Genomic DNA, 72,089 nt, shown 5'->3' on the forward strand with positions numbered 1-72,089 from the left:
AGAAGTGCCATGAATTGTCAGAATAAACAACATTTTCTGTTTTGATTTCTGTCATATCCTGAGTTTGACATTATTCCAGGGCTACATCTTTTATTTGAATCCCTAGATTTTTCCTTCATTTGGCTTTTGGCATTTTCCCAACTGAGAACACAATTCTCATTGTAATATACATTAAATTTCAGAATACACTCAAACACGTGATCTCTTTGAAACACGTGATCTCTTTGGCTTCTTCCAAGTGAAACTGATTATTGTTTACTATTTGTATTACAGCAGCAACTAGCCTTGACATAGGCACACCTGGGAGAGCCAGTATTTCCTAATTATTTGTGAATTAGGCTCAAGTACATCTCTGAAAACCTGTATATGCTGGACAGGCATCTGGAAAACCTGGTCACTCATATGGAGAGTTGGAGGTAGCCTTTACAAGCTACAGGGCTTCTATTGCTACTGCTGAGATGTCTTAAACAACCCACCATCTTGTGTACTGATAATGTGGGACCCAGGCATAAAATAAAAGAAGGGGAGATAGATAATACTTGGCCCTGCTGTGAGTGTAGGGGACTGGACTAAATGACCTCTTGAGGTCCCTTCCAGTCCTATAATTCTGTGATTCTATGACAGGGAAAGGATATCTTTCATTTTGTCTTCTTGTACCCTGAAGAATTTTTGCATATTCTCACACAAAATATTTGCAAATTTCCCTCTCCCATTATTACCAGAGAAAATTCTCCAGTCTCTACTTTGTGATTCTGATCTCTATTCTGGATAAGCAAAAATCACTCCACCTTTTGATGAATTCCGCAGACCCTGAGCATGTTCAGTGAAAACCTAGGATTTCTTAAATGGTGCCTGGTAAAGAGCCAAGTATGTGTGTTTGTGTGGACCGACAGAATCATAGCTCTGATGTAAATGGCAATAGTGAGCATATGCAAGACTGGTGGCTACTGAGCATGTGCAGTAATGGGTGACAGAGAGGTCAGTTAGGTGAGCAGTTAGCTGGTCAGAACCGACTCATACTGGTCACAACTTGTTTTAAAGGTCAGAGCCTTCAATCAGAACTCTGAGGTAATGGTCAAGACTGAGCACGTGAAGTGAGGTAACTGTAGCTAAGAATAGGAAGGTTATATAAAGAGAGAACTTCCAACAACGATTTCGGAGTTCGGAGTCTGTGTCTGAAGAAGGAGAGAGGCGTGCAGGGAAAGCCCAGAAGCCAACAAAAGAAGCCAAAGAGAAACTGCTGCAGAGAGACAAAAGAAAGCTGAAGCAGACCAGAGCTGACTGACCAGGAACTGAACAGCAATAGCAGTGATTTGTAAAAGAAAACAGCAATGGATTGATAGAGTAAGCTTAATATTCTTTTAATGCAAAGTTTTGGGAAAGTACAGTATAAATAAGGTTAGTATGTGTATGCTTGAAATGTGTGTGAGTGTATTTTAATTGTATTTTATCTATCTAAACTTTAAAGCAATTTAAGATCTGCTGTCAGCAATTTGTTGCAAACTGTCCACTTACAACAAATTGCTTTGCTTAGAATCATTTAAACTATATACTATTGCAGTGTAAGTGCTCGTTAACTTGCAATAAGGGATTTGTGTCTCAGGGCTTTTGTGTTTTGTTTAGGATTTTTAGTATACACTGTATTAGGGATTATTAGTTACATCAATAAAAAGAACATTGCCCATGTCAATTACTTTATTGGAAGGTATAGCCCTGTCCTTTAGTGTTTTCCTTAGCAACTCCAGGAACTTTTACCTCAGGGAGAACAGATTAAGGAGGCAATAGGCAAGTTATTATAGCCCTGTCCCTAAATTCATTTTTGGGATAACACCACTCCAGTATCCAACACAGAACTTCCAAACAGATGTGCAGGGGCAAGGGGCAACTACAGCCTCAAAACTTGTCATGAGAAACTCTTTCTACTAAATGCCTGTACAAGGCAACCAATAGACACCAGCTAACCTGCATTGATTCATTAGACCAGCTATGCCATGCACGGCAGGCAGATTAAAAACATTCCCTGGGCAGTAGTTTGTAGCTGTTTGGCACTAAGCAGTAATATGTGCTTATCCCACACGAGAAAAAGACTAAGGCACAGGACAGACAAGGAATAGGAGAAAGGGGAACAAATTAGCCACACAGATGCTTCTGAGCCTGGTTCTATTCCCAGAATAGTTTTTTTTATGGGAAACTTCTGTAGTATTTAACAAAACATGATATTTTTCTGTATCTTCTTTGGATCCAATAGAATCATATCCATGCTCTAGAATTCTACATGATGGTTGAAAAAAACCTATAGAACAGGGGTTGGCAATCTTCAGCACACGGCCTGTCAGGCTTCCTTCCCCACTCTGAACTCTAGGGTACAGATGTGGGGACCCGCATGAAAGACCCCCTAAGCTTATTCTTACCAACTTAGGTTAAAAACTTCCCCAAGGTACAAACTTTGCCTTGGCCTTGGACAGTATGCTGCCACCACCAAGCGTTTAAAACAAAGAACAGGGAAAGAGACCACTTGGAGATGTCTTTCCCCAAAATGTCCCCCCAAGTCCTACACCCCCTTTCCTGGGGAGATTTGATAATAATCCTCACCAATTTGTACAGGTGAACACAGACCCCAACCCTTGGATCTTTAGAACAACGAAAAATCGATCAGGTTCTTAAAAGAAGAATTTTAATTAAAGAAAAGGTAAAAGAATCACCTCTGTAAAATCAGGATGGAAAATACTTTACAGGGTATTCAGATTCAAAACACAGAGGATCCCCCTCTGAGCAAAACCTTAGTTACAGAAAACAGGAATAAACCTCCCCCTTAACACAGGGAAAATTCACATAAAACAAAAGATAAACTAATCCGCCTTGCCTGGCTTACCTATTCTGGTTGCAATATTGGAGACTCGGATTAGGATGGGTTGGAGAAGATGGATTTCCGTCTGGCCTCTCTCAGTCCCAAGAGAGAACAAAACGTAAACAAAGAGCACAAACAAAAGCCTTCCCCCCCTCCCCCCAAGATTTGAAAGTATCTTGTCCCCTTATTTGTCCTTTGGGTCAGGTGCCAGCCAGGTTAGCTGAGCTTCTTAACCCTTTACAGGTAATAGGCTGTTGCCTCTGGCCAGGAGGATTTTATAGCACTGTACACAGAAAAGTGGTTACCCTTCCCTTTATATTTATGACACGGCCTATCAGGGTAATCCGCTGGCAGGCCGTGAGACATTTTGTTTACGTTGAATATCTGCAGGCATGGCCCCCCACAGCTCCCAGTGGCTGTGGTTTGCCGTTCCCAGCCAATGGGAGCTGTGGGAAGCGGTGGCCAGCTCGTCCCAGTGTCCTGCGCCGCTTCCCGCAGCTCCCATTGGCTGGAAACGGCGAATCGCAGCCTCTGGGAGCTGTGTGGGGTTGTGCCTGCAGATGGACAACATAAAGAAAATGTCTCGTAACACACCAGCGGATTACCCAGATGGGCCACGTGCTGAAGGTTGCCAACCCCTGCTATAGCAGGAATGTCATTCTCTATTCAATTCTACAGATTTTAAGAGTCACTTTGAGAAAACCTTTTAAAATTGTATAGAACCCTGAAGGTTCATTCCTCATTTCATACTTTGAGGCAAGGATTGTCTCTTTGTTCTGTGTTTGTAGAGCACCAGCCAATGGGGTTTTGGGCCTGGATCCTCAAAGCCATGGGACGTAATTTCTAAGTATCTTTGTGGATCTGGGCCTTGGTCCATAAGTAGGGTTTCTAAGTGCTAGGTAATATAAATAAATAATAATAATTCTATAGAACAGTTCATGAGGGATGGATTGAAACTAACTGACTCATCAGGTGCATCCTCCATACTACTGTACCCCCTTGCACTTACCGATTCTAAGTCCCTGCAATGGTTTTCAAAAATGCCACTTTTGCCACTAGGGATTTGACCTGTCTCCAATTGACTTCAATGGGAGCTGGACTTCAATAGGACCCCCAACTATTCACTCATAACTGTAGTTGGTTTTGCACCAGTCCATTCTGCCTACAGCCACAACCCTTTTTTAAAAAGAAAAAAACAAAAAAACCCTCTTTTTTTAAAAACTTTCTTTTTACTTTCGGAAGATGACAGTGTAACTGCAAAATCTGGCCTCTACTCACAAGCCAGGTCATACTTGAACATTTGCAGATACAGCCCTCACAGACTCATAGGTTTTAAGGCCAGAAGGGACCATCATGATAATCTTGTCTGAACTCCTGTACATTGCAGGCCATAGGTGCCAAATCTGTGAATGAGCCAGTGCTCAAGCATCCATGGACAATGGCCCCAGTTGCATTCTTCCCTGAGACCCCACCCCTGCTTGGCCTCTTCACCCACTTGTGCTGCACTTCTCTCCATCCCTACTCCACCTTTTCTCCTGAGGCCCCTGCCACTCACTCCTCTCTGCCCCATCCCTCCATCACTCACCTTTAAGGCCAGAGGGGGCAGAGAGAAGAGAGGGGTGGGCAGAAGGCACTCGGGGATGGGGTGGATTAAAGTGAGCAGCAGGTAGATGGGAGGGAGGAGCCTTGCAGGAGACGGCAGAAAGGAGCTAGAGGGAGATGCTCAGGAGAGGGAGGCGGAGAGGAGAAAGCAGTGGGCAGGGGGGCTCAGAAGAGGGAGTGAAGGGGAGTGAGTGGCAGGTGGGTGGGGCCTCAGGGGCAGAGAAGAACAAATGGCAGGGACCTTGGGGGTGGGGGCAGAGAGGGCCCAGCAGCAGTCAAAGTGGGGGAGGAAGAGGCAGAGCAGGAGTGGGAAGAGGCAGAGTGGGGATGGGGCCTCAGGGGAAGAGGCTGAGCAGGAGCAGGGCCTCGGGGTAGAGTGGGCGTGGAGCACCCACCGCCAAAACCAAAAGTCAGCGCTTTTGTTGCAGGCCACAGAACCTCACCCACCCGCTCCTGTAACAGATCCCTTGCTTCTGGCTGAGTTACTGAAATGCTCAAGTTATGACTTAAAGACTTCAAGATACAGTGAATCAACCTTTTTCGCTTGTTTAAACCTGCAAGTGACCTGTGCCCCATGCTGAAGAGGAAGATGGACCCCCCACCACCCTGCCAATACACCCCACGGGAAAATTTTTTCTTGACCCACAAATATGGCAATTAGTTAAGCCCTGAGCATGTCGGCAAGACCTACCAGACCAGACACCTGAATAAGAATTCTCTATAGTAACTCAGAGCCCTCCCAAACTAGTGTCACCGGCCATAGGAGGTATTTGCTTCTAGCAGTCGCAGATCAGCTACATACCATTGTAAGCTGTCTCATCATACCATCCCCTCCATAAACTTATCAAGCTCAGTCTTGAAGCCAGTTACATTATTTGCCCCCATTGCTCCCTGGGAAGGCTCTTCCAAAACTTTACTCCTCTGATGGTTAGAAACCTTCATCTAATTTCAATCCTACATTAATTGATGGCCCTTAATTTCTATAATTTAAACTGATAGAATAAAACCAACATGCATGTTGAGCAACACAACAGAAGAGATATTTTAATTATGAGAAAGCCATGTGGCTTATGTATTAGCTATTTTACTTGTATTCCATTTAATTGAAATGAAAAGTGAAGGTTTTTATAATTATCATTTTAATATTCCTTGGCAGATTTTAATTTTATGGGGTTAACAAATGGCTCTTGTGTTTCAGCTAGGTTACTTTTAATAACAGTAGGAACATTTCTTGACACTGGTAAACATTTTCTGTTGCTTAACTTGAATTTGAGTACGTGTGGGTATGATACCAAAATATTGTAGCTGAAAATGTAAACTTTTCAAACATAAATAATGACGCTGGTGTTATAATTTTACAAATCTGATGGGCAACATGGTAATTGTATGGGACATAAACTTTCAATCAACTTTTTCTACAAGCTGTGCTTTAATGATTCACTAGACACTCAGATAATTAATCATTGACATTCTTATAAGATAATATTTCAAAGGCTGCAGGAGATGCATCTAGATATGTAAGTCTTACTTAGAAAACTAACATTATGTTATGAATTCCAAAGTGTAATTAAAATCTTCCTGTGTTTTATATTGTAGCACTTTGACCAATCAAAAATAACTTTCCTATTTCACTTTCAAAGTGAGTTAGATTAAATAATTTTCATTATAGCCCTGCTCAACCTTGTCCTAAACATTCAATGCAAATCAATCAGTAGTCTTCCAGTTATAAACTTTAAACTGTAATGTAATTTAGATTAGAACAGTTTTCTTTATCATTTAATCTATCACTACAAGTGGTTTGGCATAATATATGTGTTTCCAAAGTTACTTTAAGACACTTATTTGGGAATTTAAGTCAGTCTATGGTAGTCCTGTTTCCAGAACAGTTGCTCTATTTAAAAACAGTAGGGAAAAAAGAGGAGTAACAAATATGCAAGATAATCTTAATGGGGGTATTCATTATAAGAAATACCATGAATTATGGGTATGTAGCTTTCCTAAGAACTAAATAATATATAAATACTCATGGGTTTACTTCAACAATGGAGACTAAGGATGAAATATCAAGAAATTCCCATGTCAAGCTTAGGTGCAGGAGAGATATGTGGTTTCTAAAACCATTCACTGTTTGATAAATTTCAAACTGTGGACAGATCATGGGAGACTCCTTTAACATCTCTTTTGTTTATTTCACATCCTGGCCTCTCCCCCTATTTGTTGATGTCCCTCAGATTTTGGACCTCTGTCCCCCTTTTCCCCCTCTTGGTAACCTTATCAACCCTAGAGCTTTTAATTGCTGCCCCTTGGATGATTTACTTAACTCTGCCCAATCTCAATGTCCAGCTGTTACTTAAGCATCTCCTTCTTCTTGTTCTCCTTCCATTTTACACTCAAGGTGTCCAAAACAGGGTTCCCTCTTTCACACCAACCCTTTTCCATTTCCTCCTTTTTCTTTTACTGTTGACAAATCCATTATTACAGCTTGAGTGCCATTTTCAGCTCCTTACTGTCTGCTTCCTCATTCATTCAGGCTATTGTTATGTCTTATTGCTCCTTTCTGTGTAAGAACAAAACCCCAGAGGTTCACAATAAGATTTTAAGTCTAAAGTAAGTTAGAAGATAAGAGCAGTGGTGCTACAATGTGGATATTACAAGGTATCTTTTTTTAATCTGAATTGCTCAGAAAAACTGACAAAGATTATCTTCATATTGACCAAATACAATGACTGTAATGATAAAAACTCTACCAGCCAGATATGGTGAAAGACTGTCATTATCATGGTAGTTACCTCCTTCCCTAACCCTTCTAATCCATCCTGCAACTGAATCCAGTAAATGATCATTTTTACTACAGAAAACAGCATCAACTCTAAGCCACAATGGAACATAAGGAACTGCTTCCCTCCACAGAAGAATTCATGAGATTTCTTTTGTTCCTGTTCACCAGTTTTCAACCTTCCAGCCACCACAATATTTTTTGCTGATTGTACCAGGTTCACCATTGGAAATTTATGGTAGGTTTCCTCAGGTTTCCATGTTTTGTGTTATTATTCCATGTGGTTTTAAATAAAATTATTGAAGGCCATCTCGTCTGATACACCTCTTTTTCTCGTGCATTAAAAAGATATTCATCCCGAAGTGTTTTCATTGGCAATGCACAGCCAGATCAGCCTGACTAAAGACAATCCTGCAGGGTTTTCCTGCAAATTCACATTAAATACAATCTGTCTGCTTCTTTAAGTCACTTATTTATTTTAAAGGGTTAATGAATGCTTCTAGTGTTAATTTACAGGATCCAGTAGTGTGAAAGCTATTTCGAACGTACAGCTCCAGAACAAGAAAAATATCAGATTTGCCCACAGCAGTGTAAGTGGTGAGAAGAATGGGGAAAAGTGGAAACAGGGAAAGAATAGGTTATTGTAGAAAAGATGGAACTGGTTATTTGAAGTGAAGAAAGAATGTGTAGAGTCATTGGAGAATATGGACCGTCCATTAGGGTAGGAAAGAATCAGCAATGAGAATGGGAGCTGGAATATGATGAGAAATGTTTTCAGATAACATTTACAATATAGTAAATCCCCATGAATCGTCCTGATTTTCAGCAATGAAATGGCAAAGAAATAGCTATATGTTTTGTACCAATGTTCTTAACTTGACATATCAGTTATTCAGTAATTCCTAGACTTCCAAACCAGTCTAGGCAGTAATACAAATCAAAATATTTTGGTATTTGGCATCAGTCAGATTCATATTGTCACATATTTCTTTTCCTTGATAAAAAAGATGTGTATGTCAATTTTAAAGGTGCTACTTTTGAGCATCCCAAACCAGGAAGAATTTATAGACTAATGTTAAATTATCCATAGTATCTGAAAATTGGATTAAATCTTTGGCCGCTCATGGCCAAAATCCCACTATAAAAAAAATCCATCACATTGTATTAATGTTCTGACCATTGTTCCTAAGTGTAACTATATGCACACAATGCCTATCTCTTTCCGACAGTACAGAATCTCTCTTCTGGAACACCTGTGACTTATAGGGTAAGCACTTTAAACATAACAGGAATACATTTGAATTGAAAGTCATCATAAACACAAAGTGTGATGATTGTTGCAATGGTCTCTGATTTAAGAAAGCAACAGTAATATAGTTTATGACCTCTCTACTTGGATGGTGCAAAAGTGAAATGCATAGCAGTGACGGTCTAGAGTCCATATTCCAAGTTCTATGCTTCTCCAGTGATATATTTTGAAGGGATATTAGATCAAAATAGATAAGACCAGGTCTTCTAAAGGGATCTGAGTCATGAATGACCAAAGAGAGGCACTTGAGAAGACTTGAAGCCACTGAAATGAGATATTTGAGGGCAGTAAATAGGGGGATCATTGCTGGACCTCATGCAGAGTGATGCCATCAGGAGTAAGACCAAGGACTGTGGTATCAGAGAGAATGTGCAAAAGAGGAGGCTGAAATGATATGCAAGAAAAACAGATGAAGGGAATCCTGTTAGAGAGGAATTTGAGACTAGAACTTGTGGGCACTGAACAAGAGGATAGCTAAGAAAACAGCCGATAGACTGTGTATGAGAGGATGGAGTGAATATGGAGTGAGTGCTGGACTGGCAAACCTGAAAAAGACTGCTCTGTCAACCTGACCCCAGCCGGCTGATAAAAGGGGAAGAAGAAAGATATTAGGTCAGAATATGTCCTGAAGTCTCTCCTCACTCATGTTACCCAAGTCCCCCCCCTCCCAGATAGCCCATTCAGAGAGGAACTTCTAGAACACAACTTGTGTTCAGCATATCTGAGATTATGGAAACTGATATTTAGCATGTCCAACAGCTCAGTGTTGAACTTTTTAAAAAAATGCTGCAGCTTGCCACCATGTCCGATTACAGAGGTTGAGCTACAACTGCAGGGGGTCAGAGGTTACCTTGTCCTATTTGAAAATGAAGTTGGAGCTCTTGTGGAATGTATTTCTGAAATAATTGAATCATAGAAGATTAGGGTTGGAAGAGACCTCAGGAGGTAATCTAGTCCAACACCCTGCTCAAAGCAGGACCAACCCCCACTAAAACATCCCAGCCAGGGCTTTTTTCAAGCTGGGCATTAAAAACCTCCAAGGATGGAGGTTCCACCACCTCCCTAGATAACCCATTTCAGTGCTTCAGCACCCTCCTAGTGAAAGAGTTTTTCCTAATATCCAACCTAGATCTCCCCCACTGCAACTTGAGACCATTGCTCCTTGTTCTGTCATCTCTTACCACTGAGAACAGCCTAGCTCCATCCTCTTTGGAACCCCACTTCAGGTAGTTGCTATCAAATCCCCCCTCACTCTTCTCTTCTGCAGACTAAATAAGCCCAGTTCCCTCAACCTCTCTTCATACGTCATGTGCCCCAGTGCCCTAATCATTTTCACTGCCCTCCTCTGAATTCTCTCCAATTTGTCCACATCCTTTCTGTAGTGGGGGCCCCAAAACTGGATGCAATACTCCAGATGTAGCCTCACCAGTACCAAATAGAGGGGAATACTGACTTCCCTTGACCTGCTATCAATGCTCCTATTAATGCAGCCCAATATGCCATTAGCCTTCTTGGCAACAAGGGCACACTGTTGACTCATATCCAGCTTCTCATCCGCTGTAATCCCCAGGTCCTTTTCTGAAGAACTCCCACTTAGCCAGTCAGTCCCCAGACGGTAGCAGTGCATGGGATTATTCCGTCCTAAGTGCAGGACTCTGTGTTGTCCTTGTGGAACCTCATCAGATTTCTTTGGCCCAATCCTCCAATTTGTCTAGGTCCCTCTGTATCCTATCCCTTCCCTCCAGCGTATCTATCACTCATCCCAGTTTAGTGTCATTCGTGAACTTGCTGAGGGTGCAATCCATCCCATCATCCAGATCATTAATAAAGATGTTGAATAAAACCAGCCCCAGGGCCGACCCTTGGGGCACTCCGCTTGATACTGGCTGCCAACTAGACATCGAGCTGTTGATCACTACCCATTGAGCCCAACGATCTAGCCAGCTTTCTATCCACCTTATAGTCCATTCATCCAGTCCATACTTCTTTAACTTGCTAGCAAGAATACAGTGGCAGACCGTATCAAAAGCTTTGCTAAAGTCAAGGTATATCACATTCACCGCTTTCCCCATATCCACAGAGCCAGTTATCTCTCATAGAAGGTAATCAAGATTGTCAGGCATGACTTGCCCTTGGTGAATCCATCCAAATCACTGCTTTGCTTACCACTGTGGATTGAGACACAATTAAAAGCAAACTTAATTGTTTCCCAAGACAAATAAATTGGAATTTAGCCTCTCCGCCTGGGCATGTAAGCTCCACTCCACCCCATCTCCTATATCTAAGCCATAATCTAATAATACTGTCCACCTGTGGACAACAATTAGCACTAGCTCCAGAAGAAACCTATTCAGAAATAAAAAGATATATCATGTGAGATTTGCAATAAACTTTCTTGCTAATTATTCCTTAAATTAACATATTGTGTTGCAAGCACTATGTAATTGGGGCCATCTTGCAATTTGGAGAATGTTGCTCCTACATAGCCAATAGTAACAATATGGGGCATACTCTACTTTATGAAGCTGTGAAAATTAGTCAAAATTTCTGCATCAACACCTCCAGTTGGTGGCATTCTTGGCATTTCTCATTTCCATATTACTGCACTAGGGTAAGTAATTAGATGGCAGGGACAAAATATCCTCTGAGCCCCACTCCTGCATGTAGCATACAATCCTACTGTGCAGCTCTTGCTCTCTCCTGGAATCGGGCTCTCCAAAACTGATTGCACTGGTACAGTCAGAGAATCACAGATGCACAGCATGTCATCTGCTCTCTGCTAGACACAGGCAGCTGAGACAGCAATTACCGACTGCCAACCGTAAGCTGCTCTGACTAGCAACAGTGCTTAAAGGCAGCCCGAGTGTTATTAAGCACCGAAGTACAGGGGATAAATAATAAATGCCTATGGATTTCTCTGTGGTTTAGTGCCTGCAAACGGGTGTTTTTCAGAACAGCAAAGGCAAATATCTGGACTATATTCCCAAGCACATGCATGTGCGTGGAAACACACACACACACACACACACACACACATAGAAGGGTTAGGCTTAAGATAGTCATGGAGTATGGAGGTGCAGGAAGCTGTGGGTTCATTACCAGCACCATTTTCACAGGTTTGTATGCAAATTTCCTTCATGCCCAAATCTGATGATGATACATCCAGGCCATCTCACCTTTCCCATGCTCATTATCTTATTGATACATCTGTATTTGTTATGGCCTGGACAGAGACAAATGATCAAGCAGTTTCTCGCTGTCACACACAGAGGCAATAACTGCACAGCATTCATTTGAGGACAATCTGAACCTCTAAAGCTTAGACTGTGTGTGAGTCCCCATAAAAATCGCATGCATTCAGAGTCTGCAGAATCTCTCCAGCAGCTAGAAGGTGAGACTTCCATTAGACAGCTGTCTGGAGGAGCATCTCAAATCCTGAGAGGATACCATATAAGGAAATTGTGTAGATCCTAAGAGGAATACAAAGGGAGCATGAAAAATGTGCATCCAGTCAGCTGGACCTCTCCTTCCAAAATATTACCCTGGACCCATGCAGAGGTGTGAACGCTGGTGGCCCTAGTTAACAGCTAGAAATAGACAATCAGCCACACCCAGGTTTGTTTTCTGTCCCTTTCTTTAGGGTTCTGTTTATTGTTGTCAGAAACAAGAAAGAAAAGTGTAAAAATTATCACAAACAACAATCTGGTTAGGGATTCAGACTGGGATCTTCTGGCCTCCACTAGCTATTGGGTAGGGCCCTCTCTGACAATTCAGAGGGGGATCCACAGGATCTGCCTGCCTACACCTTCCCTCTCTGGTTACAAGATCCCCCTTTTTCCTGGTTTCCCCCCTTTATATCGTCCAGATGAGAGCGTGGGCTAATCATGTGGTGCTGATCAGCTGTGCCAGCTGATTCCCAGCACCTGCCTGCTTGGCTTCTCTCTGGTCAGGATCAGCTGCTCCCTGTTCTCCCCCAGCTAGTAAAGAGGCAAATCATGTTAGAGGGTAACTATATAAACATGGGAAACCCCGTGCTTTGGAAGAAATGAAGCCTGCTCTGGCTACTTAGGAAGTTCATGGTGGATTCACAAAGGATTCTGGCTGGGTGACAGGCATCTTTTTTGTGGAAGTAATGTCAGCTGAGTGATCCATACCTGCAGCATTCCCAGATTTGTAGCAGCTTCTATCCTGCTGCCAAACTAGTTTGTAGTATAAAATGATCAAAGTCCTTTAAAGATATTTTATAGGAGTTTAAAGTGCTTTTGAGTCTTCAAACTAGGTCAATGCCCTCAGTTGCCAATGTTTTATGAAAAGTTAAGAACAGATAGATGTTGGGTCCCTGTCAGCATCCATAGCAAAGAAATGGGTTCTTTGCCACTGAAAATGAGAAATAAACCATTGGTGATGCTGTTCATCTCATCAATGTTGTCATGAATACTTATATTGTACTGTGAGTGGAGAATTTCAACACACAAATACAGAAAAAAGTTTGTGATAACATTGCTATTATACTGTGTGGTACCGCTAGTCCAACTCTTTTTACTCTGGCCTGATAGTCCAACTAGAATACAACCCACAAATGTGATTGCTGCCTGATTTGTCAGTAAATGTCTCATTCTCCATGCTCTCAGCTTCCAAAACAATGAGTGAACAGATCAGCTTTGTGTGAAGCTTTCCCTTGAATCCCAAATATTAATAATTGGGAAGCTGCTTCACCTGGTGCATTGGGTGAAGCACATTGTTATCCTCCATACTAGAGGGAAGTTTGGTGCTCCAATGTTACACAAGTGGCTGCAGTGAAGAACAATAATGAATGGGTTAATTGCTTTCATTCTCCTTATTTCCTTTGCTTTTAAACGTATAATTCAATAGCGCATCCATTATTTATTCTGTATCATTATCACATGCTTGTATAACATCATACGCTGAAAGGAGTTGGCAAGAGCCAACATGCTTCAACTGAGTTTGCGGTTCAATTCTTTTGTTATTTTATCATTTAATAAAATGCTCTGCATACAGAATAATTTTCTTTGCACAATATTTATTTTTGTTTTACCTTCCTGGAAATGGAAATTGTAGATGCTTTGATAAAAGGATTACAAGGTCATCCAATTTCAAGTAGTTCCTATAAGTACCGCAAAAACATCCTCTTAAATGCTAATTTTGTACAGTCCTACAGTAGTGGGGTACTTTTCAGTTCAGTAATTGAATACACAAAGGAGAAAATGGCTGGGAGAGGAAGCTGTTTTTGGACTCTCAGCCACAGAAGCCCACCTCTATACAAATTAATGTGCTTAAGCATTTCTATGCCTCTCTCTATAGTCTCACCAACAGATCGAGTACTTTTAATTGTAAGTGAATTTAATGTCATATTAATAGACTTGGCACTGAAGTTGTTGAATTGTCCTCCAAACTAACTTCAGTAATGTCTGTAAAATGCTTTGAGCTGCTTGGTTGGAAGTTCTAGCCACACACACTTACTGTATTAGAAGTTATTGTCTTCTATGCCTATCCAGTTCCCTGCCTCTCCACTAAAGCAAGTTGTGATGGTGATTTTTATTGTGGCCCCTTTTCCATTATGAAGTGAATTGAGGTCAGATAGATGATTACTTAGCAGAGTCATCTGATGGAGATAACTTCTGGTCAGTTGTCACTATCGAACTAGACTGAATTGGATCCTGTGGCCAATGTGTGAATGGTTCTCTAGCCCTTACTTACTAAAACTTTCAATCCACAGAATTTGCACTTGTATGGCACAGATCTATAACACCACCAAGTTGGCAGTCTGCCTCAACTTTGCAAACCTGAACCAAAGAGTCTATTAGTCTCCTTCTATAAACCTTACCTAATTTGATGTAAAAATCTGAAACAAAAAATGGGTTCTTAGGTTTCACTTTGTAGTCTGAAAGCTATGTGCTACAACTATGTTATTCTGTATAAAGTAAATCAGAAAATAAGAGTAAACAGAACACATTTGTTCCTTTTATTGTCTGTGAATCCTTAAAAATGACATTATAAGAAAACTGGAGCTTGAAATTACAGTAGAAAAGATTCTCACTGCAGACAAAACCCATGAAAATCACAGATTTTCATTAAAACACTTTTTTTCCTTCTTGCTTAACATTTTTACAGAGTTTGAAATAAATTTTGAAGGTGGAAAACTACTGTAATTTTGCAGTAAATAGGGTTTTTCCTGTAAGACTGCTGGCATTCCTGTGCAAAAAAGGGTGAGTTTCAACAATGAAGCAAGTAACAGTTTTGAAAGGAGTACTTGTGGCACCTTAGAGACTAACAAATTTATTTGAGCATAAGCTTTCGTCGGAAAGTGAGCTGTAGCTCATGAAAGCTTATGCTCAAATAAATTTCAGAAATGGAAATATAGTTCCCAGGATAAAATTCACACAAAACAATGAAAACTTTAGGCTTTGCATCCAGTATTAACATTTGAAAATCAAAATTTGACTCTGAAAAATAAAATTGTTAACTTCGATCAAAAGGAAACTACAAAAATGTTGGTGAAAACTACTAGATTAATGCTGATTTATTGAATTTTGCTGGGGATAATGTCTCTCAATTGTTAGCAGATTTCAATAAATATTGATAGTGTAATTGGGAAAATGACTAATATTCTCCATGAATAGTGCAATATTTTCACACTGTGTAATATTTATATCTGTGGATATATATATATATATATATATATATATATATAATAGCATGTATAAGCCCTAACCAAGATCAAAATCCCATTCTGCTGGGCCTATATATATGCTTACATACAAAAATATACACAATAAAGAGACAGTCTCCAGTCTGGAAGAGCTCACAATCTAAAGAGACAAGACTTGGGAAGGGAAAGAGAGGCACATACAAGTTAAGTGTCATTCCCAAGGACATACACTAGGTCAGTGGCAGAGATGAGAATAGACTACAAGCTTTCTAAGTCCCAGTCCAGTGCACTAACCACGGGACCATGCTGCCTCTCCATCTGAGGGCAGTACTCTTACACCCAAGGAATAATTCAGCCAGAGAGAAAACTGAAGCAGAACAGGTTTCAGAGTAGCAGCTGTGTTAGTCTGTATCCGCAAAAAGAAAAGGAGTACTTGTGGCACCTTAGAGACTAACAAATTTATTTGAGCATAAGCTTTCATGAGCTACAGCTCACTTTCCGATGAGCTCACGAAAGCTTATGCTCAAATAAATTTGTTAGTCTCTAAGGTGCCACAAGTACTCCTTTTCTTTTTGAAGCAGAACAAACTTTTTATTGGTAATATGCAAAGATTCTAAAAAAGAACTGCATCAGAGCTGAAAGTAACATTTCTCTCAAGATGTAACTACCTAAAAATTCAGATAATGCTATCTGTAATGATATTGCAGGGATATATTGACTCTATTAACATAAATGCTATGTTAAGTAATTACTAGACTGCTAGAACATGCTATGAAATTATTATGCTGACTTTGAAATGTCTAGACTACTATACAATTAATATTATAAGACTGATTCACAAGCTTTCTGTGAGATAGGAAGAAGTCTAAAATAATACTGAAGATATGCCAAGATCTCATCTCATATGGCGTCATCTAATCAATGACTTTACTTTGTGGCATCAAGTGAGGTTTGTTCTGAGATGTGAAAGAGTGGGCAGTTTTGCTTCAAATGGCTTTAAAAAAACACTTCTTTTATGTTCCAAGCCATATGGGTTTGCCCCTCCAAGTTTCACTTTGAGTTCCTGGTTATCAAACACACTCTCAAAACAAACAGATGAACAAAATGACACCAATTGTACCTTACCACCTAGTTTTGTGTCATTAGAGTATAAAACCAAAACATTCTCATGAAATCATAGTGAATATCTTCCTCAACGGTAGCTGAAAAGTCATCTGAAGTAGTCTTTATGATTGCAACTAAAACCTCTCAGAACAATTCTGGAACCAGGCCCCAAAGAGAAAAATAAACCAATCCCATGACCCACACCTGTAGAGCTATATGGTTATTAAAAGCCAAAATCATGAAGTCAATCACATTCTAGGAGATGCTAAACCCAATACTCTGTATAGGAAAATATGCATTGTTTTGGCGCCAATGGCAGTGCCTTTGGTTTGTACAGTCTCCATAACACTGTGAAAAATGGTGAAAATAAATTCTTCACTAAGCGACAGCAGAGGTTTGGTCTTTCTGCATCAGAACTATGGAAATATATGCTTTTTAGAAGATGCTGTAAAGACTACCTGAGAGAAAATGTATTCACCAAAGATGCATTGTGAGTGATCCTCTGTCACCATTGTGTAAATTCAGCAGTTCCAAAACCTATTTCAACGTCCAAAAAATGGCTGCAAAGATACTTTGAGAAAAGACTTGGGCCTGAATACCTCTCAAAAATGTTGAATGAATATTACTAGGAATTTCCAGAGAATTAGATCCCCCGTACAGATAGTTCTGGACACAGATTTTTCTGGACTGCATCTGGTAGCACAATTTGGTTATTTTCTCAGAGCTAAAATGTACATACAAGCTATGAAATCCCAAAGCCACTGAAGTCAATGGGAGTTTTACCACCAACTTCAATGGGTTGAGGATTTCCTTCATAATCTGACACTGCTAGTGATAAACCAAATTTGAGAGCTCTTTGAAGACTGAGATTTGCACTTGATCAAGCCTGATTTTCAGAAGTTCAGAGCATTCACAACTCTAGCAGAAGTCTGCAAGTGCTCAGCACCCCTGTGAATAAGGCCGATATGGGGCTATATTCTCAGCTCTGCTGAGTCTGCCTCCTGCTGCAAAACTTAAATTGGCCAGAGAATTCCTGCAGTATTGGGGGAATCTCCAACCAGTGGAAAGCAGGTGGAGGAGGCCATGCCACCCTCCACACCTGCTCCTCCATGTCTCCTCTGCCATGGGACAGAAGAGGAGAGAAGATGGAGAAAGGGGGTTTTGGTAGAATGAAATTCTGCTACACATGATTCTCCACTACTGTAATGTCCCTTAGGGATGTTACACCAGTGGTGTATGTTAAAACAACCCCACTGCTCCCTGCAGCTGTACTATGCACTGGGCCAGGGCAGAGCAAAACTAGGGAGCCATGCTCCGCTCCCTGTCAGCTCTCCAGTCACTGCACTAAGCTCTGTATGGGAGAATTCAACCCTGAGGATAATATATCTCCATTTCTCTTAGCAAAGGTTGGTGAACTGTGAAATACATTTGCAGAAGGACATGAACAGCAGTGCTGTTTGGCCAGCTGAATATTACTAATAATGTTCAGGCTGCCAAATTTTCACTCATCCGTTCCCATCTGACTCCTGCTTACAGCAATTACAATGATGAGGCTCCTCTCACAAATTACATTGAGTTATTTTCATTAGAAAAGATAGCCAGCCTTGTAAACATCCTCTGGTGTCTTTGGATGGTGATCTCTCTCACCAGCTCAGTCTTTTAGGGGACTAATATGGAAGCCTGATACCCCATAATTAGAGAAAGATTTTCAGAGAAACAGACTGGCTGCCCACACCTCCCATGTTGCACTATCAGGCAGGAAAGCTTCTGCTGCCAATCTACCACTGTGAACTGAAACTGTGTCCCAGCTGTGTGGTGACCAGGGATATGTGGTGTCACCTTGTCATAAATATAAAGGGAAGGGTAAACACCTTTAAAATCCCTCCTGAACAGAGGAAAAACCCTTTCACCTGTAAAGGGTTAAGAAGTTAGGATACCCTCGCTGGCACCTGACCAAAATGACCAATGAGGAGACAAGATACTTTCAAAAGCTGGGGGGAGGGAGAAACAAAGCCTCTCTCTCTGTCTGTGTGATGCTTTTGCTGAAGACAGAACAGGAATGGAGTCTTAGAACTTAGTAAGTAATCTAGTTAGAAATGCGTTAGATTCTGATTTCTTTAAATGGCTGAGAGAATAAGCTGTGCTGAATGGAATGGATATTCCTGTTTTTGTGTCTTTTTGTAACTTAAGGTTTTGCCTAGAGGGAGTCTCTATGTTTTGAATATAATTACCCTGTAAGGTATTTACCATCCTGATTTTACAGAGGTGATTCTTTTTACTTTTTTTTTTCTATTAAAATTCTTCTTTTAAGAAACTGAATGCTTTTTCATTGTTCTTAAGATCCAAGGGTTTGGGTCTATGGTCACCTATGCAAATTGGTGAGGATTTTTATCAAACCTTCCCCAGGAAAGGGGGTGTAAGATTTGGGAGGATTTTGGGGGGAAAGATGTTTCCAAACGGACTCGTTCCCAGTAACCAGTGTTAGACATTTGGTGGTGGCAGTGAAAGTCCAAGGGCAAAAGGTAAAATAGTTTGTACCTTGGGGAAGTTTTAACCTAAGCTGGTAAAAATAAGCTTAGGAGGTTTTCATGCAGGTCCCCATATCTGTACCCTAGAGTTCAGAGTGGGGAAGGAACCTTGATACACCTATACTACATATATAAGTGAATAGAACTGTTTGATTGTAGCATGTGTTTATTGTTATTTAACCAAAGATACCTGCTGCATTTGGGATAGTATAGTTTATATATTGCATTCAGTCAATTAACTTGTGGCTAAACATAGATATTCAGGATTCATAGCACCTCCCATCCCCCACAGCTATCCTTTACATCCACCTTTCTACTGGTATAAAAGTTCCTTTTTAGGTTTTATTTTCATAAGGAGATTGCTTGGAAATTATCAGTTAATGAAAAGCTTTTCATTATCTTCCCTAAGGCTAGCATTTCAACTTCCTACAGAAAAGGCAATAACTAATACTTATGCAGAGGATCAAACTGATACCAGTGACTTGGAAGACTTGAACCATCATATATATAACCAATATATCTCTAAACTTTCTTGAATTTACCTTTAAATGGCTGATTTGTAAACTTCTAGAAGTATTTTTCCTTTTCATTGATGATAATCTTCAATCTGTTATCCCCTTACTTATTTTAGAAAACTGATTTTGTCAAGTGAAATATTTTTTCAATTAAAATACTTATTGTGGTGAATGTGAACTGCTATAAGGATACGGATATGTAACCCAGTTATTGCGATAGTCTGTATAACTTATATTGGGATAGTGGAATGTGTATTATACACCTCTATTGCTTTAATTCAATGTATTATACACCTCTATCGCTTTAATTCAATTTTCAGAAGTTCAGAGAATTCACAACTCTAGCAGAAGACTGCAAGTGCTCAGCACCCTTGTAATGGGTGCTATTGGAAGAACAAACAGGAAGGCAATGGGATGGTTTCCCAGCTAAGAACATCTTAACACATACTGTTAGGCAATGGAAGAAGCTCTTACCTTTGAGAATCTTACATCCCATCTCCAAAAAGTTGCAAGCTTTTATTGCTAGTGATGAGACCTTTGCTATCAACAGTTAAGAAGCCACAATCCCTGAGGACCAGAGTGATCAAAAAAGACTGAACGGCTTTTACAAGAGACTTTCCCTGGAGCAGGTTGGGAGACATGATTTGTTAGTAAAGGGAACAGAAAATGCCAGTGAGACCCTAAAGGTGTTGGGAGGTCCATAGAAAGCTTACATCTTCCAGGATCCTCATGTTGAAGATGGATAGATATGTACAGACATGTCTAGACTGTTTATTTGTTTTAAGGCCAGCTTTCTCTGAAAAGCTTTAGTTCTAAATTAATAACGCTTTGCTTTAAGAAGTCAGTTTGGTTACTGGATACCACTGTCTCAGCTCCTGCAGGGAAGTGAACTGGAGATACTGAACCTAAGGCAGGCCTGCTGAGGTAATTGTGGCTGACCACACAGGGGACTGCAGAGCAGGGCCCACTCTGACAGTGGGAGAATTGCGTGATTCTACCTGAGAGAGGTGACGGTATGAACTTGAATGTGGGGGATGTGCACGTGGAAAGACCAGGAAGGGTCAGAGATGCAGTAAGCCCAGTGGCTGTGACACATTTCATAAGTTTTTTGTTTGTTTTTTGTTTTTTGCTTATGGCTTATTCTCTTGTGTTAGTTTTAAACAAACAAACATTTCAAAAATATAATTAAATGGCTTTTCTCACATAAAATAATTATTTTGTTCAGTCTGTTTGCTCTATAGTATGGATTTACATCTACTAAGTATTCAGCATTGTTTTTTATTCCTTATCTCCCTTTGCTGTTTACTTTTCAGCTAAGTGAGATTTTGTATGGCGGGAATTCACTGTTCATGTTACTTTCCTTCCTTTGGTACCATATTTTGAATTTTAACTTCTCATATTTCCCAACCCATTCAAGCAGTTCAGAACAGACTAATCAAGAAAATCTACTTAGTTCTAGTTGATGTTCAGTTATGAGTAACAAGGGATAGAAGTGTCCAAGGTGAACAAAAAGGCATCATTGACTAAAGACTATTATTTATTTGGGTAAGGGAGAATTAATTGGGTGCAATGGTATATTGCAAAATCTCACTCAGATTTGAAAGCCAAAAGGGACCATTGTGATGACCTAGACTGACTCCCGGTATAACACAGTCCATAGAATTTCACCTTGTAATTCCTGCAGTGAAGAGAGTTATTCTTCCTAGGATAAAGTTAGTTGAGGGGAAAATGTCCAGTACGTCCCCCAAACAGCACTGCACAATGGCTAGATGCATTACAAGGTTATGAGGTACAATCACCTGGTGCCAGATTATGATACCCTTACTCACATTGAGTAATACCCTACAACACAAGCAGTTCCATCATCTTAAATAAGACTACTCATGGTGTAAGTTATAATACTATGAGTGCAAAAATATCACAATATAGGTTCTAGCTTTGAAGCATCAGGTGCTTGCCACAGCTAGAAAAATACTGGATCACATGGTCTAATCTAGCATCGATAACTCTATGTTGCTACATTTCTACTATGTCAATATTTTTTCTTTATATTTTCAGACCGCTTTCTTTATGCACTATCAGTTATCCATGCATTTAGTTTCAGAAACAGGCTTAGTTCGTACAGTCTTGTATATAGGACAATCAGTAGCTGGTGAAAGCAGAAGATGTGTCTTCATGATGTCTTCACGAACAAGGTCAGCTCCCAGACTGCTGCACTGGGCAGCACAGCATGGGTAGGAGGTGACCAGCCCTCTGTGGAGAAAGAAGTGGTTCAGGACTATTTTGAAAAGCTGGATGAACACAAGTCCATGGGACCAGATGCACTGCATCCGAGGGTGCTAGAGGAGTTGGCGGATGTGATTGCAGAACCATTGGCCATTATCTTTGAAAACTTATGGTGATCGGGGGAGGTCCCGGAAGACTGCAAAAAGGCTAAAGTAATGCCCACCTTTAAAAAAGGGAAGAAGAAGGATCTGGAGAACTACAGGCCAGTCAGCCTCATCTCAGTCCCTGGAAAAATAATGGAGCAGGTCCTCAAGGAATCAATTCTGAGGCACTTAGAGGAAAGGAAAGTGATCAGGAACAGTCAGCATGGATTCACCGAGGGCAAGTCATGCCTGACTAATCTAATTGCCTTCTATGACGAGATAACTGGCTCTGAGGATAAGGAGAAAGCAGTGGATGTGTTATTCCTTGACTTTAGCAAAGCTTTTGATATGGTCTTCCACAGTATTCTTGCCAGCAAGTTAAAGAAGTATGGGCTGAATGAATGGGCTATACGGTGGATAGAAAGCTGGCTAGATCATCAGGCTCAATGGATAGTGACCAATGGCTCCATGTCTAGTTGGCAGCCGGTATCAAGTGCCCCAAGGGTCGGTCCTGGGGCCAGTTTTGTTGAACATCTTTACTAATGATCTGGATGATGGGATGGATTGCACCCTCACAAAGTTTGCGAATGACGCTACGCTGCGGGGAGAGGTAGATAAGCTTGAGCGTAGGGATAGGGTCCAGAGTGACCTACACAAATTGAAGGATTGGGCCAAAGAAATCTGATGAGGTTCAACAAGGACAAGTGCAGAGTCCTGCACTTAGGACGGAAGAATCCGATGCACTGCTACAGACTAGGGACCAAATGGCTAGGCAGCAGTTCTGCAGAAAAGGACCTAGGGGTTTCAGTGGATGAGAAGCTGGATATGAGTCAACAGTGTGCCCTTTTTGCCAAGAAGGCTAACGGAACTTTGAGCTGTATAAGTAGGGGCACTGCCAGCAGACCGAGGGATGTGATCATTCCCCTCTATTCGACATTGGTGAGGCCTCATCTGGAGTACTGTGTCCAGTTTTGGGCCCCACACTACAAGAAGGATGTGGAAAAATTGGAAAGAGTGCAGCGGAGGGCAACAAAAATGTTTAGGGGGCTGGAGGACATAACTTATGAGGAGAGGCTGAGGGAACTGGGATATTTAGTGTGCAGAAGAGAAGAATGAGGGGGGATTTGATAGCTGCTTTCAACTACCTGAAAGGGGGTTCCAAAGAGGATGGCTCTAGACTGTTCTCAGTGGTAGCTGATGACAGAACAAGGAGTAATGGTCTCAAGTTGCAGTGGGGGAGGTTTAGGTTGGATATTAGGAAAAACTTTTTCACTAGGAGGGTGGTGAAACACTGGAATGCATTACCTAGGGAGGTGGTGGAAAGGTTCAGAAAGGGCAACAAAATAATTAGAGGTACGGAATGGCTTCTATATGAGGAGCAATTATTAAGACAGGGACTTTTCGGCTTGGAAAAAATGACTAACGGGGGATATGATAAAATGCTAACTGGTGTGGAGAAAGTAAATAAGGAAGTGTTATTTACTCCTTCTCATAACACAAGAACTAGGGACAGCAAATGAAATTAATAGGCTTCAGGTTTAAAACAAATAAAAGGAAGTATTTTTTCACACAATGCACAGTCAACCTGTGGAACTCCTTGCCAGAGGATGTTGTGAAGGCCAAGACTATAACAGGGTTCAAAAAAGAACTAGATAAGTTTATGAAGGATAGGTTCATCAATGGCTATAAGCCAGGATGGGCTGGGATGGAGTCCTAGCCTCTGTTTGCTAGAAACTAGGAATGGGTGACAGGTGATGGATCACTTGATGGTTATCTGTTCTGTTCATTCCCTCTGGGGCACCTGGTACTGGCCACTGTCGGAAGACAGGATACTGGTCTAGATAGACCTTTGATCTCACCCACTATGGCTATTCTTATGTTCTTAGGCTCTTTTAAAAAGTTGAGTGTCAGTGTTAAGTGGTTTTATAATTACAGTAGAACCTCAGAGTTACGAATACCAGAGTTACAAACTGATCAGTCAACCACACACCTCATTTGGAACTGGAATTATGCAATCGGGCAGCAGCAGAGACAAAAAAAAAAGAAAATACTGTACAGTACTGTGTTTAAACATAAACTACAAAAAAAGGGGAAAGCAGCATTTTTCTTCTGCAGAGTAAAGTTTCAAAGCTGTATTAAGTCAATGTTCAGTTGTAAACTTTTGAAAGAACAATAATGTTTTGTTCAGAGTTACAAACATTTCAGAGTTATGAACAACCTCCCTTTCTGAATTATGAGGTTCTACTGTGTTAGCATCTTTCAAAGCATTATCATGTTTAAAAGAAATGCTAATATAACATGGAGTCTCCAAAATTAAACAGGGAAACAGTTAATATTGAAGGAAGGGAGAAAGTCTATTTTTCACTGTATGCTAGCAGCTACAAACACACATTTAACATTTGTGAAGAAGCTTGTGGATAACCCTAACCATGCTATTTCAATGGATTCAACTAGTTGTGCCATTACTATATTGTATAAAATCATTGCAATGCATTGATTGCCAGGCAACATTTATTCAATTATCCCTATACATAAGGCATCCAATTAATCAGGGTGCCAATTAAGTGGGTTCTGTTTTAAAATATACATTTACATTTAAGGAGTTATTTTGAAAAAATCACAGTAATTGATGGAAATCCAGAACTGAAATATGAAAATCAACTGATGGCAGCTGATAGTTGACTGAGTTAGGTCTGAAAAACATACTTTCCTTCAGCGGCCAGTGCAATGAGAGTGGGTGGGGAGGGAGTCGTGGCACTATCCACCCTCTCCTCTACCTAGTCACCTACTCGGGGGGAAGTATCAGCTGAATATCCCTTCCTCCTCTTGCAGGATTCACCGAGACATAGGGATGTGCTAACACAGCCATGCACAATAGCGCAGGCAACTTTATTCCCTTTTACAGCTGTGTGGCCCACAATTTGGCCATCTATTTTTTGTATTGCCAATAAAAGATGTGGGTGCAGGTGTGCTTTCACATGCACAGGGGTAATCTTTTCTCTCTCTCTCTCTCTCTCTCTCTCTCTCTTTTTTAAATTGGAAGAATAAGAAGAATCTGCCAATACAAATATAATAATATACTTTGAGTAACAGAATTGACTTCTGTGAGTCAGATTTACACAACTGACTTCCTTCTTCCAGATTTGTAACAGTGCGAGAGAAATCACTTCTGATTTTTCACTACTTTGGGCTAGATTCAATAGCCCAACATTTAGGTACCACTGGCATTTACTAAACCTAACCTAACCTTGGCAGAAACTTATTTGCCTAGAAGTCCTTGAGGTGCCTAAACTTCAGCAGCTGGGCACCCAATACAGCCACCTCAGTCCTGACATTGCCTAACAGCTCTGCACCTAACTCATGCCCAAGACTCAGAGATATTCACAAACGAGGGATTTCCCCACCCCTCCCCACCATCTTGCCTTTTGGTCCTGATATGAGAGGCAAGCTCTGAGCACACTTAAATCCATAGAAAAGCTACTGCCAATAGAGGAAAAGGTGGGCCCCTTGTCACTTTTGGCCCAGGGTTAGTGTACACACTTATGAAGTGGAAAACCCAGGTTCAATTCCCCCCACTACATAATGTGGAGAAGGGATTTGAATGTGGGTCTTCAACCTTCTAGGGGAGTATCCTAGTGACTACACTATAGAATATTCTGATGTGGCCCTGTTGAAGCTGTTCCACTTCATATGAAACGCTGACTCATCGCTGGATCTAAGAAAGATCACGTGACTCTACAGTCCAGGGATTAGAGCACCTACATGGGAAACCAAGTTCAAGTCCTTATTCCAATAACTAATTATTTATACAAAGTATAACAGCTTTAAAGGGGAGAGATGGAGAGAGCCCTACCCTGCAATGTCCCATAGCTCAGGGCTTAGAGCACCCTCTTGAGAAGTAGGAGAACCAACTTAAAATCCTTTTGCTGCCTCAAGCAGAGCGGGAAATTGATCAGGAATCTCCCATATGCTAGGTGAGATCCCTAAACAACTATCCTAAAAGTTACAAGGGAGGACCAACAATCACTATCATATTACTCCTTGAAAAACGACTAACCTGGCCTAGGTGGCTAACTCCAGGAGAGCATTCATGGCTGTGAATCCCAAGTGCAGACAAGCACTTCCCACTGCTCTGTATTTAGGCACCTATGTCACTTTGAGGTGTGGGGCTTAAGCCTTCTCAGCATTTCCTAGTGGCTAGTTTATGCTGGTTCTATGTTCATTGTGCTGCCTTTTGCACATCCCATTCTTAGGTGCTTAATTGTCCCCATGCATTGTATAGGGAACCAGGGCACCTAACCTTGGACTGTGAATTCCACTGGATGGCAGGGTACATAAATTTAGGCATTGCAACAATCAGTATTACGGTGCCTTAGCTCTTTTTCCTTCTTTTTGGACAAACATAGCTCTCCTTTTAGATTGCAGCCTTCATTCTCATATTACAACTGCAGGGGGGCTGAAGTAGAACAGAATATATCCAGAGTAGCAGCCGTGTTAGTCTGTATTCGCAAAAAGAAAAGGAGTACTTGTGGCACCTTAGAGACTAACCAATTTATTTGAGCATAAGCTTTTGTGAGCTACAGAATATATCCAGTAGTGGGTTCTGGGATCCCAACTTCTGCTAATTTAAGAGAAAAGCCTGGAGTCAGACATTATGCCCCTGTTCCTCCCAATCCAAATGCAGTACATTGCACTGCAGTCAGACTGCCAGAGAAATATATATTTTCTCACTTTGTTCCTGGGTGGATTAACATATTGGAAGGAAAGGAGTACTAATTACACTAATTTGTTTTTTCTTGATTTGTTTATTTTGCATGTGTCACCGTTCAAGTTTGTGTTTTTCAAAAATCATGTGAGAGAATTTGATGCCTTTGTGCTGCAGATGCTTTTATACAGAATCAGGGTTGGCATGGTTACATTTTAGATCCCATGCTTGAGACACTTACAACAGACATCAATGCCTAACAGGAACAAAAGATATAATGTATCTATTCTTCACTGCAGAATTACAAGCTACACATGAATTAATGAAACTTTACTTAAACAACACATCTACGTTCATTAAACGGTAACCCTCCATTTGTTCCAAATGTAATAGCATTTGCTGGTTGTTATTTTGTATATTTGGGGAAAGGACATATGGAAATGCATGTTAGACCGGCCCAAACCACATGGGGGCAAATCTTTTCTGAATTTTCAGTCATTACTTACGCAAAACTCCCACTGACTTTGAAGGGAGTTTTGCTTGAGTTACAATTGGGCTCGTATACCTTAGCTCCCTGAACAGGCCCCACACTGCGGATTCAGTGATACCAACATCACCATACCTCCACTTAGCTTTTGGAGCTTTTGTAGCCCCTCCTCCCTCCCTTTCTACCAAAGAAGAAGGAGGGGGAAAAATGCTATTAGTGGAAAAAAGGCCAATAAAAAGACAAGCTTAGGCCCAATCCTACTCCCAATGAATCAATATTAAAAAATTCCCATTTAAGTCAATGGGGCAGGATCATGCTACTTTCCAGTGCCTGGTAAAAAAACAAAACAAAACATAAAAACCCTCTGTTCTTCAGAAAGTCCAACCTTGAATTTTCATAGACCATATTTACAGGCTTTAAGCCAAACGATTTATAAACCCCCAAAAACACATCTTTAACTAGTAGCTGCAGAAAAGAGATCCCAATATTCATTTCAGCATGTGTTTTTAAATCCTTTCACTGAAACTCAGAATCCTTTTACCAACTTAGAACACGGATAGTAATTCTATTACCACTGCAATAGCCATCCCTCTCTAATTTTCTAGACACAATTACTGTGCATCGTACAGGGTGAATACAAATGAACAAAAGAAAAAGCTTCTGTGGAAAAAAAAATAAGCATGGCCTAAAATGGTCCTGCAGGGGATGCTCTTGCACTCTGTAGCCTAGCAAAATAAGCCTCCAAAATAGTCAGAAAAGGAATGGGGGGGGACACCCTAGAAGTCCTCTGTGTATGATTTTTACCTCTTCCCTTGGTAATTCATACAGATACAATTAAAATTTTAATTAACACTTATCTGGGATTTTATTTTATTTTATTTTTATTCTACACAGGTATTCACCATTTTAAAAAAGTAATTAGGGCTTATATGGAGAAAAGTTCAGTTTTTTTCAGTTTTTAGGCAAAATATTTAGTCAATTAAGTGTTTCTAATAAAATATACATTAAATCATATCAAATACCTAAATTAATAGCCTTGAAGATCCTGTCATGGGGTATTGGGGGTGCGGGTGGGGGGGAGGGGTTCAGACCAGTGAGGGGTTGTGTCACCACTTGCCCTGTAAGCCTGGGTGCCCCACAATGCTTCTGTGCAGTAGCTGCCAGCCAAGATTGCTCACAGCCAGCCTACAGCCATGCAGATCACACCCTGACTTGCTGTGTGCTAGACAGTGCTGATTCATTAGCTCTGACCCCAGCAGCCTGTCTGCAGCCCCACAGATGCTTCCACCAACCTTGGTTACAACCAGCAAGGTGACCTCAATATAGTCCCATTCCAGAATTTCCCCAGAACCATGTGCCTTGAAGTGTCAAGCCCTCTTCTGGACAGCTCAGAGAAATAATAAGGCCCATCACAGTTTATTAACTTAACTGGGGTAAAGTCACCCTTCCCTGCAAAGATAGCACTGGTTTAAAGTAATAATAAAACAAATGTGTTAACAATAGGGCATAAATTAAGTGATGCCAAGTAAAGGGAATAAAGTTAGAAATGGTTACAAGCAAATAGAAGTGAAAACACAGATCTACAAGTCTAAAACTTAATTTATCAAGGTACAGATTTTGTTCAAGATGTTTTCTCTCACCAATCTTCATTCTTTCCAGCCATGATGCTTCTTTTCACAGAAGCAGAAGAAGCTGGCTGTCTTTGTCTTCCTAGGTGAAAGATATTTGCTTAAGCAAGCAGGTTTCTCACCCATATTCAGTTTCCAGAGACTTCAATTCCACCCTTACCCTCCCGCCTCGGTAGAAGGACTTTTCTTTCTGAGTTTGCAAGAACACTGTTCCTTGTGTCTGTCTAGTGTTGGATAGCAAAGATTACTTCTATCTTTGCTTATATCTTCCAAAGTTCAATGAACTTGTTTCAGGAGGCAGAACGACCTCATGCAGTTTCTCCCTTCCTGTGGGCTTCCCATCCCCCTGCTGAGTTGAATGTAAATGGGACTTCCGTTGTTTTTGATCACGCCTTACTTAATTTCATTGGAGATAGATTGAAAGCTTTGACTTTCTCTCCTGTGTGAGTGATACACTAATACGCTAATATCAATGAATATCCATAATTCTTTACATAATTTAAATACATACATTTTATGATACTAATCACCAGTGTGACACAGGGTTTCTTAAAACACCTTACTTGATAAATGTTTATGATACAGTAATATTGTACATAATCAGTTGATTCAATTGCTTATCACTTGAGGTTCAGATCCCTGGTGTGAATAGCACAGATGCCATTTCTCTTCCCTGCTGGAAGTTGTATCTTCCGCTGCCTGTTAGTTTCATAGCTTCCTTACCTAATATGTAAATGGACCTTCATTGTCTCTGCTTGCTGACTGGGCTTGTCAGAGAAGCAAATACACATCCCTTTGTCTAGGGCAGACCTGTTTACCTACCTCCCTGGCAAGCCTGGCTTAAACACATTGTTAACATCATTCTAACATACATCCATAACTCTTAATATACATTGCATACGTGCATCACACAAGAATAGTAATGATCAGTGAGCTCTTAGTTTTCCAGTAACATATTACTTGACACCTTTTTAAACACAAACTATAACCAATGTGAGTTGGGATAAACTGAATTGGCTGGGCCAGCTGAAAGACATTCCCTGATACCAGTGAGCCCCTTGTCCTCTGGCACTGGGATGCTCTTAGGTTTACAGACCCCGCCCATGTGTCCACTTTTATGAGTGACTGTTTACCACAAAACATTAGTCGTGAGAATACAGGTTTCAGAGTGGTAGCTGTGTTAGTCTGTATCAGAGAAAAGAACGAGGAGTACTTGAGGCACCTTAGAGACTAACAAATTTATTTGAGCATAAGCTTTCGTGGGCTAAAACCCACTTCATTGGATGCATGCAGTGGAAAATACAGTAGGAAGAGATATATATATACACAGAGAACATGAAAAAATGGGTGTTGCCATACCACTATAACAAGAGGGATCAGTTAAGGTGAGCTATTATCAGCAGGAGAAAAAAAACCTTTTGTAGTGATAATCAGGATGGCCCAGTTCCATGGAGTCACAAAAGCAATTGCAAAATACTAGTAGCTTGGGCTAGGCTTGATATTGGTTAAACAACACTGGTATGGCAGGTTGAAAATGGTAGGGAAGTATACGTTGTCACCATCTCTGAAAAAAAAAAAACAACCCACGTTATAAGTCATGATGACAGTCTATTTTAAGTTCCAGAGAAAGTTCCATTTAAAAGAGAGATGCACCATTACATATTTATGTTTTGTTAATAGGAAGTGCTATTTAGAAGTTGAACAAAACTACTTTTACATTTATTTTTACTTTATATTGTTTTATTCCTAAACTGACATCTTTAATAGAAAAAAATCATTTCAGTTGCTTAACTTTCTTAATGTCATGTCACTCCCCCACCCTTGCACCATAGTTCAATACGAAGAATTAGAAGATTGTAATGAAGAAGTTACTTTCAATGGTCAAGTCCAACCCTATACAGGAAAAACCTGCAGGGACAAACTATGGGAGGTATTCCTCACAGAGATTCCAGTGTCTCATTCCCCCAAGGGACAGGCTTTGAACACTCACAGAAGAAATAGGAATATTTCCTCCAAATCCACTGATATCTCAAAGCTCTCTGCCTGAGGCTAGGGGCTCTGGGCATGATTCATCATTATGCATCGGGGTGAAATCATAATCCCAATAAAGTCAATAGCAAAACTCCTCTTGACTACAAAGAAGCCATGATTTTGCCCCTCATTTTACCCAGTTAGTAACATTTTACATGGCACTTTGCATAGGTACATGGCAATCAGTCCACTATGTCTGTACTCTGGTTATCTAAAACTCCCATTTGCCCCATTGTTTAGTGTCAGAATTTGAAAACATATTATTATTTATTGCTGAAATAAATTTGTTAGTTCCTAAGGTGCCACAAGTCCTCCTTTTCTTTTTGCGGATACAGACTAACATGGCTGCTACTCTGAAACCTGTCATTATTGTAGAGAGTTTATCATATCTTCAGTTGAAAGGGTTTGTGTTTTAATTTCGCTGTTACATTTTTATAATATGATACTTGAATGTCAGAAATTTAAGGTAAAATTCTGAATGGAATCAGGGAGCTGGGGTTATGGGTCAAGATGGATGTTCAAGGTGGGGTCTAAGAAAAGCCTGTCTGAACGAACACAAACACCTGTTCTCACTTTGAGGTGACACTGTAAATAAGAAGCAGGCCACATTATCTCCTGCAAATTGTAACCAAACTTGTTTGTCTGAGTAATTGGCTGAAGTAGGACTGAGTGGACTTGTAGGCTCTAAAGTTTGACATTGCTTTATGTTTGAGTGCAGTTTTTTTTTGTACATAATTCTACATTTGTAAGTTCAACTTTCATGATAAAGAGATTGAACTACAGTACCTTTATGAAGTGAAGTGAAAAATACTATTTCTTTTTTTTCCAGTGCAAATATTTGTAATAAAAGATAAATATAAAGTGAGCAGTGTACACTTTGTATTCTGTTTTGTAATTGAAATCAATATATTTGAAAATGTAGAAAATATTCACAAATATTTAAAGAAATGGTATTCTATTATTGTTTAACAGCGTGATTAATCGCACAATTAATCACGATTAATTTTTTAAATCCCTTTACACCCTAGTAAATACCAATATAGGAGATCATAGAATTAGAGGGAGATTCATTTCACAAATTACACTTTCCTCTGTCAAAAGAAGTACGGCATACTGTACAGCAAGAGCTAAACTTTTAGTGACAGCACAGAGCAGTTGCTGCCTTTATGGGTGGTCAGTTGGCCAAACCTACTCTCTTGTGAACTGCATTGACTTCAATGGACAGCAAATAGAATAAGTTGAGCAGAATTAAGCTTTGTCTTGCTAGAGTTTCTATTGCTGACTACTTTACTGTAGTATGCCTTTTTGTGAGGGGAGCATATCTGCTTACTGTAATAATAAAATGAAAGGATAAATATCATTACCTAATATGTATTCACAGTAAACATTAGATTTCTCCATGTTGAATCATTTCCATGTAAAAATAGGAAAAGACTATATACTGGCAAATACAGTAAGAGGCCAGCAAATCTCTATGTAGACAAAAAAAACTTTATATGTCTCATTTAAATGCAGAAAATCTATAACATAGTCCATAGATAGACTTGATAGAAATCTCTTCAAATTCACCATTGCAATTAAAAATATAACCTCCCACTTAAACTTAAACTATTTCTCCTTTTTTAAATACATACCTGAATGTAGAAACACACAAAGCAGTTTTGCAGTGGCTATCCCCCACACTACACTTGGTTACTCTAGAATCCAAATAGGAAAGAACTACAAATTTTAATTTCACAAAAAATGAATGCAATTCAGTCCTTTAATTACCTGATTTTTTTGCCCGTAGGGTCTAAATTATATTTAATCCAATTTAAAGCACTACATAGAATTATTTGATTTGATTCCTGCCAGGTTATTGAAATATGGACCATCTGAGGATGATCACCTTCGGAGTGTCAAGCAGACAGTTGTGATAAGGACGTAAACCATGGTCATTCTCCTTGGATCAAATGTTCTCATAATGGCACTGAAATGTAGAGCAGAAGAAACCAAAGATAGTTAACATTTACAGTGTAACTACCTGCTTTAGTTGCTCATAATCCTGAATCTTTCACCTTCTAAAATGAATTTTCCATATGTAATCTCTGACTAAAGGGTATTCAGTGGTTTTGGGGGGGGGGGGGGAGGGGTGTTTGACCATAGGAAGAACATGAATTAATGTATTATTGAGTTTTAAGAAAAAGGGAAAATGTACTTTTTCTATTATACAATTCTTTCCATCTTCTTCATTTATTGGTGAAATGACTGTGGGTTAAAAAAAATAAATTTGGCATACAAATAGCTCACACTGAAGTGCAGTTCTTCCCTCCCCATTCCTCCACATCCCTCCACATGCCTTGTTCCTGAGAAAATTGTTTTTTATTTTTCTAACTCATGACCCTTTGGAAAATGGTAGTCCAAGTATACACAGATAGATTATAGAGTTGACAGTAGCACCTCCTCAGATAGGGTTTTTCACTTAAAGAGGGAATCAGCAAGTTTGTTTTGAATGAAGATTATGGTGTATCATCCCTAAATTTACAACATATAATTTGAGAGTAAAGACTAAATTTTCTGAGCATTTTTCAAGGAAACTGATAATTTATCAGTTAAAGCTAATTAAAATGAACCCTCTAAGAAATTTTTCAGCAGTCACCTTTTTGAGTCTCTGTAACAACCTTTCAATCTTTCCATAAAGTTTGAAATTATTCAAAACTACGGGAACAGACACAATAGAAGAAATTAGATTCTAATGAAGAAGAGTTATTAATAATTATTTTCTATAATGTATAACTACAATGAGGCCAAGTTCAACAACTTAGGTCATTCTTAAATAGTGTCATTGTGACAGAGGCTACTCAACCAGTCATCAACATGCCACTCCAGTTAATATGCATGCAGCAATTCTATTGATTTAAATGAGTCAGTGGACTAAGAGGACTGTATACATAAATCAAGAGTTCTCAGTTGGAGATGAATTGATGATTTCTATGCAAACAGAAAGCACAGAGCATTGACATGATGCCCCTGGATCTCGGTATTAGGGTTCAGGTCCACAAAAGGATGTAGGTGTCTAAGTCCAAAATTTAGGGGTCACTGAGATCTCCATAAAAACCTACTCAGTTGCTACCTAACTGTTGAGTAACTAAAATCCCCCAGTGCCTAAATTTTCTATATAAAAGTCCCCCCTAGGGGCCTATTTTTTTCTGCCTTTGAGTATGGGCAAAATTCCTCAGCCTAGGCTCTTGGGTGCCTATTTCATACCTAAGCCCCAGTGTGATCCTCAAACCAGGTGAAGATAGGCATTTTCCTGCCTACCTCACCTGTGGGGCCTAATCCAATAGGAATGCTGAAAGTATGCCTAATTCCATGCAAAACAGCAAGGAGAGGGAGAATCCTTAAATCCAGTAGCTAGAGAATGGAGCCAAGATGTGGGAGGTCCCCATTCAATTCCCTCTTCCCACATCATCTGATGAGGAGAAAGGATCTGAATTGTGAATTTCTCACCTCTCAAATGAATACCTGAGACACTGAGTTCTGGGATAGTCTGACGTGGGTTTCTCTCAATCTCTTGCTGCTTCATTGTATATAAATAATTCACTATGCACTGGACCAGAGTGAAAATGACTCTTTAGCCCATTGGTTAGGGCACTCACCGGAGTGGTAGAAACCCAAGACAAATCCTGAACAATAGCATCCCCTCATAGGCAGCAGAATGCATATGCTGCAGTTCTTCACCAGTGACAGTCTTGAACCTTCCACTTTGAGAGGACATATGGTAGTATCAGACCCATAATTAAGGAGAAGTTATGGCATGTGGTGCCTCTACACCACCATCCCAATGCCTCCTCTAATTTATGAGTTAGTTAGGACTCATTATGCCTCTGGCGTTTATGGCAGTGATGAAGCTCCTCCAGACCTGTCTGTTTCTGTCAAGTCTTTCAATGGTTCCCCATCTGTTCCCCAGGTTTTTCAGTTCAGCTTCCACAGCTCTTTGCCGTGTTGTTTTCAGGCGGCCTCGTTTTCACTTGCCTTCAGGTGTCCATCTTAATGCTTTTCTGGTGCTGGAATCAGTTTCCATCCGAAACACATGGCCAATCCATCTCCAGCACCTCCTGGTAATGATGGTTCTCATATCTTCTTGGCTGTACTGTGTGACTACGTCTTGGTTTGAGATTGTTCTGGGCCAAAAGATACAGAGGATTTTTCTGAGGCAGGTTGTATGGAATGAAGACAGTAAAGTTTCTGTAAAGGTCTTTGGGCTAAATTATTAAAATTAGTGAATTTTACTCTGGGTGCTCACAAACTATGGAAAAAATAGCAGGGAACACTTCCACATGCTCCCTACCATTAGTTTAACTTTGCTATGTCTAAGCAGGCTATGCATTTATAGTGACCCACAGCCAGAAACAAAAGCTGAAAGGCCTTGTCCAAACATGATTAGTTTGTTGCTAAAGTTATTTCTTGGAGCAAGCAAAAGCTGGGTTTGAAAAACCTGCTTCTACTGGTGGAGAATAACCCCCTAAGGATATAGTGGGTATAACCCCAATACTATTAAGCTTTTCCTGGATGGTTGACAAGCTCAAGATTTTGCAGAATAGAGCATAAAGGTCAAATCTCATCCACATGCCAGAGGGGACTGAAGATCAAGGTATGGTACCTTTTCTGCAATCCCCATCTTCATGCCTTCTTTCCAAGATTCCTTACTGGCAGGAGAAAGCTCAAATCTCACAACATTAAGTTCTTGAAGGTAATAGGCCTATTAGCATCATGTTTATGAGGTTTCATAATAGGGAATTAATATTGTATGAGACCATAAGGACAGAAAATGCTCAAATGAAGTAACCAACTTTTTTGTTTCACCCTCTTTTTCTGTTTAGAAATCCAAAATAAGAGATTGGTATTTGAACCAATTGAATATATATAAATATATTCATCACAGATCTGTGATTTGTATCTGTAGCAAACCTTCACTGTCGCTGTGCAACAAAGAATATTTGAGTATCTGTAGCAAACCTTCAGCTGGGCAACAAAGAGTATATATATATATATACTCTCTTTGTTGCCCAGCTGAAGGTTTGTTACAGATCCAAATCATAGATCTGTGATGAGCCATCTGTGGAGAATTTGGTTTTGGAAGTCTACAAGGAAGTCAAGAAATCAAGTTTACTTGCCCATCTGAGCTTCATTTGTCTATTTATTTTGCTTTGATTTGTGTTCGTTGGGGATATTTTGGGGGCAGATAGCATTATCTCTCTGTCCACATAAGTTATGATAAAGCTTTTATATAGTGCATTGATTTCTTGTAAGAGGTACATTCTTTGTTGAGTCCACACATAATTATATTCACAGAGAAAGTAAACCAGTGACTGTTTTCAGTTTTTTGCATGCCTGCTCTTGAATACACTTCTACATTTACCTTAACATTGTATTCATTTGTTGATTTTACAATATATGGTATTCCTCTTGTTTGCATTACATTTAGTAGATGCTCAGGTTGGCTGAGGGCCCTCAGAAACCATAGAAACCACACTTGGCTGCATGCTACAATTGAGCAGTAGATCATGGATGTTTTATTTTTTCTTCTCATTGCCAGGTGCTAAAATATTTCTCCCTTAGATCTGCTTCTTGTTCATTTAATGATGCTGATATTATCTGAGTCGATTGTAAAACCCCAGTGTGAAACTCAAGTTCCGGCAACAGACCCAGCAAAGTTTGACTTTGGAGATTCACCAGTGTCCGGGGAGTGGAAAGATCGCCTGAGGAAGAAACTTTGTGAAAGATCCAAAGTATTCTCACAGCATGAGTGGGATGTGGGATGTGCAAAAGGAGTAGAGCACAACATCAGACTACATGACTCTCGACCTTTCAGGGAGAGATCTAGGAAGATTGCTCTCTCTGAGATGGAAGATGTGCGACATCATCTACAGAAGCTGGCTGCGAATGGCATCATTACAGAGTACCGCAGCCCATACGCCTCACCCATTGTGGTGGTCCGTAAAAAGAATGGGAAAATCCAGATGTGTATTGACTACCGCACCCTAAACAGCCGTACTGTGGTTGACCAGTACACTATGCCTTGAGTCCAAGATGCCTTAGACTGTTTGCTGGGAAGCCAGTGGTTCTCTGTGTTGGATCTTCGAAGTGGATACTACCAGATCCCTCTGGGAGAAGAAGATAAGGAGAAGACAGCCTTCATCTGCCCATTAGGGTTTTATCAGTTCGAACGCATGCCCCAAGGGATTTCTGGAGCACCTGTCACATTTCAACATCTCATGGAGAAAGTTGTGGGAGACATGAGTTTACTGCAAGTGTTAGTTTATTTGGGATGACCTGATTGTGTTTGGAAGAACCTTAGAGGAGCATGAAGAAAGACTTCTTAAAGTGCTTGATAGGTTGGAGGATTATGGTCTGAATCTTTCAATTGACAAATGACAGTTCCGCAGAACCTTAGTGAAGTATGTGGGTCACATCGTGTCCCAAGATGGTGTGAGTACTGATCCCGATAAAATAGAAGCACTCACTACATGGCCATGTCCAAGTAACTACAGAGAACTTAAGACCTTTCTTGGATTTAGTGGCTACTACCGCAGATTTGTGAAAAACTATGCTATGATTATAAAGCCTCTGAATGATCTTACCAGGGGATACCAGTCCAGCAAGAACAAATCTAAGACCAAGAATAAGGGGAAGTCCCCAAAGCCTCCTGCGCAGAGACACTATGGCCCCCTTCAAAACATTTGGGCCACGGTGGGATGAGAGATGTGAAAGGGCTTTTCGAGAAATCATTACTTGCCTAACTCATGCTCCAGTCCTAGTCTTTGCTGACCCAAGCACACCATTTATCCTGCATACCAATGCCAGTTTGGAAGGTCTGGGAGCAGTCCTGTACCAGGAAGTGGAAGGCAAATGTAAACCTATAGCCTTTGCCAGCCGAGGATTGTCTGATAGTGAAACTCGCTATCCCACCGACAAGCTGAAATTCTTGGCCTTGAAGTGGGCCATCACGGAGAAATTTCGAGAGTACTTGTATGGTGCTCAGTTCCAGGTGTGGACAGACAACAATCCACTGACTTATGTGTTAACAAGTGCTAAGCTGGATGCTACAGGGCAGAGATGGGTGGCCACCTTCGCTAGCTATGAGTTCAGCATTCAGTACAGATGAGGGAGAAGCAATGTAGATGCAGATGCATTGTCCAGGCGTCTGCAGGCATCAGAAGTTGCTGTGATACCCACGGATGGAGTGAGAGCTATTTGCAGTGTGAGTCGCTGAGAGCCAGAGGCCCGTGAGAGCCTTCATGGATGTGTTGCAGAAGCTTTGGGCCTGCCCCTTGAATGCGTGCCTTCTGCTTCAGTGAACTATATTGCATTGGACCAATCTCCCTTGCCCATGCTTAATGCGGCTGACTGGCAAGAAACCCAGCTGCAAGATATTGACATTTGTGCTTCACCACTTGCCAAAAGGGAGGGGCGAAGCCCGGCTGCGGTTGTCCCATCTAACCCGGAGGGTAAACTACTATTGAGAGAATGATGCTAGGGTACGTTTGCAGGAGCTCCAGCTGGGGGACAGAGTTCTGCTGCGAAATTTGGGTATTGCTGGCAAACACAAAATAGCTGACAGATGGAAGGCAATACCTTACTTGGTGATGGAAAAGCTGGGAGACCTGCCAAACCTGAGGAGGGTCTAGGGCAAATAAAGACAGTGCATAGAAACCTTTTGCTCCCTGTGGGGGAATTGGTAGGCACCCCTTATGAGATGGGACACAACAGGGCAACCGGGCAGGATAAAGGTACTAGACCAAAGCCATCATCCAACATGGACAGCCAGCCCCCTGCAGCTAACCTACCCCTATGCAGCACATCCGTGAGTGAGTCTGAGGAGGAAGACACAACCATGGTGTATCCTGGAATGGAGATAAGATTTCAGTCTCAATCAGCTGAACCTAAAGAGAGTTCCCCCTCTTCCACCCTAAACCCCATGGCGGAATTATTTAGACGCATTTCGGACACCCCTGTGCTGCTGATGGGACCCCCGTGTGATGACACACACAGGTTATTGGACAATGGAGACACACAGGTAGAGGATCCTGGGCACCTTGGACCCTCCACTGTTAGAACTAGAAGTGCAGGGGCCTACACCAGTAGCCGAGGGACCCTCGAAGGAAACCTCTCCATCCATCGCTCAAGAGGATGTCCCCCCTACCACAGCAACAGAGATTCTCAGTAGACGAGACAGGGTGATAAGACTAGTAAAACGGTTAACTTATGATGCACCTGGGGTGACTAGTGAGGAGCCAATACATTTAGCACACAGGCTTGTGGAAGCTAAAGTGGGCTTCCTGAGGCCCTTTGGAGGAAACCAATGAGTTGGTATAAAGGGAGTGTGATTTGTCAGGACGACAAATTTTCAGCTGGGGGGAGGATGTAAGCAGAATCGGGATGAACTCCACCCTGACATCTGGTGGTGAGTTGTGGCAATTTGTGGAAAAGAACTTCAGGGGCTGATCTCATTTGCATAGGCACACCCACCCCGCATAGCATGAGTCCATAGCTGCCCAAACGGTCACTTTGGCTGCTGTGGGATCCCCAGTTTCTCTGTTATTGGAGCAGGAAGAATAAATTATTATCCTGATTATGTGAATCAAGGACAGTGGAACTGTACTTGGCCTTTTGTTATGATGGAGGGACTCGCCATCAACTAAGTAGCACTCGCTAAGCAAGGGACATGGGTTCCAAAACTCAGTGAATTGAGAGAGGTTGAGGATAGGTATTAATACCTTGTGGTATAGGCCCCCTGGTGAGGGCCTTACATGCTAATTGCACTTTCTCCTTTCTCCACTGTGGAATATCAGAGCTAATTTTGATTCTATTAGGAGTCTAGTTACAGGCTGCTGAGCTGAATTCACTTTGGGCCAATGGTGCACCAGCACTGAGGCTCCCCTATTACAAGCTGAAATCACAAAATTGCTAAACTTACTAAGAGCTGAAGTCACTGAGTGTTGTGTTAAGTAGTGGGAGAGCCTGAAGATATATTGTGAAGCAGTTTGCGGGACAGCTGGCAGAGCAGAGTGGCTCTTGGAGCAGAGCAGTTTGTGGGATGGCTGGAGCGGCTCATGGGACAGCTGGCAGAGCAGAGCGGCTCTTGGAGCAGAGCAGTTCGTGGGATGGCTGGAGCAGCTCATGGGGGCGGCTGGCAGAGTGGAGCAATTCATGGGACGGTTGGTGGAGCGGAGCAGAGCCCCATGGAAAGGTTGGGGCAAACAGCTTTGGACCACGTAAGGTGCCCCTTAACTCCCCCCATCTCCACCCAGGTTGGGAGGTAAAACTCTGCAGATAAACTTTCAAACTCTGGTGCTGCACTGACCAGGGACAGACTTTTGAGTTGTTGGACTTTTGGGACTTTGGGTTGCTGGACTCAAGAACCAAAGGGAAAGGTCACACCCCAATTTGCTTGGGGTGGGTTTTTTTTGCTCATGGGTTGTGTTATGAATCCTGTTGGTGGTGTTTCCCCAACATAATGCCACATCGTTTCTCTCTGTTATTAAAAGGCTTTTGCTACACTCAGACTCTGCTTGCGAGAAGGGAGGTATTGCCTCTTGGAGGTGCCCAGCGGGGATGGTATATATTTGTCCCAGGTCACTGGGTGGGGGCTCGAGCCGGTTTTCCATTGTGTTATTGGAATGAAACCCCTAGATACTGAACCCGGCCCTTGTTGCTGCCAACTCTGACGGGCAGAAGGGTTACATTAGTATCAATGATGTACACTTTCACATTTTAATTTTCCACTCTTTCATTTTTGTCTCTCTCTTCCTCCTTCCTGGACAGAGGAGAGTTACTTTATTTTTAAGATTAGCAAAACATACATCTTCTTTTCTGTGCATGCATCACTTTAATTTCGGTTCAGGAATTCTCTGACTACTCGAGCTCTTAAAGAAGCTAGAGTTTCTTAAAGAAGTAATAGCTTTTTGTCCTGAATTAACAGTAGCTCAACTATAGTAGCTGCTCTTTGATATATATAAAGGTTTCAGGTTAAATACTGTAATTAGTCTGAGTGGTTTTTTTCCTCTTCTCTTTTGCAAAAGTTTAAAAAACATATTGTACAATTCTCTCTAAAGAGTTTAAGATACAGTACATGTCCCTTACTATTTTTATAGACAGATAAAGAGGAAAGGGAAAGTCAAAAACAGGGAAGGAAGTTTTGCTGTCTTCTTTGCTTTCTCTTCTCATACTTTTTCATTTAAACTTGTTTCCTTTAATGGATGGAACAGATGTAGTGAAGTGTCAATTTTCTGATGTATTTTAAGTAATGGGGCATTTTTTAAACATTATGCGGGTCAATATAGTATCTTTCAACATTAATGCATCAAATAGCTCCATCAAGGGATGGAATATTGGGGAAAATTCTCTGCTGGTGAAAATGAGTGAAACTTCACTGAAGTGAATAGAACTGCACCTGTTCAAACAAGCACAGCCACTGTGTCACACACAGAATGCACATCCCATAAACATCCTCAAAGCCTCTTCATTGTTCTCCTTGAATCCCTCCTTAAACTTCTCCTTTGCTGTGATGCCTTAAAAAGACAAACCAAAACACATGACAATGGTTAGATTGCTGTTACACTAAGACCACTGCCTATCATGCCAACCAGCATTGTCTGATTTTTTCCTGGTTTGCCCCCATCTGTCTGTATCTGTTTTTTGTTTCTTGTCTTAAGCTTAGATTGTAAGCTCTTTGGGAACATGGACTGTCTTTTTGCTCTGAGTACAGTGCTTAGCCCACTGAATCCTTGCTCATGATTGGGGCTTCTAGGTGTTGCATTAACACTAATAAATAGGGCTATTGATTAATCGCAGTTAACTCACGTGATTAATTCAAATAAATTAACTGTGAATCTTTAGCACATCTGGCACGTAAATATCATGCAATGCCAGCTACAGCAGTGCTTGTTCTCGCTTTCAGGTAACATTGTAAACAAGAAGCAAATGTCTCCTGCAAATGTAAAGCAGCATGTTTGTCTGAGTGATTGGCTGAACAAGAAATAGGACTGAGTGGACTTGCAGGCTCTAAAATTTTACATTGTTTTGTTTTTAATACTTTGTTTTACATAATTCTACATTTGTAAGTTCAACTTTCATGATAAAGAGATTGCACTACAGTATTTGTATTAGGTGAATTGAAAAATACTATTTCTTTTGGTTTTTACAGTGCAAATACTTTAATCAAAAATAAATATGAAGTGAGCACTATACACTTTGTATTCTATGTTGTAATTGAAATCAATATATTTGAAAATGTGAAAACATCCAAAATATTTAAATAAATAATATTCTATTGTTGTTTAACAGTGCAATTAATCATGATTAATTTTTAATCACATAATTAATTGCAATTAATATTTTAATAGCTTGACAGCCCTACTAATAAATAAATAATAACAAGAATGTTACCTCTGTTGTGAAGGATATAGAGAACTAAAGCATAATTGGACCAGATAAGGTTTTAATTCTTGTGATGGGGTGTACAAACCCCACAGTGGGCAACAAGGGGTTAAGGGATTACTTTGGACTGAGCCAGCCCAGGCCCACCACACCTGCAGCAAATGCTTCATCTGCTGGAGTAATTAAAAGACAGGGAATTAGCTCATTTGGGTGGCAGAGTTGGAGGTGAGCAAACCTGCAGTCCAAAGCTCCAGCAGCACAGAGCAGAGGGGAGCCTAAAGGCGCTGACACAGCTGCCCAAAGAGGCTCTCCCTGAGGGAAGGGAGGACCCCCGGAAAGACAATTAGAGATGGAAATATCCCCCTCTCCCCCCACTCCCGTGGACCCTGGACTTTGGTAACCCCTCTAACTTATTTTGGTTTGGACTTCCTCAACAGGGGAAAGCCATGGATTTAAGCTGACCCAGGGGAGTGGGGGTGATGAGAGGAAGAGGCCAAGGGAGGAGTGTCTTAAGCAGCCTCGGTTGCTGACCACTGGTAGCCCAAAGGACCCTGGGTTGGATCCCGGTAGAGTGGGAAGGCCCGGTTCCCCTCTCCACAACCCTCTTGGCAGTCAGGGATTGGGGACGTGACCACTAGGACACGCTCTCCAACCAGACCTCGAGTGAGGACCATTACAGTTCTCATCTACACAACTGTCCTCACCACCTGGAAAAAAAAAGATGAAAAAAGTTTGGCAATTATTATTCACAACTCTTTTAATTTAAAATTCAACGACTGTGACCACACTCTTAACAGTTCAAGACAAATTACAGGGCAGAATCAAGTATGGTGCACAAGAGTTTATTCAATCAGTTCTCTGTATCCTTTCCTGGGCAGGTGCTGCCTGTAATGGTCTCATTAAGCCCTCCAGGCTGCACAACAGTCTCTTGGTATTAAAGCAAAGAAATAGTCCCCTGGAAGAAAATAAACTCAATAGCATTGTGCCAGGCCTGCTTTTGTCCAGGGGACTCCACCAGTCAGCACCCCCTTAAAAGGTTCTCCTCTGGTCCTTGCCTCAGGAAACAAAGGACAGAAGGTCTGTTCACCCTGATCAGCCAACTACTGAACAGTCCTTGTCCCCTTTTAACTGCCTCTTCATTACCTGACAGTGAGTGACAGTGCAGCTGGGCGGGGCTGAGAGGTCCCACAGCAGTTCATTAACACTTGCTGGTTCAGTGTGGGTTGGTCTACCCACCACAAAGGCAAACAAATACATAGCCAAAACAGAGTTAAGCTTGAAATTGTATTTTGATGGAGTCCATCTTACACCCAAAATTCAACGCCTTTTAAAAAACACAGATGTTAGACTATTTTGAAATAAACAGCTAAAATATCCAGCCACTTTAGTACTGCCCTCCAATTGTTCACCATTCACTATCACACCATACCACTTACACTAATGGCATCCTCTAATGCAATTTAGAAAGAGGACTTTCACAGACCACCGGCAAGTATTCTGAAGACCACCGGTGGTCCATGGACCACAGTTTGGCAATTGCTGAACTAATTTGTCTGCCAATCTACTTATCCTACACACAGTAGCCTAGTATTGGAGCGCCACCATGTTCCATTATCTTGTGGGGGGCAGGAATTTCATGCCAGGGACATACATCCAGTATCCCAGTATAAGAACAAGAAATGATAAGTAGAGACGGCCCTGGGGTGGCAGTGCCAGAGGATCTACTGCTATGTGTATCCTCCTGTATTCCTTGGCCAGCATGGGGAGGACACATAATGGATACTCCAGTCACTGACTTCCCTCTCAGCGTCTCTGTGTACTGAGGAAGGTTTTCTCACCCAGTCCCCATGTATCTGCCCCATTTCTGGAACAGTTACTTGAGCTAGATTTTCCTCAGATACATGACTTATATAATTTTTAAAATAAGTGACCACTGTGCCTCATTGGGTAATTGTAGCTAACACTACACAGAAAAGTTTTACTGATTGGTTCCACAGAGAAACCAATTTACAGAATACTAGTAAATGGAATTGATAGCAGGACTGTGCAAAATGCAATGCATAACTTTAGTCACTTTGACGAAACCAGCTCTGATGGCATGCTGATATGCATTTCAAATTAGTCTTTAGACAGGAATATATTTATCTAGAAAACTTAGAGAAATAAGAACATCTCAAATATCTGACCATTTCCAACAGAGAGCTCATTACTGGCTTAAACTGTGTAAGATGATACTAGGTGTATTCAGTTTTAAGGCCTTAGTTTTCTTAAAACTACACGGAAATCTTTGCAGAACACAATATAGGACATACAGAGGCTAAAGGGCTAGGGAAGTGATTATACTTACTTTAAGAATGTTTTTAACTGTGTAATTATAAGGATGTGCACAGATATGGAAATGTATTTAGCCTGCAGTACTAACAGACACCAATATGTATTTTCCGGCTGGTACCTGTTAAGAATATTAGTATGTAGTTTACTAATGATACTGTTAAGCAATTTTTAGCTGTTGCCAACAAGTACCTGTCACAAAACAGGGAATTCCTCCCTTTAAAAAACCTTAGGACTATTTAATGAAAAATATACATTAATGCCACACAAAATTTGCACAATTAAGGAATGTAAAAATCAGGAAATTTGAGAATTTTTGGCTAATTCTAACATTACCTGTAAATAAAGATAAGTTTAACTCGATGTTAAGTTTTGTCTCTTGTATAAGTATAGAATATATATATGTGTGTGTGTGTGCGATCCTAGGTTATCTTAGAAATACTAGTATTCCTAAGGTTGTAGAAAACATTGTTATGTTACATTGTTTTTGAAAAATAGCATGTATCAAAATGCATGTGGGTAAGAGGAAAGAGATAAACTTCAGGCAATGCATTTTGAATACCAAATTCTGCAATCTTAAAATTGCCTTAATATAGTGTGAGGGTTTTTTGTTTGTTTGTTTGCATTTTATGTAGAACAACACAGGGACAGTTTTTTCTAGTATTATTGTTAGATTTAATTTCTATCTAAATAAAAAGAGTGAAAAATGTGTAATATAATCCTCACAGTTCAGGGTAACTGAATCTGTATTTCCCTCTCCATTCTCCACTGTAGACTACCAGCTCCTCAGTCCCCTCTCTTGGGCAGAGACCTGAGTCTCCCTCCCTCCTAAATGGAATTTTTCCAGGCTGCACAGTTCCCTGCCTAAAATGTGTTATTCCCAGAAAGCCAGACTGCCTAAACCAACCAGAGTCTGTGCTTTGCTTATTTTTCTAAGGCAATGGATGACAATTGCCAGCAGTTATAAGTTGCCATTTAGATCTTTCTAAGTAAGCACATTTATTCTTAAGGTCAACACTTTACAGAAAAAAACATCAACACAATAAAAGAACCTACATGCTTGCTAATAAGCTTACCAGAGATAACTCCATCTCCAAAAAGGGGGCAGGTAGGTGCCCACCAAGAGGCTTTTCTGTGGTCACAAGTTTATAATAGCCTATGCTCAGAATAAGAGTACTGATTAATCAGTTAGTCTTTCCTTTATCCAGCTCAGGCCTCTGATCCTCAGACTCTGGGAACAAACAATGAGCAGTCAAAGGTCCTCTTCTAAGGGTGTAGCTTCAAAAGGCTGAGTTTCTGAATAAGCGGAAGAGGTATATTTGCATTCATTTCTCTCAAGAAATTTCCTGGAAAACTCATTTAACCTTAGCAAAGCAGAACTCAAGTTTTACTATATAGCCTGCAGTCAATCAGGAGGTGTGTGGGTGGGTGTGTGTGGGGAAAATGGGAACAGGGAATGGGGGTAAGGAAATTGGAATCATGTTTGGCTAAGGGCAGGAATGGGAACAAGGACACAGGTGGAAGGCTCTGTGGTGTCAGAGCTGGGAAGGAGGATACTAAGGAAGGAAACTGGAATCATGCTTGCTGGAAGTTTACCCCAATAAACATCGAATTGTTTGCACCTTTGGACTTTGGGTATTTTTGCTCTCTGTTCATGCGAGAAGGACCAGGGAAGGAAGCGGGTGAAGGAATAAGCCCCCTAACAACGTTGAACACTTACTGTAGGTTAAAGCTAATATAATTTGAGACTTTGTATTTCTGACCTTTAAAGGATTTGATCACACTGAAAAAAATTTGCTTTATATGCTGTCAAAATGATTTTACCATTGACCCTCTCACCATTCCCAAACATCTCTTAGCTCATGTATAAGATTTTTTCTTAAATTTCAGGCTACAGAAGTTAATTAGGAGAAATCCAAACTATTCCTCCTAAATACCAACTGTTATCCTTACTATTTACTTCATTTTCTTTTAAATGAAGAGGTGAGTATTAGATAATTGGGTATCAAGATCATCTGACTCTTGAGTCAGCTGTTCAAAATGTGTGGTAGACAGAAAGCTAAAGAAAACATTGCCTATGGGTCTCATCTCCACCTTTTCTTTATAGAGTTATTAGAATCCATTAGAAAGGTCATTATATCCCAGGTAGAGCAATTCAATGCCCAATTAAATCAATTGAGAGGCTCCCATTCACTCCAATGTGCATCAGCATCTAAATCATAGCTGTCAAACTCCACAATTGTTCAATCAAGCCTTCTTTACAGTTTAGAGTTTTATACAAAACAAGCTCTCACTCGAGAAAGTCTGCAGGTCTTATTGACAAAAAGAAAGGCTTCTGAAAGTTCATCTATGCAAAGTTCCCTCAAGGCTCTCTCCTCTTCCCTGTTTATGCCAATGAGAGTTTTGGCATTCATTTCAATGAGCGCAGAATCTGGCCCTTACTAAGTAAGGCCAGGTGTACGCTAGGGACTTCTGCCAACATACCTATACTGATCAGGGTTAAGGAGATGTGTCATCCCTGACCAATATAGCTGTGTCAGAAGATGTCCCTTAGGGTAGAAACCAGTATACTGTCAGGGCTGCGCTTTTACTGGTATAGCTTGTTTCATTCCTGAGGGGTTTGTTTTACTATAAAAGTACAAAGCACAACTTAGTATAGCTTTTGCTAGTATAGCTGCGTCCAAACTAGGAGCACTTTGCCAGAGTAGTATACCAGTATTCCTGTATTGGTAAAGTGCTCCTAGTGTAGATATGGACTAAGCAAACAGACAGATTAGTGGCTCTGAGAAAAATATGTCCTTCTCTGCCCATTCATCTAAATGGAGTGTTAAGCAATGACAATGCCACTTCTCCTTCTCTATGTATCTCTTACATCCTTAGGAACTTTAGAAAGTGGCAGTGGGACCACAGAAGCTGAAATATAATGTGACATGGTATTGTATGGGTTAATTGCAAACTTTGTCCGGTTATCGCATAGCCACCCTATCAGATATCCTTTACTTACCTGATAGCATGTGCTAATAACCATTCACAAAAGCTCTCCAGAAACATGAAAGAAGCACACATGCACCTTGAATTGATTCTGGATGCACAAATGTCATCACATAATATAAATCGGACTTTCTACTGTAATATGTTTTGATGGCTCATTGGCTACATTTGTGACTGGGGTACTTGGCTGGAGTGTGCAAGGCACCCATAATTGAAGCTAACTTTTGCTCTTTATTCACTCATTTGAACTTTTTGAGTAATTATCTCAGTTTTTAGTGGGCTTCAGTTTGCTCGTATATTAACATCATTAATCATTATCAGCTTTAAAATGTACTTTGCTTCTCCTTAATAAATGCTAAATTATAAATGCGGACAAAGAAATACTCCTAGGTAATTTTAAAGCACAGACAGTAAAGTAATAAAGTCTCTAGCGAGCTCTGAGAAGTGAGATTAGTCTTAGAGTTATTATGTATGATGGTTTGTTAATGAGATGATGCTCCTGGGTGCCAGAAATGGGAGGGAAACATTCACCACCATATCAGTCCTGGAGGCAGAGCCTTCAAATATTTCAGTTCTCTTTGTGGTAATATTTTTTTTCTAGATCTTTATTGTTATAAAGATAAAGTAGAAATTATAACAATGAAGGCTTTCCATTATGGGCCAGTCATATTTCCCACCACATCTGCCCACGGCCTACTTCTGTTACTCACAAAACTTGTAGCTATGGGTGCCACAATTTTTGATGGGGGTGTAAACCGTCTATAGTAGCAGACTAGGCTGCTGTCACCAGAGCTGGGGCCAATAAGACAATAACAGTCGAAATCAAGTGAGGAAGGGGAAGGGCTGGAAACTAGCTGTATCACATACTGTCAAAAGCAATAGTGACAGGTTTCAGAGTAACAGCCGTGTTAGTCTGTATTCGCAAAAAGAAAAGGAGTACTTGTGGCACCTTAGAGGCTAACCAATTTATTTGAGCATGAGCTTTCGTGAGCTACAGCTCACTTCATCGGATGCATACTGTGGAAGCTGCAGAAGACATTATATACACACAGAGACCATGAAACAATACCTCCTGCCACCCCACTCTCCTGCTGGTAATAGCTTATCTAAAGTGATCATCAAGTTGGGCCATTTCCAGCACAAATCCAGGTTTTCTCACCCTCCGCCCCCCCACACACAAACTCACTCTCCTGCTGGTAATAGCCCATCCAAAGTGACCACTCTCTTCACAATGTGTATGATAATCAAGGTGGGCCATTTCCTGCACAAATCCAGGTTCTCTCACCCCCTCACCCCCCTCCAAAAACCACACACACAAACTCACTCTCCTGCTGGTAATAGCCTATCCAAAGTGACCACTCTCCTTACAACATGCATGAAAATCAAGGTGGGCCATTTCCAGTACAAATACAGGTTTTCTCACCCCCCCCTTCCCAAAAAACCACACACACACAAACTCACTCTCCTGCTGGTAATAGCTTATCCAAAGTGGCCACTCTCCCTACAATGTGCATGATAATCAAGGTGGGCCATTTCCAGCACAAATCCAGGTTTTCTCACCCTCCCATCCCCACACACACACAAACTCACTCTCCTGCTGGCAATAGCTCATCCAAACTGACCACTCTCCCCACAATGTGCATGACAATCAAGGTGGGCCATTTCCAGCATAAATCGAAGTTTAACCAGAACGTCTGGGGGGGGGGAGGTAGGAAAAAACAAGGGGAAATAGGCTACCTTGCATAATGACTTAGCCACTCCCAGTCTCTATTTAAGCCTAAATTAATAGTATCCAATTTACAAATGAATTCCAATTCAGCAGTTTCTCGCTGGAGTCTGGATTTGAAGTTTTTTTGTTGTAAGATAGCGACCTTCATGTCTGTGATTGCGTGACCAGATACCACATACCACACAACAGAACCACTAACCCAGGAACCTATCCTTGCAACAAAGCCCGTTGCCAACTGTGCCCACATATCTATTCAGGGGACACCATCACAGGGCCTAATAACATCAGCCACACTATCAGAGGCTCATTCACCTGCACATCCACCAATGTGATATATGCCATCATGTGCCAGCAATGCCCCTCTGCCATGTATCTTGGTCAAACTGGACAGTTTCTATGTAAAAGAATAAATGGACACAAATCAGATGTCAAGAATTATAACATTCATAAACCCGTCAGAGAACACTTCAATCTCTCTGGTCACGCAATCACAGACATGAAAGTCGCTATCTTACAACAAAAAAACTTCAAATCCAGACTCCAGCGAGAAACTGCTGAATTGGAATTCATTTGCAAATTGGATACTATTAATTTAGGCTTAAATAGAGACTGGGAGTGGGGTGGGACTTGGCAGCAGTTTTCTCACTCACAATATGGTGTCTACCTATGCTCCCAGCATCATGCTTTCAAAGGCCAAACTAAAAAAGTCCATAGCATCCCTGGAAGCTTCAGCAGAACAACAGCAACCTCAGCAGCAGGGAAGGACTCTTCTCAGCTTGAGAGCTCTTCTCCTGACTTCAAAGTCTGCATTCATCAAAAGCAGCACCTCCTGTCCCGCCACTGCAGTTAATGGACTTTTTCTTGATCTACTATTATCCACTTGTTCTACTTTGCCATGCTTCCTGCTTTAATCCCCCTAATCCTTATGTCTACTTTTACTCTATTCTTTTCTCCTTCCTAGGCCTACACCCTTCACACCTCTCCATATAACCCTGTTCTCCATCCTCATCAATTCATACTTCTTTCCAGTACTCTATAGAGTCTCCACAAACACCAAAATATGCCAAACGAACAAACAAACAAATGAAACTATGCGAGGAAATAATCAGGCTGTTAAAATGGGGGAAAACAAAACTAGGCAGAGGTTTATTTAATAAAATAGCAACAGGGAGTTGGGTTTTTTAAGCGTGCACACACACACACACACACACACACACACACACACGAAAATGACTTCACAGAAAACGGTACTGATATCGTCACTCCTCAGATCATGGAGGAGTAGACCCACAGGGTGGGATACTGTTTGGGGGGAGAGGGGGCAGAGGCAGGTGATATTGCTTCTGTGGAGAGAGCAAATACTTCACAGAATGATTGGAAGGAGAGGATGAGGGGATCTGTTGAGGGAATCTGTTTAGAATTTACCTCTTCTCACAACTCCTCTTGTGGGTTTTTCCCATGGGAGGGCATGATATAGTCTGTATGGTCTACAAAAATACTTCAGTAGATTACTATAAAATGCCATTGTATTTTACTTTGATTTTACTAGAGTAATTTAGCACCGACAAAAATAATAATGTAGTTTCTGTGGAAACACCACAGTAAGTTTTACTATAGTATTATATTAAGTACATTTATTATAGTATGTTTTCCTGGGAGTATAGGCAGGGGCAGTAACCAATGTTGTTTAGTTCATGCAGAAGTTATGGGGCAATTTGTCCATTTGCCCCCAGCAGCTGAACTAAAATTCAGATATCTGGGAAAAGGAAATGGGATGGCACAAAGAGCTCAAGCTGTCAGAGTGACAAGCATAGCAAAGCAAAGACTCTCACTAGATTGCAGAGATAGTTTTGCAGCAGTACTGTAGTCATAATACTGTACTCACAATAGATGACAGTGTCTGGGAAGGATTAGGGATATATATTAAAAAAGAAAATAAAATGCTCTTGTATATTTAAGACATAGCAATTGTTATTTCTTCAGGCATGTGTTAGTGTACACACAGATCCATCTGTTATTAAGTAGGCATTATGACAAGCAGAACAGTAAAGTAGTAATTCTGAGGCAGAAAATGAGGTTTGATTCACAATGTGAAAGTCAGTCCTTGGTACTGTCTTCATCTCTTTAATGGTTCTTTAAATTGAAATTGATCCTTGTTGTTCAAAGATTGTAATTTGAAACACCTTAAAGTCAATTAGACTGTAATGAAAATATTTAACATGTACACTGCACAGGCTATATTTATTAACATGTACCCTCTATGGTCCCTTCTTATCACTGACTGCCGATGATATAGCCATATGGACGGCTCAGTGAGACACAGCATGAAGCAGCATTGCTCACGCAATATATTAAACTCTAACTTAAGGTTGTTTGTTTTCTCTTCTGTAGCCCTGCAGATTTCAGGGAGAAACAATAATAAGTGGTGGGATAAGGGCCTTCCATGTCTACACTTGAGTTGATTCATTATAGATTGTAGGGGTTAATACGTATAAAAGAAAGATTGAATCGCACAAGCAGCTGGTATGTTACACAGATTACCCTCTGCCTCCCATGAAAAATTATGAATCTTATAGGAGGGGTAGAGTTGACCATATTCCACTATTTTAAACCAATGGATTTTCTTACCATGAAGAATTAACACCAAGAACAATGACGTTGTAAATCTTACATTTAAGTCATGCTTTTGGCTAAAAGCTGTCAGCATTTTTCAGCCAGCATAATGCTAGTTATGCTTCTGTCACCCAAAATCTCGCTGAAGTTCCACATTCAAAAGAAAATCTTTAAAGATTCTCATAAGAAAGAGACCTGCTGGTTTCTGAGCATGTTTAAGCACTGTAATTATATTCCAGTCATAAATCACTTCTCCTTTGAAGAGGACAATCAGTGAAAACATAGCAATTCTGTGCTGCTGGCGCCTGTTGTGTTTGAGGATGGATGGCATAACCAGTCAATAAGTTTCCCTTTCGCCTACCAGAAAATATCTGCTAGAGAGGGATGAGGGCTGTTGGCCAGATGTCGCAGCAAGGGAGCTATAAATGCTTCTGCCCCCAGATTAATCACCTAATTTACAGTGACAGGAGTCAATTTACCACGTTGTGTAGGCATTTCTGGGATTCTCTAATTATCACACAAGAGTGTGTAGAAAATAGAGTTGTTTTCTTAAGAATATAAAGGTGGTAGATCAGTACAACAAACATGGGAAACCAAAATGTATAGTCCACCTATATGCAGATTTCTACCACACTGTATGCTTTCTGAGTGATCGGGGCAGACCTCAGACAGAGGTATTCATGGGTACTCTCTCATTAGTTTAGTTAAATGTCACTGTTGGCAAATATATGTGGCATGGGTGAAAAATGCATCTCTGCACAATGCACATTCACAAGATATCATTACAAAATACAAATTACAGGTCATGATCCAGATCCTCTGCTGTTGTCAATTGACATAGCTCCATTGAAGTCAATAGAGCCACGAAGATTTACACCAGCTGAGAATCTACAAAATTTATGGCCTGTAACATACCACAAGATGAATAATACACTTTGCTCTTGGACAGAACTTTTCTTCCATAGAGGTCAAATTGAGGCACAGAGACCTGAAGTGCCATATGCAAAGTTACAGAATAGCGGCCTCTCCTGCCTCCCAGCATGGTGCTCAGTCCGCTAAAGTAAGCCTGGGAATTTTAATTCATATCTTAACCTACATTCATAACTTGGCTAGATACTAAAAATTATGGATTGAAAAGACACACTGGATTTATGACTTATTACAACGATCTGTAACCCACCAAATGCCCCTCCAGGCTTCCCCCCCGCCCCCTATGTTCCACCTTATATTTACCTGTGACACTCAGAGGGTATGTCTACACTGCAATGTTAGCTCAGGGTCAGGCTCAGACCCATAGGTGCCAACTCCATGGGTGCTCCAGGGCTGGAGGTGAGAAGAAACTAAGAGTTCCCAAAAGCTTAGGTTTTGTTCACCTAAGTCTCAGTTAGAGTCTTTGATCACCAAGTCTAAAACAACAATCTTCCCTCCACTTGCTTGTAGGAATCTTCATTTGGAATCCATACAGACTCTTCCTCTGCTGAAATCATTGCTAGCCAGTTAGCTAACTGATTAACCAAACACTCAGTTAAGTGTACTTGTGGCACCTTAGAGACTAACCAATTTATTTGAGCATAAGCTTTCGTGAGCTACAGCTCACTTCATCGGATGCATACTGTGGAAAATACAGAAGATGTTTTTATACACACAAACCATGAAAAAATGGGTGTTTATCACTACAAAAGGTTTTCTCTCCCCCCACCCCGCTCTCCTGCTGGTAATAGCTTATCTAAAGTGATCACTCTCCTTACAATGTGTGTGATAATCAAGGTGGGCCATTTCCAGCACAAATCCAGGGTTTAACAAGAACGTCTGAGGAACGGGGGGGGGAGGAAAAAACAAGGGGAAATAGGTTACCTTGCATAATAACTTCGCCACTCCCAGTCTCTATTCAAGCCTAAGTTAATTGTATCCAATTTGCAAATGAATTCCAATTCAGCAGTCTCTCGCTGGAGTCTGGTTTTGAAGTTTTTCTGTTGTAATATCGCAACTTTCATGTCTGTAATCGCATGACCAGAGAGATTGAAGTGTTCTCCGACTGGTTTATTAATGTTATAATTCTTGACATCTGATTTGTGTCCATGTATTCTTTTACGTAGAGACTGTCCAGTTTGACCAATGTACATGGCAGAGGGGCATTAGATAAGCTATTATCAGCAGGAGAGTGGGGTGGGGGGAGAGAAAACCTTTTGTAGTGATGAACACCCATTTTTTCATGGTTTGTGTGTATAAAAACATCTTCTGTATTTTCCACAGTATGCATCCGATGAAGTGAGCTGTAGCTCACGAAAGCTTATGCTCAAATAAATTGGTTAATCTCTAAGGTGCCACAAGTACTCCTTTTCTTTTTGCGAATACAGACTAATATAGCTGTTACTCTGAAACCTGTCAGTTAAGTGTAAAGATTTAAAGAAAACCCTACTGCAGAATGCTTCAGAGTTAGGGACAACAGCTTGCTTTCTGCTCCTGGGCTCAGCTTCTCCCAACTCACACAGGGCACATGGCCTTTTGCAAAGCAGCTGCCCTGACTGCTTGCTCTCATGGAGTCTGACCCCAGCAACAGGGAACCTATTGGAGCACACCCAAAACTACCACAGCCAATTCCAGAAGTTTCTGGATGTGGAGTGCTTAATCTGCCTAGCAACAATGACCCCGACGCAACTCACTCTTACCTACCCCCATGGGTCTATAAAAAAGATATCTCCTTATTAGGAACATGGGTTACATAAACAGTAAACACCTTTAAACTTTATTTTTACAGAAAAGGTGAAGATTTTTTCTAGGGCATTACTGTTTCTTAAAAATAAAAACCGTATATGTCCATGCCTGTAAGTATGCCGCTCTGTAACCATTCTACAGTGTAATGAGCCACCTGGAAACTGTAAACTCTATGTGTGTGTTTGGGGAAATGTGTTCCATTCACAAAACTAGTCCATTTCAGTTAGAGGTAATCCATGCAGTCCATAAGTGACAACATCATTTGTCCCAAATATGACAGCAGTTTGAAAATTTGTCCGGAAATGTGCTGGGGAAGGAGATGAGGAAGGCTGTTGATTTCTATGTGTTTGCATACAGTTAGAACAGGCAAAGCCATGTGGAAACTGATGCAGCACCCTATTGCACCCCACATGAATTCTGATGCAATCCTGGGTGCTGATAGCTGCAAACTTTTTCTGAAGCAAGAACTTCAGATCAGAAGTCACATTTTGGGAAAGGGCATATTTTCCAGGGCCACCTTGGTAGCTGACTAGCCCACACCAGAGATGTGCTGTTCAGTCACTATACATTTTAATACTTCTGTTGCATAAACTGCAGGTTCCTCACCAGCAGCTTTGAATAACATCTCCCTTTGCCAATAGGCATCACACAAACTGTTATATCCTCCCAAATGTAGAAGGCCTGAAATTATAAAATTTTTGGTGTGGAGAATGGCCACTGATGGCAGCCTCTCCCCACAACCCAAGTAGTTTTGCAAATTTCTAAAATTAAATGAGCAACTTTGCATTTTTAACTTACCATCATACCTATAATTCTTCCTCGGCAATTAACCAAGCTGGGAGCTTCTGTGGTCTGAAGTATCCTTCTCACAGTATATTGAAGTTCAGTTTGTAAAAGTATATTGATGTCCTTGAAATTCCACAAGCATCTTTTCCATCCTCTTCCAAGTCCCTCAGTCTATACTGGCTGCAGTACCTCTATAACTCACCCACACTGCAGCAGGAGTCTGGGCCAACGTGCCTTCATGAACTGTTCCAAGAGGAAGCATTTCAATGATGAGCTTATGGTTGATGTTCTGGAGAAGGCCAACAGGTTCTGTACCAAAGACAGAGGGACTTATGGCTGGAGAAATGGCATGCCACAGGACAAGAGGAAAGGCTCAGCCTGGCTGCACAGTTTGAGGACAGCGTTTCAGCGTAGGAGCAGATACTTGCTTTGCAGTTCCTTGAACAGGAATGGCTGCTAAGGGAGGAGGACAGAGCTCAGCAGAAAGTGCTGTTTGAGTGGCTTATGTTACTAATGACTGAAAGAGTAGCAGCTCCTGCTGCATCACCGGTACCACGGCATGAATCCCCTGCTCACTACCCTGTGCTGCAGTGAGAAGCAGCTTGGAAGACTCCATGGCTGGGTGGCGCATGCAATTTGACCCCATGAGTGGCTTGGCAGGGCAAACTTGTCCAAAGTCGCACTCTGTATTGATGCCCTTCCCTGTGGTTGCCTCCATCTCCCTCCCACAGCACCATGTGCACAACAAATGGGGAAAGAAGATCAGGTAGCCAGGAGACAAGCCATGGTAGGGAGTTTCTGTCTTGTACATGGTTTCACTGTTTTCACTTGTTCATATACTTTGTTTTTTTTTGTTTGGAGGGTTTTTTTTGTGTTTTTCCCCCCTGTAATGTTTTGTTGTTACTGATGTTTTGGTGTGGTAATGGCAGCTGAGCTGCCTGGGAATGGATGATTGTTGTAGTTTTCTCTAATACATGTTCACAAATAAAATTTTTATTTCAACAAGAAAATTTATTTCTATTACTGCTTCACATAATACTATGTATATTCCAAATATTAAAGGTAAAGACATAATCAAGGACTCTTACAAATTAGTATGCAAAGACTATCCCTCAAAATAGTTATCTATAGCAATTATTACTTCAACCACTTCCTGGCATCATGCCATACTGTGAATTATCTCCTCCCCCACTTCATAAGTGGTCATGTCATTCACAAGTACATTCCATGGCATTTAAGTTCCACCCCCATCCCCAAGCATTCCACCCCTTCCCAATATCAATGAGCCCTCCTTCCACCTCTCCTCCACAGGCACATTCATAAAGGAAATATTTCCTCTCTTTCATATGCAAGTCCATAATGTGGGAGAACAAAGCATTCCTGACTTCTGTTGCCTGGGTGAATACAGCTCCAGCGGTGGTAGGTGCACTTTCTGGCTGAATGTACCGATTCAGCCGTCCCTCGCTGTCATTCGGGGAGAAATGGCCCTCCTCTGGCTTCACAAAGATTGTGAAGAGCACAACAAGCCACAGTAATGAAGACAACATTGATGACATTTGAATCCAAACAGGTTTTTAAACATCTCCAGTGGGATTTCAATTTGCCAAAAGCACGTTCAACAACCATTCTGCACCTGCTGAGAATGTAACTAAACCATCTTTTGCCAGGGGCTCTGAAATCAGGGTATGGTTTTACAAGACAAGGCAAAAGGAGGTATGCAGGGTCCACCAGAGTAACAGCTGGGACAATAACTCCATTTATGGCAATGTCATTTGATGGGAATAGTGTCCTAGCCTATCCATGACTGTAGACTCCTGATTGGTTGAAAACCCTGGAACTATTAAATTTTCCAGTGCAACCCATGATGACATTCATAAATCACCCTCTGTGGTCCATGAGGACCTGCATAACAATAGAATAATACCCTTTGCAGTTTACCCTCCTCAAGGAGCATATAAAGTGTGCGCCCAAGTCCCATCAATGGCCCCAGCACAATTTGCAAACCCTGTTGTCTCAAAGTCAGCAATTATCTCAGGAATATCTTTTATGCCTGCCACTTCGGGGTAAACCACAAGCCTGATTGCCTCAGAAACCTCAGTGACCACTTTCCAGTTGACTTTCAAATACCAAACTGGTCTGCAATGGACCAATAGCAGTCTGGGGTAGCCAGGTTTCAGACAGCTATAGCAACCTGCTTCTGGCCCGGTAGGGGTGGCCTCATGCTTGTGTCTTTATGCTGGAGAGTGGAGACAAGCTGCTCACAGAGCTCTAGAAATGTATCTTTCCTGGAAAGTTGTGGACCACTGCTGGTCATCCCAGGTCTACATGACAATATGGGCCCACCAGTCTGTGCTTGTGGCCCTACTCCAGAAGATCCATTCTACATAGGAGTCATCAGAAGCTGTACTGAGAAGTATGTCACTTCGAGTCTCCTTCTCTTCCTGCTCCATCATAAGCTGTCAGGTGCCTTTGGTGGGTCATAAAATTTCACCAGAATGTTCACCAGCATCTCACGGAAGCTGTGCCCGTTTCCTGATACAGGAGTGAAAGCAGAAGCCAGAGAAGTTCTTCAGAAAGTGCCTCCTGTGTATTGCTGGCTCCGGTAGCTGGGAGTGCCCTGACCAGAATGACTGCTTGGTAGGTTGTGTTAGTGGTGCTGTTCAAACGTACTGTAATGTGTAGCATGAACAGTCAAGTTTTCCCACAGTGCCCCATGGTCAAAGGGCTAGAGTGGACATGTCTCAAGGAGGGTTCTAAGAAGTCTGGGATGTGGTCAGTTTGACTCAGGTCTATGTGCTGCAGTGTGGACACCAGAGGCCCAGGGGAGAAATGTTTTAACGTAGGGTTAACAATCAGTGTAGATGCTCAAGGCCTGGATTCTCTAACCCAGGGTCAGCTGACTTGAGTCCCGCTAACCCTGGTTGCAGTGTAGGCATACTTTCTGATTATATTTCCTGGACCTGAATAAAAACTCTGTGTAGCTCGAAAGTTTGTCTCTCTTACAAACAGGAGTCAGTCCAGTAAGAGATATTACCTCACCCACCTTTTCTCTCTAATATCCTGAGACCAACACAGCTATAACAACACTGCATACAGATGTATTTGCAAGTTTGGGTTTATGACCTGTCACAGTTACATATTATTTATAAAACCCTTAGTGTACAGAAGTAGTTGCTGGTGCCTATTGTAGTGGGCCAAAAAGATGAACTAGAGTTGATTTCTCTTTAGAGAAAACAAAACCCTTTAAAATACACATTTATCTCTTCTGTGCCAAAAAAAAAAAAAATTCCAGACTTCTTGAGCCTGATTTTGATCTCAAAATGCTTTTGCAACCATGTCACCCCATTGACTTCAGCAAAAGTTACTTCTCATTTACATCAAAAGTATATGAGGTCAGAGTCAGGTCCCTTGTTTTTATGTTATTTTGGAAGGACTATGAAAGTACTGTAAAATTACATAGTCCAGACTTTGATGTCAACCACACCAAATCTCCTGTTCAGTCGTCTTTTGTATTCATTTCCAGAACAGAAAATCAAACTGTGATTGCTCTGCCTCTTATAGTTTTTGTTTCTGTGGGGAAAAAAACAACAAAACAAACAAAAAAACCCAGATATTTTAATTGCATATATTATCAACAGGGTTCAGCTGAGACACTATCTATTTCTTCAATACAATTCTACACTACATGTCAAAGAAATATCAGTATTTTCCCCACAAATTATGCCTGGAAAGCTAAATGGTGCTTCTTATCTCTACATATATAAATCGATTAGGGAATGAATGGTATTGAAAGCAAAGCACCCACCTTACCAAGCTTTGATTTGTTTTAAAAGGTGTTTTAAACTCACCAGTTATTTATTAAGGGCCAACATTTATGTTCTGGTTCCTGTTCAGATAACTGAGGCATACAGTGCCAATTTCTGAGGAACAGGAAGAAGGTGCTGAACCTTTTCTTGATTTTCAAGGGCTCTCCACTTAGCAAGAGGAACAGAGAGAAGGGTTTTGCTATCTAAACAGATTAGGTTGCTGCCAGAAGCTATTTATATTCAATTATACTGCCTGATTTATTTAGTGAGTGGGCAGATTTTGGAAATTTGTTTAATAATACAGTAGAACAATGTTTATTTCATGACATAATTAAAAGGTCAAATTGAAATATAATACTCTGCACAGTGCATGTCAGTGGTGCCATTACACAATTAAGGATTTCTGCCGATCCCTATGAATTGAACTACATTCAGCTATATCAGGGAGCTGCAAGCTAGAACTATAGACTTATTTACTTCAAAAATATTGTGGAATCTCTGTTAATACAGTTTTGTGTTCTAGAGGAGGGCTTTGTCTGCTCTGGTGTGATGCAATGCTGGATTTAATGTATTAGATAAATTTCAAGGCCTCCTGACTGAAAGTGCTGTGACAAAGTTCGTCCTCTACCTTGGTGGGTCCTGCGCTTATTGGAAGATTTTGCTCGCCTCAGAGATTCACAGTAGTCCTCAGTTTGGCCACTTTCGTGGCTCAAATTTGCTGTTCACTCAGATAACCTCATCACTGGCCAGCATGGGGAAAAGGAAGAACAATCCCCACAGTCTCTGCTGGTCCACCTAGTGGGTCAGGGGACAGGCCAGGGACCTTTCCCTCTGGTGGGACCGACAGTCCAAGTCAACTCCTCCTGTATCCAATGAAGAGTTGGGGAGATGGGGGGGAATCCGGGCCCACCCTCTACTCCAGGTTCCAGCCCAGGGCCCTGCGGATCACAGCTGTCTATAGTGTTTTGTGTAACACCTGTGTGACAGCTACAACTCCCTGAGCTACTTTCCCATGGCCTCCTCCCAACACCTTCTGTATCCTCACCACAGGACCTTCTTTCTGATGTCAGATAGCATTTGTACTCCTCAGTCCTCCAGCAGCAGACCCTCTCACTCTCAGCTCCTTGTGCACACCTCACTAACTGGTGTGAGAGCCTTTTTAAACCAGGTGTCCTGATTAGCCTTAATTAATTCTAGCAGCTTCCCAATTGGCTACAGGTGTCCTAATGAACCTGCCTGCCTTAATTAGTTCTAGAAAGTTCCTGAGTATTCTGGAATAGTCCCTGTTACTTTACCCAGGGACAAGGGACCTGCTTAACCTGGAATTAATGTATCTACCTTCAACCACTCTTTTGTAGCCATCTGACCTGACCCTGTCACACTGCTTAATACACTAATTCCTCTTCACTCAGGAATAAAATCTGATCTCTTCAAGGCCCAATTCTTTTTTGTTTTAAAAAAGAATCCTTAAAAGGCTATGAATATTTCAAAACGTGTGGACCTTTTTTTTTAGAGAAATACCCATTATTTTTGTGGATCTGTGATTCCTCTAGTATTATGCTATGTCCTTGTCCTGGACCCACTGAATGTTAATGGTCTGCTTTTATAAGTGCTTCTGTCCAGCCTATGGATTAGGCAAGCATTCTCACACTGCTAAAGCTGCAATGGCATAGAAACACAAGAGAATCCTGCTCCTGGTTTGCCTATTGGCCTGGTGAACTAGTGTTTACTAGGACAAGCACCACTTTGGCTGGAATCTTTACTCAAGGAGATGCCACTCTTAGTTTAGTTTAGTTTAGTTTTGAAATGAATTGTGTGTTTGTTTTACATAGTGTGGCTGATCCTCCACCACCTTCTTGTACTAAAGGGAGTTTGGCTTTGTGATAGAGAGACACGGGGACCTTCGTGCTCTGTTTTCAACATGAACTGATGCATTCCTTCTCTTCTATGTTTACCCCAGCATCCTGCTAACATGACCTGAGTGCGCTGGTCCTGCCCAGTGATGTTTACAACCCAAGTTCATTCTCTCAACTCATCTGTCACTAACATAGCAACTGTACCTGGGATTGATTGTCCAAGTCTTTAGTTGGAATGGTAAGGAGTTCCCGCTGTACATTTGCAAAGTTAATGTATTGATAATCCAGCAATTTAATAACATAATTTAACCATTAACATAATGTTCCTTCTATTTATCTCTGTTGTGTGTGATCTACTCCTGAGGCTGGGATTAATCTCAGGTGAGAATATTGCCTGGACAGTTACCCTCTCCTTTGCAGTTATCTATTTACTAGTGGCTGTTTCATATTTTATATTTCCTACAAAATGGGAGATGAAGAACAAGTAAATGTTTCTGTATATTTGTTATTCTATTAAACTGTTCCCTCCTGTTTTACTATTTCTTTTAGCTTTCTTTAGTAAAATTTTATTTTTCAATTACAATCTTCTGTGTATTTCTCCAGTAGTTCCTATATATCAACCAAGACCAGCCTGCTGAAGCTCACTGTTGGGTTTCCTGGTGGGCACTTACTGTCTACCTAGGCTGTTAATTGCCTCATCACATACGATATTCTAGAGAAACCCTTCCTTTCGTGCACTTATCATTTCTTTTCCTGCTCATCTACTTGGCAGTGGACAGACACCTCTCTTTTAATAGATTCCAAGACCAGAGTGGACCATTGTGACCATATAGTCTGACCTACTGTACAACACAGACTAGAGAACTTTCCCAAAATAATTCTTAGAGCATACCTTTTAGAAAAACTTCCAATCTGAATTTAAAAATTATCAGTGATTGAGACTTCACTATGACCCTTGGTAAATCATTATAATGGTTAATTACCCTCACTGTCCAAAATTGATGCTTTATTTGCTCAGTATCTGGCACTTATCTACAGAGGCTCCTGCTTCCTACTGGAAGTGAATGGGCAGCATTCATTGGCCAGACCTAACATGGCCAGGAGTGCACCATTAGGTATTAAAGAGTTGGGGAGTCCACTGGGGAGACAGTTGGCATACTTCTGAAACCAGGTAGTAACAGAAAACTTGTTTGACAGCTAACTCTCATCTGAGTTTCCTGCCTGATTTCCACACCAAAGACATGAATGAGTATCCCTACTTTTTCACTACTCTCCCTGCAGTATTTCCCTAATTATTTCTGCCTTATATGGAAGAGAAAAAGGACCACAGGGTCATAGAAGGCAGGTATAAAAAAGACTACTGGAAAATCATAAATCATACATCAAATGCAGTACAGCAGACAACCTCCTTACCTGATAGCATGGATACCTTCCATTACAATGATTCAAGTCTGAGGCTTTCCCCCATTCATTTGCATACTTACCAGTAAATCCTGACTTTGTTTTTGGCAGAATTGGTAAGACTTACGTACTATGCATTTTTCAAATCATACCTGTACGGGCTTCCCCCTCCTCCCTTCTTAATGGCTTCATACAAATTCCCACTAGAGATTTTATCATACCTTTCATGAATAGAAATACTCAACCTCCAAATCCAGGTGTAATCCATCTGTGAAGGACTGACTCAATACCTACAACAGTTGCCAGTGATTTTTTTTTTTAATCTGCCAGCATCTCCAAGTATGGAATCGTTCATTCGCACAAATGAAAGCAGCATTGTTCAGATAAATTTATATAGCACTAAGGCATGTAGAATTTTCTGCCTCAGTCAACAAATAGCTCTAAAGCACAAATGGCTCCAATGGAATTTAATTTGTGTTGAGCCTCAGAAAGTTCTCAACCCTAATACCAGTCAGAATTGCACACTGTAAAATTCACCTCAGATAAAAACTCAGTAAAAGGCCAGTAGTTAGTATTACTGGCATTCATTTCATTTTGAAAAGCTGAGGGAAATATTCATCTCAACAATTATGACTAAATTTCTCTAGTTTTGGGCTCCCCAAAGTTTCAGGAAGTTGCATCAAGTTTACAAAATTTCAAAATACGGTTGGCAAAATATTTTTCACCTGCTGCAGTCTGCAGAAAACTGAAGAACTGCTTGCATTCAACAAATCTCACTTGTGATTTTTGTAAAAGATGGGAAAGAAGGAGGAGGAGGGGATAACCCACTCCAAAAGTCACAGAAATCTACAGCAATAAATATAGGACTGAGGGCCAAGAGGTTCTGATTCTCATGCTACCAATTGCCCTTCAGACTTAAACTGTAATCTTGAAAACTGCTTGACTCACGTGGACCCTCGTAAGTAAAGTTAATTAGTGCATGTAAACATTTGCAGGATCAGGCCTTACAGGTGTTACTTTGAAGGGACATGGATCCTCCTCCCCCCGTAATAATTATTCCAACATATTCTGTTACTGAGAGGGGAAGATACATGTTTGTAGACTTGAAGCATGATGGAAAGAATCAGGGGAGTGGTTCCAGGTGTAGAGGGAGGAATTGAAGAAAGCATGATGTCAAAAATGGAGGAGAAGAAAAAGGGGTGATGAGTTGTGCAGCTTGGACTGAAGTGAGATGTCAAGAAGGAGAGTGAAAAGAGATGACAGCAGAGATGGAGGAAGCAGCTCTTTGAAGGTGAGAAACAGGAAGCTCAGTGTAATGTGGAAAATTAGGGGAAGTCACTGAAGAAGTCTGGAGAGAGTCTGGTTGGTGAGAGCAACCTGTAAGGGAATGGTGAACCGTGGCCACTGGGAGCTGTGGGCGGCCACGCAAATGTAAACAAACTGTCTGATGGCCCACCAGCGGATTACCCTGACAGGCTGCATGCAGCCCACGGGCCACAAGTTTCCCACCACTGATCTTGACTAATGAGCAGCTGCACCACTCTTGCCTGGCAACCTTAGGTGCCTTACAAAGCCTTGCTGAAATAGCTCCCACTTGGGTACCCCACAAACAGTCTTCCAGAGTACAAGCCACACACTGAGTATCTGTGTGTAACTTTAGCCTGGCAGCCACACTTGGGTTACGCTCTGGTTCTCAGGATGCAGCAGGGTGATCCCAAGATACCCCCTGTCTTAGATTTCCCCCCAACATTGTGTGTCCTGTACTGCTGAGCTCTCTCCTGACAATACAAGTTCATTATTTCTTTAATAGAAATAATATGCACACAACTAGCCACCCGAAATGGAGTTTCCCAAATACTTAAGTTTAAACACACTGGATTATTAAAAACAGAGGATAGATTTGAAGTGAGTACAAGTACAGAGGCATAAAAGTCAGAAATGGTTACACGTACAATAATGATGAAACACAACTGCTGCCTAACTTACTTAACAAACTATGTTAAATTCAAAGCAAAGTTTTCTCACAATATGCTTTCATCAGTCTTATTGACCAAACGTCTTTGGTCATGATCCCTTCTCCCAGAATCCAACAAATGTTCTTTTGTTGCTTCAGGTGCTATGAATGCGATGGGCAGGGAGAGAGAGTAGGGTCCCTTGGGGGTGTTAGTCCCTTCTTTTTATAGTTTCAGTTCCCCGCTTGAAAAATATTTCCTGCTGGGTACCAGGAGACATAAAGTTGATGGAGAAGGATGTCCCCTGCTGCTTTTTTTCCACCTGTTTAAGATTATTTTGTTTTCCTTCATGCTTGATGATTCTGTTTATTGCTTAAGACCAAATTAAACAGAGCACAAATTCCTTTGTTTGAGACAGACCCATTTGCCAACCTCAGAATGGAAAATGTGTTAAGATAACCATACAGTGGACTTTAATAATTTCACATACAATGAGGCCACACATATTTTATCTGGATAATACTGATCAGCAAATTATGAGTTTTCAATTAGGCCTTACAAGGCATACTTTTTACAAAGATTATTACAACGGTGTATAGGGCATGAACTTGGGGGTACATTCTGTCACAACCAGGCCTTAGTCGTTTTTGAAAAGTTTAACTATAAACACTAAACATGGAGAGGAACGTAAGGTCACTCAAACAAGTATAATTGTAACCGAAATTAAATTAAAATAGTGAAAAATTAGACTAAATATTTGGGGAAAAATCCTAATATTTAGATGTATTATGCTGTAGAAACTTCAGACAGTGGAGCTGGTGGAATCCCCACATCTTGGAATATTTAACATCACAGTGGACAAAACACACAAAAAATCCTGCCTTAGATGGTTGTAGATTATATGACCATAATAGATCTTTTCTATCTCTAATTATTTTCCTTTATTCAACTATAACGGTTTTTAAAATGATGGTATATGCAATGAGAAAGTACAGTTAACTATCATCATGCCAAGGGCATCCATGTGGATGTAAATGTATCAGCTAATACCAAAAAAAATCAAAGTTTTAATATAAAACAATATCTTAAATGATTTATAAGACTAGGCTATTTGTTTACTACAATAAACAATTCAGAGATCTAAAGGAGAGGATATTTACAAGAACACTGACAGAAAAACAAAACAGACTTTTAGACATATGTCATGAGTCAGAAAGGAGCTAGCAATCTTGGTGAGAGGAGGATAGTTTTGGAAATAGCCTATACAATGCAAAAATCTCAGGATGTATAGATGAGCAAATCCATATATTGATTTAAAAGCAAAACACTGAGATCTTCTGATCAAGTTTAATTGAATTTGGAAACTACTGTCAGTTTGCCAGAAGTAATAAAATATAAGCCATCCAGTTGGATGAGACACAGTTTCCTTATAAGTTATAACTTGATAATCTTATCAGAGATGCCATAAAAGAGGCAAGCACAGTAATCTTTTCTTGCAGTGCTAAAGAATGACTCCAGATTTCAGCAGCTTGCCTACAGAAACACTGATGGATGTTACAGAGATTTGTTAAATGGAAAAAGAGGAAAGAACAAGTGAACTGAAGTGATCTGAGAGGCTCAGGTTTGAGACTAATAAAATCTAGAATAATAACTGTGGAGCAAGAGACAGATGTTCACTTTAATACCATTCTCCCAGTATCTGACATTTAACCAATTGTCATGGAGTACGTGGTAGGATGGCTTCAGTTTCTAAAAATAAAAAGAAAGAAACAAAAAGGAAAGAAAAGGAAAGAATCTAGAGGCCAAATTTGGAGATCCCTTACTCATACACATAGGCCCACTGAACTCAGAGGGATCCCTTGTGCGAGAAAGAGGATCTTGGGTTTGTCAGTATATTTGTTAGATTTTCTGTAATAAAGTTACAATAACTAAAACATTGTGTCCTGTATCCTATATAGGCATCTATTACATTTAATAAAAAACTTTTTACAAAGAAAATTTACATTGTAAAGATCTCCATTTGTGAGTTAGGAAAACCCCAACTTTATGTTACCTGTGCAACCTTAATACTGTCTTCTTATGCATATGCTTTAAAATACATTCCTTAATTAGATGATCCCTTATTATTTTTTTCCACAAGAACCCACCTAATTCAGTTCCCAGGCTTGGATGTTGTCCAGGCAAATAAGCAACTGTCCAGTCACACTACTGTTCTTAGTCGCACTACTCAGTGTGGCTCCAAGTCCCATTCAATGTACATCATCCTAACCTAGCACTGAATGAAGAATTAACTTTGCCATGGAATTTTCTATGGCACTCGCCTCCATATCAATGATTAACAAAGATTAATCAATTTATTTTCACAACTCCCCTGCAAGATAGCAGATTGTTATTATCCCCCTTTGAGACAGAAAGGCAAGGTGAGTTGCCAAAGTCCACATAATGAAGCAGTGACACAACTAGGATTAGAATTTAGGACCTCCTGACCATCAGTAATGTCACCATTACTCCAGACTACAGTGCCTTGCTGCCATAGATTCTGAGTACCCATAGGTCCCACCAACTTCAGTTGTGAGCACTTAGCACTAGAGTTGGTCAGAAAAAACTCTAATGGGAATGTTTTTCATCAGAGAACACAGTTCCATCAACATTGAAACATTTCACAAAATTGTGTAGATTTTGCCAAAATTTCATTTTGGAGGAAAGAAATTCTTATAGTGTTGAATTGCCCCGTTTCAACATTTTTAGAATTAAATATGTCAATTTGTGCTGTCAAAATGACTTTTTGTTTCAAAATTGAAATGAAACGTTCCACTAGACCCAAAATTAAGGGTGTTTTTCAGAATTTCCTTTTGCAGAAAATATTGTGGGTTTTTTTTTTGGGGGGGGGGTGCAGTGGGAAGGGGGTTGTTCTAATCTGAATGAAAACAAATTTTGAAGTCCCCAAATCCTTCATTAAATGGAATTTCTATCCTCTCTACAGCTCTACTCAGCCCTTCTGAAAAAGAAAGAACACACAGTTATCTGCCACCTGCAAATGTTTTGGTTTATGACTTGCCCAGCATCAGAGTGGACTGTGTGGCAGAGTCAATTATGAATTCTGTTCACCTTAGTACTCAACCTGCCTTAACCATAAGGCCATCCTTTCTCTTCCTGTGCTCCAACCTCATTGTTCCAGCTTCTAGTGCAACTGTGGTAGGGGTCTTAGAGACAACAGCTTAATTCACTACACCACTCTAAATCATTCCCTGAGCACAATCCATTTTGTGCACTGAATGAGACAGGGATCCCGTGGATAAAATAGGAGTTGATCCTGTACTGAAAGTTGGCATCACAGTGCATATGCACAAGGGCACAGGCAACCTTAATTCTGACATTGCCCAATTTTCAAGTGTTTGACTGTTTAGCCTTAATAACATTCTTTTAAACAAAGAGATTAAATACAATTTCGAAGATTTTCTTAAAAAGCAAAAAAGTAAAATATTTTGTACAACTGTAGCAGCCCCCCCTTCCTTCATCATTAGCTGCGTTTTAAACCCTGAACCTTCAGCATTGCAGCATACAGACATTGTCCAGCTGAGCTGACAGAAGGCTATCATCCTATGTGAACTCCAGGAGGACGCAGAGCACACTGAAACCCGTGCTTGAGAAGCCCCATTTTACAGCCAACAAAGACAAAGTCAAAGGTATATCAGGTGCTCTCTGAGAGGCCATGTGGCTAAGTGGGTACAATTTGGGTCTGTTATATTAGAGATCTGCTCCCCCCCCCCTCCTGGCCCCCACATCTTTTGTAATCTCTCAGTAGGGAGTACTAAGTCTTTGCTTAACAAAAAAGGTTGTCAAGGTTACTTAGTAGAAAAAGTGAATGTACCATTTTGCAGGGTAGTGCACCTTTCCTCATGCTAAAGGGATTTTAAATAAAATATTACCTAGCTATTTTCATCAGTAGAACCCAAAATACTTTACAGAGATGGTCATTATCACTACCCCCCATTTTACCAGTGGGGAAATTGAGAAGGGAAGTGATACAACATCACCTATCAGGCCACTAGCAGCACCAGGAATAGAACCCTAATCCCCTGAATGGTAGGGCATTGCTTAATCCCTTGTGCCATATTGTTTGAGAAGAATGATGCACTAGAGCTGTCTCCTGACTGCAGTTTGACCTCTCTGTGAAATGTTGATGTGAGACACCATAGGTGGTGCATACAAGATGATGCTGAACAAAATAAGATGTATTACACAAACCACAGACAGGAAATAGCAGTTTTTGACAGCTTCTAGCTCAATGAAACCTGAACGGATTGTAATGAGTCTAGCAAAAGTCACTTTTTCCTTGCCAAATTTCAAAGTCCTGATCCCAACAATAATGTTAGAACTCTTTCAAAATAAATTAAAAAGTTGCAATAATTTTTATAATGGAAAATGTTAGACCAACACAATATAGGAGCTGGTGCTATGGTACTTTATATATTAGGCTGCCACCTATAACTGATGAAAGTATGATAGACAGACAAGTAGTCCAGTAATTTTTCGGATGACTGGCCTTCCCCTTTGCAGGCATAATTTGCACTTGCAATGCCCCTATGAGTGCTTATTGAGTAGTTGTATGACTGACTGATTAAAGACAAAAACTAATTTTGCAGGAGCAAAGTCTGAGAACAATTTTTGCACAAACAGATCTTCTTTCAAACATACCTCAACATTTTCTCAGAATAGGAACTTCAGAAAATCTGGAGGCATATTTGGGCTGAACGGGGTTATCTGTTATCACCCCGAGGGAAGTGATAGTGTTCAAAGACAGACTTCCCTACAGTTCATATCTGAAACTCCTGCACATGCTTTTATATTCAGCTAAATAAGTTATAGTGGCTTATTTCAGTATCACCACCTGTGGCCTTTACATATTTAGGAAAGATATGTTGTAAATGTGATATTCCTAAAAGTTTGGACTACTTGTAAAGCCAGACATTACTGAGCCTGATTCTCCTGTCTTCCACCAATTTTACACAAGCATAACAACTGACTTCTGTAGAGTCCCACTTGATTTACAGAATCAAGTTCAGAATAAAGCCCAACAATTTAATCAGTTGTTATGCAAAGGTTCCCTGCCAAACATCTCCTCAAGCTTAACCTCAAATGGTATTCCTATTCCTCACCCGGGCTTCTCCCAAAGAAATGCCAAAGTATGTGGTGTTTTGAAGATATTTATAAATATATTGTACATATATTTTCATTATATACATAAATGTATCTAAAAAGTCACTTGACTAACTGTGTAGAATGTCCACATGCAAGCAGAAATATTTCAGGCCTGATTTTCCTCTCACTTTAAGTGTCTGACTCAAACATAAGTGTGCTCTTTGGAAATTATTAATTCTGTATCTGGATTCATCACTGTCATGCTGTTTTGGTACCATATATGGCAATGGGTATTTCCATCTAGGTGTCTGTCTGGATAGCAGAGCCAAGGAGAAGGAGGATGCCCTTTTTCATCACCAAACAGCTTACACTAAAGGGTCATTAAGAGAAAAAGTCTGAGTCTTAATGATTCTAGCTCTCTAGCTCTCCTGGGGAGCTCTCAAAGACAATTTGAACAGGAGAGGGAATCAGAACAGGGATGTCTTCACCTCAGAGTTAACTTGGGCTCTTACCTAGCTCCTATCCACAAACAAAGCCCTGCCACTTGAGTCTGGTGGTGCTTTAAACCCAGGCTAGCTGAACCATCCTGGGCTATTGGCAAAGCCCGATTGCTACTTTCACTTGGGGTGGTAACTGGGCCATTCTTCAGTGAGACTACACAGTAAACCACTCAAGTGCTGATAGCTCTCCAATGCCTTTCCACAGTTCCCACCTCCGTTCCCCACCATGCCCAAGACAGACAAATTCTACCACAATTCGCTAGGAGAGAATCAGAGTGGGTCAGTTTACTGCAGCATAAAGAACAATAGGATTTTCCCCCAGAAGCCTTAGGGGGGGACACATAAGCACAGAACCAGTGAGGACACAATAACTCAGGTAGGTCTTTGTAGTGTGGCTGCTCACACCTGGGCTAAACTAATCTGGGTGCTGATTGTAACAAAGTCCTGAAGAAATCTGACTGAATTAAGTGTAGGTGTTTTAGAAGTTCATTGTATTTAAAATGCAAATGTTTATGTACTATTGAGAGGCTGTATGTAATTCCATGAGGTAGAGAGACTAAAGCCCTCCAGGATCTAAGGACAGTGGGGTGGTTAGACAAATTCACTCAAGTTGTCAGATCTCCAGAGAGGTACTACATATACTGGTTCAAACTGGATTCTCCAGGGATGAACAGACAAACAGGATGATTAAGAAAGATTAATTCAAACTGGAACAGGTGTAGAGAAGGGCTACCAGGATGATCCGAGGAATGAAAAACCTACTTTATGAGAGGAGACTAAAAGAGGTTGGCTTGTCTAGCCAAACCAAAAGAAGGCTGAGGGGAGATATGATTGCTCTCTATAAATATGTCAGAGGGATAAAGTTCAGGGAGGGAGAGAAGTTATTTAAGTTAAGCACACAAGAACAAATGGATACAAACTAGCCTTCAACAAGTTGAGGCTTGAAAGTAGGTGAATGTTTCTAACCACCAGAGGAGTGAAGTTCTGGAACAGGCTTCCAAGGGGAACAGTGGAGGCAAAAACCTAACTGGTTTCAAGATTGAACTTGATAATTTTATGGAGGGGATGGTATGATGGGACTGCCTACAATGGCATGTGGCCCATTGCCAATAGCATAACTCTCGAATGGCCAGAGACGGGACACTAGATGAGGAGGGCTCTGAGTTACTGCAGAGAATTCTTTCCCAGGTATCTGCCTGGTGGGTTTTGCCTACATTCTCAAGATGTAACTGATTACCATATTTGGGGTTGGAAAGGAATTTTCTCCTGGGTCAGATTGGGAGAGTCCCCGGGGGGGTTTCGCTTTCCTCTGCAGCATGGGGCATGGGTCCCTTGTTGGTTTAAACTAGAGTAAATGATGGATTCTCTGAAACTTGAAATCTTTAAACCATGATTTGAGGACTTCAGTAACTCAGCCAGAGGTTAGGGGTCTATTTCAGGAGTGGGTGAGGTTCTGTGGCCTGCAATGTGCAGGAGGTCAGATTATATGATCATGATGGTCCCTTCTGACCTTAAAGTCTGTGAGTCTAAATAGCCTGAGTTAAAACTGATGCAGGGCCTTTTCTGTGATCCAGCAAAGGACAGGACATGCGGCCTGGGGGAGTGTGTGTGGAGGGAGGCAATCCTTAGGGAAGTGTTAGAAGGACTTTGGTCCACTGAGACACCGTACGACTTGGAGGCAAGTTCTGAGCAGAAGCTCTTATGCACTGGGGGCCACAAGGAGAAAACAGCTAGCTACCCCCATAACTGTGACAGTGTTTTAAAAAATTACAGTTGGAGTTACAGGGTAAAAATAGTGTCAGTGGGATAAAAATCCATCTCTGTTGCCCATATAAGTAAAGTTTAGGGGACAGAGGCTATGCCAACTGACAATCAACCTCTAGATGAATATGATTCTTAATATTCAGTACATTTAATATCATACTCACATCTTGATCATGCTGTCCTCATCAGATCTTTTTAGTTAGCATCTGATATTATGCAAATAAGAATAATGTATTTTACAATTTTCAACTTTAGGAAAAGGGTAAGCAAATGCAATCCATGTCCGTGAGAGAAGCCATAAGATGCAGCAGCCAATAAGCTAATTATTTTCAGAAAATAGTGGAATAATTGTTAAATAGCCCAAGGAATAGATGGAATTACAGCTTCCCTATACAAATATAACTGACACAGCCCAGTTTGTTTAACTGAGTGGGCAAACTAGTCCTGGCATTTACTGTGCTTATCATAAATATGTTTGTCCTATATTTGTCCTGAGTATACCTAGTAAGG

At 40.8% G+C, this 72,089-nt stretch overlaps 1 long non-coding RNA gene across 1 annotated transcript; it reads left to right on the forward strand.

Annotated features, from left to right (window-relative positions):
• Positions 1-1,123: 1,123 nt before the first annotated feature.
• Positions 1,124-20,411, forward strand: LOC141983035 (uncharacterized). The gene is made up of 3 exons (XR_012638276.1): positions 1,124-1,344; positions 7,305-7,464; positions 19,673-20,411. It is a non-coding gene; the product is annotated as an uncharacterized LOC141983035 (long non-coding RNA).
• The last annotated feature ends 51,678 nt before the right edge of the window (positions 20,412-72,089 follow it).

The sequence above is a fragment of the Natator depressus genome, chromosome 1 (assembly GCF_965152275.1).
Source record: "Natator depressus isolate rNatDep1 chromosome 1, rNatDep2.hap1, whole genome shotgun sequence".
Classification (NCBI taxonomy): domain Eukaryota; kingdom Metazoa; phylum Chordata; order Testudines; family Cheloniidae; genus Natator; species Natator depressus.